This window comes from Bombina bombina, chromosome 2, assembly GCF_027579735.1.
Source record: "Bombina bombina isolate aBomBom1 chromosome 2, aBomBom1.pri, whole genome shotgun sequence".
Classification (NCBI taxonomy): domain Eukaryota; kingdom Metazoa; phylum Chordata; class Amphibia; order Anura; family Bombinatoridae; genus Bombina; species Bombina bombina.
Window position 1 is genome coordinate 293,978,571 of NC_069500.1, and position 72,089 is coordinate 294,050,659.

Consider the following 72,089-nt stretch of genomic DNA (forward strand, 5'->3'; position numbering starts at 1 on the left):
AATACAGTACTGGTTTTGGCCCTTATAAATGTGCCCAATGTGCTTCACTTTCCCTGTCCCTCTTCTTGTTAATAATTCTAATTATTTGGCATAAGGCACTACCTACTGCAAACACTCACGTTCTGTTTCAATAGGTCCTAAGGGACAAACCCCCCAATCCCCCCCTCTCTCCCTAGAGGTCATAGGGATTCCACAATCATATATATATCAAAACATTTAAAAAATATACTAGGATGGCTTTGATATTTCATGGCTTGTGTTGTGATACTGTGTGATTTCCAAAAAATATATATATATTATATTTCAAAAATATACATTTTAGCTTGTAGTATATAAACTCCTGAACAGATATATATCACAACATTTAAAAAATATACAAGGATGGCTTTGATATTTTATGGATTGTGTTGTGATATTGTGCGATTTCCGAAAAAAATAAATATATTTGTTATATTTCAAAAATATACATTTTAGCTTGTATTATATAAACTCCTGAACAGATATATATCACAACATTTAAAAAATAAACAAGGATGGCTTTGATATTTCATGGATTGTGTTGTGATATTGTGCGATTTAAAAACTATACATTTTAGCTTGTAGTATATAAACTCGTGAACAGATATATATCACAACATTTAAAAAATATACAAGGATGGCTTTGATATTTCATTCTCATATAATGTATGTTTTTTTCTTTTTTTTTTTTCTTTAACATGTGTAATGTATATGCTGAGTTGCTCTATTTCCCATTTCAACTTGATGTTGATATACAGCTTAACAAAATGTGTCTGTATCATGCTCTATTGCTTATTAAATATTGATGAAACGTTGCGATACATAAAAGTAAAAAATGTATGAGGTTTGTTTAGTTTTGGGACTTTATGCACGACATACTACTGTTTATTATTGACTTGATATTGGTAATTACTGAGTATTATGCTACAAATATGCTCACTGTATGATGTTTCTTCTTCTTTTTATATCAGTTCCACCTGTATTTGTATGTCTTTTATTATAAACCTCAATAAAAACTATTTAAACAAAAAAAAAATATACAAGGATGGCTTTGATATTTCAAGAATTGTGTTGTGATATTGTGCGATTTAAAAAATATACATTTTAGCTTGTAGTATATAAACTCCTGAACAGATATATATCACAACATTTAAAAAATATACAAGGATGGCTTTGATATTTCATGGATTGTGTTGTGATATTGTGCTATGGAGATGGAGTTTGTTAGGAGGGAGGAAGGAGTTTGTTAGGAGGGAGGAGGGAATTTGTTAGGAGGAAGGAGGGAGTTTGTATTTCACAAACTTTAGGTTTCTCACTGAAATTATTTACAAACAGCTTGTGCAATTATGGGACAAATGGTTTTAAATGCTTCTCTTGGATCCCCTAATCAGAAATAACAGACATGGCTTTGACATTACTTTTTGGTAATTAGAAGGCCGCTAAATGCTACTGCGCACCACACGTGTATTATGCCCTGCAGTGAAGGGGTTAATTAGGGAGCATGTAGGGAGCTTATAGGGTTAATTTTAGCTTTAGTTTAGTGTAGTAGACAACCTCAAGAATTGATCTAGGCCCATTTTGGTATATTTCATGCCACCATTAAACCGCCAAATGCAATCAAATTAAAAAAAAACTTAAAATTATTCACAATTTTAGGTTTCTTACTGAAATTATTTACAAACAGCTTGTGCAATTATGGCACAAATGGTTGTAAATGCTTCTTTGGGATCCCCTTTGTTCAGAAATAGCAGACATATATGGCTTTGGCTGTGCTTTTTGGTAATTAAAAAGCCGCTAAATGCCACTGCGCACCACATGTTTATTATGTGCAGCAGTAAAGGAGTTAATTAGGGAGCATGCAGGGAGCTTGTAGGGTTAATTTTAGCTGTAGTGTAGTAGATAACCCCAAGTATTGATCTAGGCCCATGCTGGTATATTTCATGCCACCATTTCACCGCCAAATGGGATCAAATTAAAAAAAAATTGTAATTTTTCACAATTTTAGGTTTCTCACTGAAATTATTTACAAACAGCTTGTGCAATTATGGCACAAATTGTTGTAAATGCTTCTCTGGGATCCCCTTTGTTCAGAAATAGCAGACATATATGGCTTTGGCGTTGCTTTTTGGTAGTTAGAAGGTCGCTAAATGCCTCTGCGCATCACACGTATATTATGTCTAGCAGTGAAGGGGTTAACTAGGTAGCTTGTAGGGAGCTTGCAGGGTTAATTTTAGCTTTAGTGTAGAGATCAGCCTCCCTCCTGACACATCCCACCCCCTGATCCCTCCCAAACAGCTCTCTTCCCTCCCCCACCCCACAATTGTCCCCGCCATCTTAAGTACTGGCAGAAAGTCTGCCAGTACTAAAATAAAAGTTTTTTTGGGGGGGTTAGGTTTTTAAAAAAAAAAAATTCTTCTGCCCCCAACCTCCCTGATCCCCCCCCCCAAACAGCTCTTTAACCCCCTCTGCCTTATTGTGCGCCATATTAAGTACTGGCAGCTGTCTGCCAGTACCCAGTTTGTAATAACAATGTATTTTTTATTTTAATTTTTATTTTATTAAATATTTTTCTTTATTTCTGTAGTGTAGCTGCCCCCCTTCAACATCCAACCCCCACCCTCTCCCAGATCACTTAATTTTAAAATACTACCCTCCCCAGTCCTCTCTCCCACCCTCAGATCTACAGCATATTTTTGCTGTTTGCACAGATCTCACGTGCACGCGCGCCCACCTGCACAAGATCCCTCCCCCCTCCTCCACCAATGACTGCCCACCCACCTCCCTGGATGAGCTCCCACCCACCAACGATAACGGCCATGGATAGCCGATGCAGAGAGGGCCAGCTTCGGATGGCTAAAAACAGTTATTGCAGGATGCCTCAATATCGAGGCATCACAGCAATAACATGAAAGCGTCTGGAAGCGATCAGGATCGCTTCCACCGCTTTCAAAGACCTACGACGTACGGGGTACGTCCTTGGTCATTAACTGCATTTTTTTGCAGGACGTACCCCATACGTCGTTGGTTGTTAAGGGGTTAAATGTTGTGATATATATCTGTTCAGGAGTTTATATTCTACAAGCTAAAAGGTATATTTTTGAAATATAATATATATATTTTTTTTGGAAATCGCACAGTATCACAACACAAGCCATGAAATATCAAAGCCTGTCTGACACCTGTCTGACACCTGAGTCCTGATACCTGATGTCTGACACTTGAGACCTGATGTCTGACACCTGATACTTGACTTCTGACACCTGATGTCTGACACCTGATACCCGACATCTGATACCCAACATCTGACACCTGATAACTGACATCTGACGTCTGATTCCTGATGTTTGACTCCTGACACCTGATGTCTTACACCTGAGTCCAGATGTCTGATGTCTGACACCTGATGTCTGACACCTGAGTCCTGATGTCTGATACCTGATGTCTGATACCTGACGTCTGACACCTGATACCTGACATCTGATACCTGATGTCTGACACCTGATGTCTGATACCTGATACCTGACACCTGATGCCTGACACCTGATGCTTGACACCTGATTCCATGTCTGATAACTGAGGTACAATGGAGTTTTCAGGGAGGTAGCATAGAGTTTTACAGGTGGGGGAGAAAGGAGGGAGTTTTGCAGGAGGGAGCATAGAGTTTTAAAGGATGGAGGAGGGAATTTTTGGGGAGGGAGGAGAAAGGAGGGAGTTTTGCAGGAGGGAGCATGAAGTTTTAAAAGATGGAGCAGGGAGTATTGGAGGAGGGAGCAAGGATGTCCTAAAATGGACACCGTATATTTTTAATCTGTTAATGTCCAAGAAATAGCTACATTTATACCTCATCAAACAATATATCATAGAAAGCTATTTTTTTATTTATTTGTTATACAAAAAAAATCTGTTATATGATACTTTCACATAAATTAATGTGTATTTGTATTTCTAGAAGTCCTGATATGCTTTTATCTAAAATGTTTATATTTTATAAATGATTATTAATGTTAGAATTTGTTCATATCTTTGCACATGCTTGTGTGTGTGTGTATGTATATATATATATATATATATATATATATATATACATACAGTATATATATATATATGTGTATGTGTGTGTTATGCCAGAAATCTTTTGCAAACATATTTACATATCCCTAAGTTCTTTTTTTTGTTCTAAGAAATGTTGTCTATCATATTTCTGTGTTTATTTATACCACTATATGTATATAGTGTAAATTTATTATTATTCTGAGCAGGAATAATTGCGAATATAGCATGTAATTAGGGCATCATATGTATTTATTCGCAATCAATGGATATTTTAAAAGCTGGATGAGTTTTCTCTCTGTACCTGTGTAATCCCTCTTGATTGCAATCTAGTTTTAAAAACCACCCCTACACAGGTGTTATAAAAGGGCTGGCATATAAGATGACATTTCTTACTGAAAGAGAAATTCAAGAGAAGGAAGAAAAACACTGAAAATATCATGACAGTAAAGAGGGGGTTTTAATTTCTGCTGTATCTGACATGACTGTTTAATGTTAGGTGGGCTATCCCTTTGAGCTATCAGCTTAAGATTTTATTGAATCAAACATCAATTCGAATTTTAAAATCATTGTCTAAAATATTACACTGTTTGTCCTAATGTCAGCATCAATGTTTATCTTTAATACTAATGTCACATATACATACTTTAAAAGTATAATACACAATGTAACAAATGGCACTTACAAGTTCTGATGAGTGATTAATGACACAAGTATCGAGTAATTTGATTCGTTAGTGATAGTTTAAAATGTATATTTGAATCAGATTGGCTGATGTCATAAATCATGCGATTTGCATATTCCAATCAAAAGTGGTTGAAAAATTCACTAGTGTGTAGGTTGTTTAGGAGTTTGCATCATAATTGGTGCGAAAAGTGTTGCGTCAAATTTGGTGCGAAGTGGAGAGTGGGACTTGTATTACATGGCTTAAACATGGTGCAAATAGATTTTTCCAAAAAAATAAAAAGGAGGTTAGTTATATTATGTTGTGTATTTATTTCATTTTTATCTCTATATCTATTAGTGCAACAAGTTTGGGGCAAAACTTTGCAAAAGTTTGGAGAAATAATATTGTCCCCTTGCTTTGTAATGAGAGACAAAGTTGTAACATAATCCATAAGTAGTAATGTATTTTTCATTTTTATCCCTATATCTACTAGTGCACCAAATGTGGAGCAATAATATTGTTTGATTTAGAAAGGGTTTACAATTTTAATAAAATTTCTAATTTATTTTTATTACGCAATATACTTCATTCTCTTGCAGCATCGAACATAAGCTTTCTGTGTTTTCAGACTCTCATTGATTTCTATGGCATCTGCAGCCTCAAGGGTGGCGGATTGAAAACTAGGTACGCTGCGTCGAAATAGATGCAAGCGTACTTGTTAAATGTTTGATAAATTGGGAAAATGGTCAAATAGAGTCGAATGTGAATTCGAAACATCTGTAATGACGCAAGCATCGGTCTGCGTCAGATTGAGATCACGGGAGTGTATATTTCGTCACATAGTTCAACATTTGAAAATCTTGACTCTTTGCTAACTACGGCAGGTCAATTTTGCAACAAATACGACGCAGAATTCAAGCGTATTTTCAGTTGACGCTTTGATAAATATCTTATCTATCAAGCTCCATATGGAGCTTGAAGTCCCATGTTTCTGGCGAGCCTTCAGGCTCACCAGAAACACCAGTTATGAAGCAGCGGTCCAAAGACCTCTGTTCCATAACCTGTCCACCTGCTCTGAGGAGGCAGACAGACATTGCCGTATTCGATCGGGTTGATTGACACCCACTGCTAGCGGCCAATCAGCCGTTAATCTGCAGGGGGCGGAGTTGCACCAGCAGTTCACAAGAGCTGCTGGTGCAATTCTGAATGCGGAGAGCATATTGCTCTCCGCATTCGGCAAGGTCTGTCGGACATGATCCGCAATGTATGATCATGTCCGACAGGCCTTTCATAAATAAGCCCCTAAGACTGGGATAGCAGAGAGGTGAGAAGTATTAAAAGCCTGTTGAATGTTAGGTATCTGTATATTTGCATCCTCAACAGGAGTTGAATCCGAGGAGTAATACCTTTTGGACTCTCCCCAGCTTATGAAAGAGAACTGTATTATTAAATCCCATAAAATGCATACAATAGAAATCATAATAAAACTATACTACACATACAAAAAAAATGTTGGTAAAATTTCTACTTATTTGTATAACAATCAAAGGTTAATGTTTTCCTTATTGTAAAATGAGTTTCTCCACCACTGCTAGTGTGCGGAACAGGGGCGTTGCATGGGGATAGCTGAAAGTGATGCATTTCTGCAGATTTCCCTGTTCCAAAATACTTTTTACTGTAATAGAAAAACATACAAAAACAGAGGCAACTATATGCTATTATGCACTGAAAACAGGGTAATTGTATTTATATTGCCTACAGTATTTTTAACGTGTGCTCCTTGTCCTCAGCTTTACCCAGAGAAGTTACCCATTCCAATGAAATTCATTACAACTAGCAGGGACAGTCCACTTTTTTTAGAAAATCCCTGAGGGTACCCCCTTCTAGGTGTGTAAAAGAGTGACTGACTGATTTTGGGTGCCTAAGTCCCCCTAACACTTCATAGAACTGGCACTGGATATACATTTTCATAGAGTTTGCAGTGTTTTTAAATTAAAAATTATGTTAAAAAAGCTGTATAAATATTTCCTATTCACTCTACACATCATATTCCACATTGTACTGTATCATGGCAGGTGGAAATCGCTCTCCCATTAACTGAAGTTAGACTTAAACACATCACTTTTCTTATTTATCATTGTGAATGAATGAGAGTTTTTTGCTTCTAGCAATTGAGGTATTTTATCATGCTGTATAACAGTTGCATGTTGATAGTAAAGTGTCTTTAAAAAAAGTCTTTGAATGTTTTATACGTTTTCTTCTGCACTCACGATAGCAAAGATGTGAAAAGTTTAACACTTTTAAGATGTTATACAAAAGCAAAGGTTATTTCCAAATCCAAAATAGAACGGCACTTTGACCTATAGAATGCTCAAAGCATAGCCCTGGGCAAAATAGCAGCTACACATATTTATTTACAAGGCTATCCTAAAGCTTAAAATACTACAACTAGGGATTCTGAACACAGTCATAAGAGAACTTAGCTTGCTTATTTGTGAAAAATGCCAAAGGGAAGATGAATACATATCTCAGTCTGCCCCTGGGTTTTTATTCACCTAGTCATAGTTTTCAGTCAAACAAACCCTCTGTGTTAAACTCTGATTTTCAAGTCTATATAATTCAAATTGGTAAACAAATATGACTGCAATTTGACACTTTATTTAGTCTTGGGAATTACTACAATCCGTGAAGTTTGCCATTTCATCAGATAATTGTTTAGTGGCTATGCACCCAATCTGATTTGTATACATTTCTAAAGATCCATTTTCTTGTTTTCTAGCATGCCTCTTTGTGACTGGTAAATACAGATCATTCTCAATAACATGATTAATCAATCAGAAAAGAGTAAAAACTGAGTTTTAATTTGTTAAATGGTTAACCAATCAGTTTTTGAAAGAAGAACCTGTAGAAATTAATTAATGGAATCTGGCTTAGTGACAGTTAAAGGGACACTAAAGTAAAAAATTAAACTTTCATGATTCAGATAAAGAGGCATATTTAAGAAATGTCGTGCGGACCTGATCCGACAGTGTGGATCAGGTCCACAAGACATTGCTGAATGGGGAGAGCACTACGCTCTCCAGATTTAACATTGAACCAGCAGCTCACAAGAGCTGCTGGTGCACCACCGCCCCCACTCATGGCCAATGGGCCACCAGCAGGGAGCTGTCAATCAACCCGATTGTACTCGATCGGGTTGAATTGTTGTGATTCCTGTCCGTCTGCTCAGAGCAGGCGGACAGGGTTATGGAGCAGCGGTCTTTGTGACCGCTGCTTCATAACTGCTATTTCTGGCGAGTCTGAATTATCCAAGATGGTGTCCCTTACATTCCGTTTGGCTGATAGAATTCTATCAGCCAATCGGAATGTAAGGGACGCCATCTTGGATGACGTCGTTTAAGGGAAACTTAATTGTTCAGAAGACGTTGGAAGAAGAGGATGCTGCGCGCCGGATGTCTTGAAGATGGAGCCGCTCCACGCCGGATGGATGAAGATAGAAGATGCCGTCTGGATGAAGACTTCTGCCGGCTTGGATGAAGACTTCGGCCCGCTTGGATGAAGACTTCGACCCGCTTGGATGAAGACTTCTGCCGGCTTTGCTGAGGACTTCTGCCGCTTCATTAAGGATGGATGTCGGGTCTTCAGAAACTGTATGTGGATCTTCGGGGGTTAGTGTTAGGTTTTTATAAGAGTTTATTGGGTGGGTTTTAATTTTAGATTAGGGGTTTTGGCTGAAAAATAGCTAAATGCCATTTTAAGGGCAATGCTTATACATATGCCCTTTTCAGGGCAATGGGGAGCTTAGGTTTTTTAGATTAGGTTTTTATTTGGGGGATTTGGTTTTGTGGGTGGTGGGTTTTACTGTTGGGGGTATATGTATTTTTTCACAGGTAAAAGAGCTGATTTCTTTGGGGCAATGCCCCGCAAAAGGCCCTTTTAAGGGCCATTGGTAGTTTATTGTAGGCTAGGGTTTTTTTATTTCGGGGGGGGGGGGGTTATTTTCATAGGGCTATTAGATTAGGTGTAATAAGTTTAAATATTTGATAATTTATTTTTTAATTTGTGTAACTTAGTGTTCATTTTTTTGTAACAGTAATTTTTAATAGTAGATTTAAATAATTTAATTAGGGTTAGGTGTTTAAATATGTAATATAGTTAATGTAATTGTTAGTTTAATGTCATTTTAGTATAATAGGGTAGGCTAATGAATAGTTTAATATAGTTTAATGTAATTTTAGTATAATAGTTAGGGTAGGTTAATGAATAGTTTAATATAGTTTATTTTAATTCTAAAGGTAAGTGTAAATTTATTATAAGATAGGGATGAGTTAATATTTAATGTAAAGTTAGCGGGTTGTTAGGTTTAGGGGTTAATAGCTTAAATTAGTTTATGGTGATGTGGGGGGCTGACGGTTTAGGGGTTAATAAGTTTAGTAAGTGGTAGTGATGTGGGAGGCCAGGGGTTTAGGGGTTAATACATTTATTTAGTGGCGTTGGGGTCCAGGAGTGGCAGGATAGGGGTTAATACATTTATTTTGTTGCCGTGGGGTCTGGGAGCAGCGGGATAGGGGTTAATACTTTTATTTAGTGGCGTGGGGTCCGGGAGCGGCGGGATAGGGGTTAATACATTTATTTAGTTACGGCGGGGTCCGGGAGCAGCGGTATAGGGGTTAATACGTTTATTAGAGTGGCAGCGGGGTCTGGGAGCGGTGGGATAGGGGTTAAACATTTTAGTATAGTGGCAGTGTTTAGTGACAGGGTATAAATAAAGTTGGTAAAAAGCCGAATAGCAGTGAGATTGATGACTGCTAGTTAACAACAGTCCGCTGCTCATCGCCCCATACTTGGTGCACGGCTTTTTGACAGCTTTTTTGATAAATATGGAGATCGTATTCAGGTCCACCGCTGCGATGTTAGGCAAGCGAATTGGTGCCATCGAATACAGCACAGTCGACGGCTTGATAAATAGGCCCCATTGGAAGATCCAGTGCCAATGTACTGGAAGAAGCAGCACATCTTCCAGTTTTTCAAGGTCTCCAGTATCACCAACAACAAATCTATGTTCCTCTTGATCATCGCCTGAAGGTTTTACAACACCACCAATGGCCAGACACTGTGGGGTACAAAACACCCTAGAATTAGTACAACATCACTTTTGGTGGCCTTCTATATCTGCTGATGTACGTTCTTTCGTAAAGTCATGTGCTGTATGTGCACGTAGCAAACATCCAACCAAAAAACCTGTTGGGTTACTACAGCCCTTACCTGTGCCAACACAACCTTGGAGAGACATATCCATGGACTTTATTGTGAATTTTACCACCAAGATCAATATCACTCTTCAATAATTGTGGTGGTAGATAGATGTACTAAAATGGCCCATTTTATTCCTGTTCCCAATATTCCTACAGCACAAAAAACTTCTGAGTTATTCCTTCAGCATGTTTTTTGTCTTCATGGGATACGCGTACTATAGTCTCGGATTGTGGGTCCCAGTTCCCCTCACATTTTTGGACACAATTCTGCTGTAGTCTACGCATCACCCATGGCTTGTCCTCCACCTATCATCCACAATCCAATGGTCAAATGGAGCGAACAAGCCAAACTCTGATTGGATGAATCGCCTTCCATTAGCAGAATTTGCATACAACTATATTCAGAACGCTTCCAGTGCGTTCTCTCCTTCTATCACCAATTATGGATATCATCCTAAAACTCTACCTGATTTGCCCTCTGTTATTCCAGTACCTGAGGTGTCTCAGTGCTTACGCACCCTCCGTTCACAACTACGCTCACTAGTTCCACAGTTGATCATCACCCAGGCTCAACAGAAAATGCAAGTTGACAAAAGGAGAACTCCTGCTCCTAGATATCATATAGAAGATAAAGATAACATATAGGAGAGAAAGTCTGGCTTTCCACTTGACATCTCCAACTTTCCTGCCCAACGAAGAAACACGGTCATTATTACATTGGTCCATTCTCCATTTCTAAAATAATAAGTCCTACTGCCATTCAACTGATACTACCTCCTCAGTACAAGATCCATCCAGTGTTCCATGTCTCTCTGCTCAAACCCTGGTATTAAAACTGCTTTCCTGGCCATGAAGCCTTGCCTCCACCATCTATCCGAGTACCGGGCAATGATGAATATGAGGTACAAGAGATCCTGGTTCTAGGAGGAGATGTGGCAAATTAGAATACTTAGTTCACTAGAAGGGGTACGGTCTTGAGGTACGTTCCTGGTAACCTTTAGGTAACCTTCAGGCCACTGCTAAGGTATGTGCCTTCGATTGGAGGTTCCCTGACAGACCTTACCCGGTTCGCGCCTGGAGATCACGCCTTGATGGGGGACACTGTCATGGGACCAGGACACATCTCCTTACCAGGGTGTCCTCCCAGCCCTCCTGAATTGTCAACATAGTGGGCATTCGCTGATGCACGTGGGAGTGCGCACCGGCACCCACGAAAATGTACATCATGTCCCTGGCTTCAGAGCAGTGAGAGGAGTGTACAGATAACACTACTCCACTAGCTGAATTCTGATTGGCCTTCTAGGGGGTGACTCACCATGGTTATGGGGGTGTTTCTGGTCTCTATGAGCTATAAAGCCTAGGCAGTCCCCTTGTTCAGTGCTAGGTTATTCTGCCTGTTTCCAGAGACCAAACATTTTCTTCCAAGTACCTTTTTCCTGAGTCCTTTTCATACATTAACTTCCTGGCTATTGACCTCTGGCTTATTTACTGACTATGCTACTGGCTGCCTGCTCTGACCTTGGACTTGCTAACCACATTTTTGCCTTTTCCTTATCTGTTGTGATGTATGGGATTACTGTTAATATAACTATATTAGGTCATTCTCTGTCTCCTGCCACTGGGTTCTATTCCGGAATCCAAGGGTGCTATTTGCCTATATTATTATTTTAGTAATATGCTGTGCTTCCCCCCTCTCACCATTTTGTCAGGGGCTTAGTATCCAATCAGAATACTGTCCTGGAAGAGTGCTTGTGTGCATGCCTGTGATATTACAGGCATTCTGAGAGACTTCTGAAGTGTATGATATCAATGTGCACAGTCAAGCACATCCCTAGAGAAGGAACATTTATTTACTGTCTCCTAGCAACTTTAAAAGCTTCCACTGCCAGCTAAAAGTGATACTAAAGATGGAGAGAGCAGTCCAAGAAGAAACTATTTTTCTTTATTTTCCAAAGTAATACAGTTATTATTTGTAAAAGTCTGTACTATGCCTCTTGTTGTTAAAGCTACAAACTAGCTCTGACACCTAGCAAAACAGTAACATAATCTGAAATAAGATCATTTTTGTTTTAAATTTTCAGACTTTAAAACATTTATTTAAACCAGTAGTATATTTAGGTTTTGTGCTGCCCTAGGCACTCAAAATTCTGCTGCCCCCTTTCCGTACCCCCACCCACCCCAAAAGTTTTAGGCCATTTTTGACATTAATATTTTTTTGGCAGGGAGTAATGTGATTTTTTTTTCTTCATGGCGTTTTCAAAGTAAATGTTTACAAGGATTTGCAAAACACTAGCATATACACATACAGTTATACACATACACACACACACACACACACACACACATATATATATATATATATATATATATATATATATATATATATATATATACAGTATATGCCTGGTGAGGGTAAAAGAAAGTGCAATGTCATCCTCTATTTAGTTTATGATGAAGTGCTTATAGCATATAGAGGTGGCATATACTGTGTTATTCCTTATAGAGCACAGACTGAATGTTGAGACAGGCTTGGACCTTCCAAGCATGGGGTCTACAGGTGGAGGAGAATAAGGGGCTATGCTGAAAGGCCCGATTATTTTTCTTGCCAGGGCCAAATAAATGAAAAATGGTGGTACTGCCTTGTAATATACCCTTATTCATTTTTAATATGAGTGAGTTCAATACATTTGTGTCTAGTACAGTAATTCAGTAATGTACAGTAAACTGGCTACAGCAAGTGCATAAAAAGCCAGGGAATTGCAATATAAACTATGTATTTATGTGCGCTATAAATCCAGCACTGGGCATCACACATTACTGACCTCCTAATGACAAATGACACCCACTAGCCCCCTCCCTACAAATTGGTGCAAATTAGCCACTACTCCTTGATGTACCAGAACACCCACCTGCCATCCTGATCCCCCACTCACTCACCTGACATCCTTATCCCCCACTCACCCACCTGACGTCCTGATCCCCCACTCACTAACCTGACCTCCAGAGCTCCCCTATAGACTGTGCAATATGGTCCTCATGCTCTGCTCCTTGTTCTGTGATGCTCGGCGGGAATTCCCCTCCACTGAACCGCTGTGTGTGCTGCTAGGGCTGTCTGCCATCCCAGGTGAGCTCACATCTCAGGGTCATTGGACAGCCCGCTGCACCCTGCAGCTCCACTGTGTCCTGGGGTGGCAGGGTGCTGATGGGGCTGGGTTCACGCGGGGTGGGCTCCGCTACTTCTTAACGGAGGTCAGACTGCATGGCCACAATCCCCGGGTGAGAAGTACCCCAAGGAGCCGTATCGGTGTGTATTGATTCCTACAATGTGCGTAGTGCATCGCAAGCACGCCTGGTATAATAAAGCAATTCCTTAGGCGAATGGTGCTTGCTGCTCTCCCAGAACTGCCGCTCCCAAATCTTCCGCTCGAGGCACGGCCCTTGTTGGCCTAGGCCATAATACGCCCCTGATTTAAACTTATTAATGTATTCAAATATGTGCAGTGCAAATCATCATTTTATTATAAGCATATGCAATTCGAAATTATATCTAATTCATTGATTTGTAAAGCTTTAGGACTAGATTACAAGTGGAGCTCACTATTGGCTTTGTTTTACTGTATACAGCAATTGATGCACAATAAAAGCTAGGTTTTATTAGGCTCCCTGGCTTTACCATTGTTCCTTGCTTAATATGTGTATACACGTATATTAAAACATAAATATATATGTATATCAGCATATACATACAGTATATAAATTTAATACAATTAATGCACAATATTAATACAGTAAAACACAATATGTTAATACAGTAAAACACAATATGTTAAAACACAATAAGTTAAAATCATGGATCCATGGTACATTACACGCAAATTACACTGCTACAAGTATGGGGTATACTAGGTAATATAGTGAATATATATAATAGTCCTGTCCAGTAGGGTGACTAAAAACCAAGATATAATATAATTTAAAAGCTGCTACAATGCTAGCGAGCTGAAACTTTGTTACCCTCTGGGATACAAAACCACACGCATAGAAATTATGAAAAACAAGAAGGTTATGCAGAGTGCCTCAAAATAATAATCCAGTGTATAGTGCTTTAAACACATAGAGATATCTATTGCGGTTTGTAACTGGTAAAAAAGTTCTCAAATCAAAGACACATACTAATTCTTGATAGCAGAAACCCTATATATTCCAATGAATGCAGCAGTTCTACTCACAAGTGAAATCTCAATCATACGAGGTATAGTTTAATGCAGAAGGGAGAGGGAATCGCATCCCACATGGTAACTGCTTCAGTGTCTGTCTGAGTTTGTAGAGCTTCCTCTTATGTAATACTCTCTGGAGCATTGCCCTCACCATGGCCCCAAGGATAAAACAGAGAAGCTCAAAATAGTGTCATTCTGTTTATTAGTAAAAACATACATAGACAAGTTCTGTTGGTCACACTCACATTCCTAGCCCTCAACTAAATATGAGGTATCAGAAGTGTGCGGGTTAAGCAAATTATTACACAGAGGATTTCAGTGCAAACTTGAATTCATAAAAAGTTCAATACAAACTGCTGTTATGTTATATTTCTACAATTGGTGAGTAAATAAAAACCCAAATAAAAGTACAAATAGCATTAAACTCTAGGCATTAGCTACGTTTTTTGCCAATTAATATATTGATAGTTCTTGTTAAAACAAATGGTAATTGCAGTGATATTTTTTTGCGATATCCTAATAGCAGCGGTCTAGCTGACTATGGGCTAGATTTCAAGTGGCGCTCTATTTAGCACTTTTGTTCGACGCTAACACCACCAGAAGTAATTTTTTTTGTGAGCGTGGGTTGGCAAGTGCCTTACAAGTTGAAAGTAAAAGTGTTCATGCGAGCGAAACCTGACACGTGCTAACTTTTGAAATTGCCACAGTGTTATCTTATTCACCTCATAGACTTCAATAGAGAGCTCAGAAGAAAAAAAAACACTTATTGCTTGTGCACTAACCCAACAGGAGTTTTTAATATTTCACATTATATGTTCTTCACACAGAATAATTTATTTTTAAAAAAAATACACATTTGTGTATATACTGTATATATATATAAATATATATAAAGTATTGAGTGTACAGCCTGTATAACAGTGTACATTTGATGTCCCCTCAAAATAACTCAACACACAGCCATTAATGTCTAAACTGTTTGCAACAAAAGTGAGTACACCCCTAAGTGGAATGTCCAAATTGGGCCCAATTAGTCATTTTCCCTCCCCGGTGTCATGTGACTCGTTAGTTTTACAAGGTCTCAGGTGTGAATGGGGAGCAGGTGTGCTAAATTTGGTGTTATCGCTCTCAAACTCTCTCATACTTGTCACTGGAAGTTCAACATGGCACCTCATGGCAAAGAACTCTCTGAGGATCTGAAAAAAAGAATTGTTGAACTACATAAAGATGTCCTAGGCTATAAGAAGACTACCAAGACCCTGAAACTGAGCTGCAGCATGGTGGGCAAGACCATACAGCGGTTTCACAGGATAGGTTCCACTCAGAACAGGCCTCCCCATGGTTGACCAAAGAAGTTGAGTGAACGTGCTCAGCGTCAAATCCAGAGGTTGTCTTTGGGAAATAGAGTATGAGTGCTGCCAGCATTGCTGCAGAGATGATGCACAAGAAAGCCCATAAACTGTTTGTTGAAGACAAGCAGACTAAGGATATGGATTACTGGAACCATGCTCTGTGGTCCGATGAGACCAAGATAAATTTATTTGGTTCAGATGGTGTCAAGCGTGTGTGGCGGCAACCACCTGAGGAGTATAAAGACAAGTGTGTCTTGCCTATAGTCAAGCATGGTGATGGGAGTGTAATGATCTGGGCCTGCATGAGTGCTGCCTGCACTGGGGAGCTACAGTTCATTGAGGGAACCATGAATGCCAACATATACTGTGAAATACTGAAGCAGAGCATTTTCCCCTCCCTTCAGAGACTGGGCCACAGGGCAGTATTCCAACATGATAACAACCCCAAACACACCTCCAAGATGACCACTGCCTTGCTAAAGACACTGACGGTAAAGGTGATGGACTGGCCAAGCATGTCTCCAGACCTAAACCCTATTGAGCATCTGTAGGGCATTCTCAAACAGAAGGTGTGGGAGCGCAAGGTCTCTAACATCCACAGCAACCTGTGAAGCTCTGGTGAACTCCATGCCCAAGAGGGTTAAGGCAGTGCTGGGACATAATGGTGGCTACAAAAGATATTGACACTTTGGGCCCAATTTGGACATTTCCACTTAGGGTTGTATTCACTTTTGTTGCCAACGGTTTAGACATTTGTATCTATTTCTATATACAATAACATTATCAGATATATATATATATATATATATATATATATATATATATATATATATATATATATATTTAATAATAATAATTAAATTTTTTCTATGTGAAGAACATTAGAATGTAAAATATACATAACGTGCTTCAGGTTTCGCGCTTTAGGTCTAACAAGGTGTCGGGTTATGCGTACATGAAGAATTAGTTATCTTAAGATGCATTATAGTAATATTAAATATAAACTATTAATAATAATTATTATAGATACTGTAATATATATATATATATATATATATAAAAACGTGTATATATATATATATATATATATATATATATATATGGATTATTTAGAATTTTTTATACATGTTTTTCAATAGTTTATATTTAACAAATGCATAATGCACCTTAATATAACTCATGTCCGGGTTAGTACACATAAAAAATTAGGAGTACACTAATTCTTCATGTGTGCTAACCCAACACCACGTCAGGGCTAAAGTGCAAAACCGAAGCGCATTGCAAATATTTTACATTCCAATGTTTCTCACATAGAAATGTTTTTTTTTTAAAGAGAATTTTTATTGAGGTTTTTGTAGATTGACAGAGAAAGTAAGGATACAAGATATTGCCAGATTAAGACATTACAGGGAATAGACAATTAAACAATACCTTATTTTAGGAGTAACTATATAATAGAAATAACTTGTAAGCTAAATATATAAATTGTGACATGTTTAGTAGCGATAGATAACCAAATGTCAAAAGTATGGTGAGATATACATAGATGAAACCTCATTTTTCTAAAGGATTATAGGAATGATGTAACTACTGTGGTGGGCTCTCAAGGACCAGATATATCAGTGCTTTTATGTCAATTGGTAGTTACATGGTGACTACTCTTGAACCAGTTGATAAGGAAATAATAGTAAATGCAGGGAGAATATGGTAAAGCGAATCAAGTTAATGTGATAGTATGTAGTATGTAATAATATATGAAGAATTGGGGTAAATCTGCAGGCGAGAGCTGCTTTAAGTTGGGAGAGGGGATGGGGGGGCGGACATTCTAATTGGTGATATAGTCAAATAGGGGGCCCTTATTGAACTCACATTTAAATGGGATTAAGAACTGCAAGTTGAGTGTATATAGAATGTCAGAGTGGGGTAACATTGTATAGAATTCTATGATATTTGGAACAATGTGAAGGAGTAGTCTAATTTACTGGGACTTCTTCTTAAGCCCTATAAATAAAAAATGGCAGCGTGGATAGGTAAATAACAGGACCTACAATAAGTACCATGGTTTTGTAAGCATCTATAGATATTCAACTCCATCTAATGAGGGGATGTTGATATGAGCACAGAAAATACACACTATAATACATCTGCACAATGAAAAACAATTATGATGAGGTTAGTAAGATAAGGCGACGAAAGGGTTTTTCTGACCTATAGGCTGCAGATCAATATGTGACTCAACCCTGCCTTTAGACTTTGCGCAATAAGAATCTAAGGAACAGGTTAAATATGTTTGAGCTCCTTGAACCTTCCCCAATAATATAAGTGCCAAGCTAAATATGACTAAGGTGCCATGGGATGTTCTATGAGAATGAACTACACGACGGGTATAGGTTCTAAGTATGAAGTTATATGAGTAGTCAGCTAAATGCCACATCAATCCCTGTGATCCGCTATATATAGAGGGGGCACATACAGTAGTGGGGTAAGGCAAAGGATTCATTGCACCTATAGGGATATAATTGGAAGCTAAACCTTATCTGCAACCATAGAGAGGATTAACTGGGGCAGGCAGAACAGAGAGATAGGGGTACTGTGTAGGTGGAATGAGTCATATATATCGTAAACATAAGGACCATATTAGTTATTAAATAGTGTTATAAGAAGTCCTCTATGGATCTTAGAATAATATAACTCAATACGAATGTACTAGCAGATATAAAGTAAATAATAGTGTGATATCACCTGGCTATATATAAAAATTTAGGGAGTATCTATTGTGAAAAGAAACATTACCACAGTGCAACTCTATGGCGAAGAGAAAGGGTACATATGATATAAATGTTACCATGACAGTAGTTAGGAGAGTTAGAGATAGCGACTTTTGTGCATAAAAAAATACAATAAAATAAAATAAGGCTCAGTCTTGTCTCAAACATAACACACTAACATATCTAATATTGCAACAGTATATAGGATTATATTCATCTAACTAATATCATGCAGAGATAAGGGGTCCTGTTTAAGTGGGATGAGTCATATATATCATAAACATAAGGACCATCTTAGTCATTTAATAGTGTTATAAGCGGTCCTCTATGGATCTTAGAGTAATATAACATATCTCAATACGACTGTACTAGCAGATATAAAGTAAATAATAGTGTGATATCACCTGACTATATATAAAAATTTAGGGAGTATCTATTTTGAAAGGAAACATTACCACAGTGCCACTCTATGGCGAAGAGAGAGAGTACATATGATGTAGATGATACCATAACAGTAGTTAGGAGAGCTGGAGATAGTGACTACTGACGTGTTTGAGTATAATAAAATACAATAAAATAAAATAAGGCTCAGTCTAGTCTCAAACATAACACACTAACGTTATATCTAATATTGCAAAAGTATATTGGATTATATGCGCCTAACTAATATCATGCAGACACAAACGGTGATAAAGGCAGTCCTGTATTAGAGTCCTATATCATAACTTATTTACAGATGATATACCATATCAACTATATGAGTAGGATCTGGAGGCCAATTTTGCTCATCCTACACCAGATGCTACAAACGGGGTCACTACTTGCGTCGTAACCCAAGAGACCCAGTGAAACAAATGTCTCATGACCTTTAGTCCAGAGTGGTTCAAAGTTTGGATTGCCTTGCTGGGGAGCTTGTTGTTCTCTCTGCGCAAATGGTAACTGGCTGTCCACAATCCCAAGCGTGACACCACCACCACCATGAATCAGGAGGCCGGCCGCACCATCCTGAGTTTCGGAAAGGTAGAATTGCATGTTAGGACTGCTTCGCTGCCTGGAAATTCCGTCAATACCTGCATTTTAGATGTTGCTTGGTTCCCACTTAGGTAGAGCAGAGTTCAGTTCCACTTCACTTTTCCTAGGTTGTATCCAACAGCTCTCATTTTTAGTATCTGTGTGAAGTAAAATAAAAGATATCGCAACCACGTTAATGTACTACCACATAAACTTCAATTGAGCGAGAAAAGTGGAAAAAAACACCCATACTCGTGCACTGACCCACATTGCAATAAACCCCCTACTCAACCCCTAAACTGCCACATAGCCTACATTGCAAAGTACTCCACTATGCTATTAAACCTTAGACTGCCACCCTCCACTTTGCAAACTAGCCTGCTACACTATTAAACCCTAAACCACCACACACCCACATTTCAAACCACCCCACTATACAATTAACCCCTAAACTGACAGACCTCACATTGCAAACTACCCTGCTACACAATTAACCCCATAACCGCCAACCCCCCACATCACAAAATACACCTGCTACACTATTAACCCCTAAACCGTCACACCCCAGGTCTCAAACTACCCACTACACTATTAACCCCTAAACTGCAAAATCCCCAAATCACAAACTACCCCCCTACACAATTAACACCTAAAAAGCCACACACCCACATTGCAAAATATTCTGCTACACTAATATTATTATTATTATACTTTATTTATGAAGCACAAACATTTTCCACAGCGCTGTCCATGGACACAATTAATTTAAATAAAACAATAATATAAAACTTGTAAGAGACAGGACAAAATTTACAAACACATACAGGAGGAATTGAGGGCCCTATTCCCTTGGGAACTTACAATCTAGAAGGGTAGGAGGTTTAGAAACCGGAGGTGAGGACTGCAAGATTGAGAAAGATTTTAATGCAGAGTTAGATGAGGGAAATGTTGTTAGGTAAAAGAAGTTAATTTATTATTGAGTTGGGTGGTAGGCTTCTCTGAACAGAAAAGTCTTCAGAGAGCATTTAAAGGAAGAAAGATTAGGGCAAAGCCTGACAGCAGGGAAGGTGCTGCATGACAGAGGTCCTGCAGTCCAGCATGAGAAGAGGTGATAGTCGCAGATGCAAGGAGCAGGTCATTGTTGGATCTTAGTGGGCGGGCTGTAGTTTACTTGTTGATTAGAGAGGATAGGTAGAGCGGAGCGGTGTTGGTGAGCGCTTTTTATGCAAGGTGAGAATTTTAAATTTAATTCTGCTGTGAATGGGGAGCCAATGAAGGGAATCGCAGAGAGGGGCAGCAGATACAGAGCAACGGGAAAGGTGGATCATCCTGGCAGAGGCATTTAGGATGGATTGAAGGGGAAGAGGCGGGAAAGAGGAAGGCCAGTTAGTCTGGAAATAATAAAGGAGTGGATTATTTGCTTTGTGGTGTTAGCACACAGAAAAGGTTGAATCTTGGAAACATTGCGTAGATGGTTGCGGCAGCATGTAAAAATTATTGGATATGGGGGACGAAGGATAGATTTAAGTCAAGTGTAACTCCAAGGCAGCGGACTTGGGACGATGGGTAAATGATGGTGCCATCAACAGGGATAGAGAAGTCACAAGTCGGTGTAGAGCTTGAGGGGGGGATAAGAAGGAGCTCAGTCTTGGACATGTTAATCTTTATGTGGTGAGAGGCCATCCAGGAAGAAATACCAGATAAGCAGTCGCTGACATCAGAAAGGACAGAGGGAGAGAGAGCAGGGGTGTAGAGGTAGATCTGGGTGTCGTCAGCATAGAGGTGGATATTTGAAGCCATAACTGTTAATAAATTTACCCAGCGAAGAAGTATAAATGGAGAAGAGTAGAGTAGGACCCAGAACAGATCCTTGAGGTACTCCAACAGACAGAGGAATTGGACAGGAGGAGTCGCCGGTAAATGACACAGAAAAAGACCTGTGAGAAAGATAGGAGTGAATCCAGAAAAGAGCAGAGTCACAGAGGCCAAAAGAGCTAAGCGTCTGTAGGAGGAGGGGGTGGTGAACTGTGTTGAAGGCAGCTGAGAGGTCAAGTAAGATGAGTATAGAGTAGTGGCCAATATTTTTGCAGAGAGAAGATCGTTAGAAACGTTGGTAAGGGCAGTCTCAGTTGAGTGTTTGGGGCGGAATCTGGATTGCAGGGGGTCAAGCAAGGAGTTGGTGGACAGGAAGTGGGTTAGGCAAATGTAAACTAGTTTTTCAAGGATTAATCCGTAAATCACCACACCACCACTTCACAAATTACCCCACTACACTATTAATCCCTAAACCACCACAACTGCAATCAAAGAGTACCTCACTACATTATTAACCCCTAAATCTTCACAAACTACCCACTAACCTCCTAACAGCTAAGACCCCCTAAGACCCCTAACCTAACACCCCCTAAGTTACCAAAAAATACCTAACATTACAGTAAAAAAAAGCTAACATTACAGAAACAAATATAAAAAGATTACCAAAAAAAAACACAGTTATGCCTAATCTAACACTAAAACTCCCTTAAAAAAAACCCTAAAATAAAAGCCCTATAGTAACACTGAAAGTTATTATAGAAATAGCATAACTAACTAAATTAAAAGTAACCCCGCCCCCCAAAAAACTCTATCTAACAAAACCTACGCTAAAAATTGCCTTCACTTGGTAACACATTGCCTTAAAGTGATTTTTCTATATAAAATAAATAATCTTTAAAAAGACCTAAAAAAACAACAACTCCTATAATTAAAAAAGATTGCCCTAAAAAGTTATTTGGATGAATATTGCCTTTAGAAGGGCATTTGGTAGGGCAGTTCCCTCAAAGTGAACATAAATCTTTTGCTGCCCAAAAAAAATCCCTGATATTAAAAAAATACTATCCTATTAAAAAGGACAGTTGGGGCGCTTACTCCGCTGGAAGCAAGCTTTTTGTACGTCGGGTAGCACACATATTACAAATTGAAAGTAAAAAGCTTTCGCTCGCACACTAACTCAATGCACGCAAAAAACAAAACTTAGAATATTGTGTGCGCATTAACGTATTTCCCCCTAGAAGTCAATGGAGCAAAAAAAGTGAAAGAAAGACACCCTTCTTGCGCATAAACCCAATTGCATTTTCTCAAGTACACTAACCTGACATGAAAATATGAATATTTCACATTCCAATGTTCTTCACAGAGCAGAATATGTTCTATTTATTCATAAATACATATTTCTACATACTGTATATCTGATGGTATTTTGGTACAATTTAGATTTAGATATATAAATATATATAGATAGATGATTATATATAGGTATAGCTATATATAGATATAGATAGAAATATTTATTTAAAAATACATAGGACATATTCTGCTATGTTCAATACACTGGAATGTGTAATATTTACATTAAATACACAGAATAACACTTTATTAAAAATAAAGTTTGCGTAATATGATTTTTCCAGTTTTTTCATCTATTTGACTGCAAAGTACTCCAATGCACTTTTATATATATATATATATATATATATATATATATATATATATATATATATATATATACATATGTATTTATGTGTTTAATTATATGTGCATATAAGTTTGTAAATACATATATACACACATATATATATATATATATATATATATATATATATATACTGTATATATATATATATATATATATATATATATATACTGTATATATATATATATATATATATATATATATATATATATATATATACCTGTGTATATATGTATATATGTATATATGTGTATATATATATATATATATATCTTTAAGTCAAAAAACACTCTTACTGAACTGGTCAGGTAGGCACCAGGGTGCAGATAATGATAATAAGCTGTTAATAGTGTATTTGCTAGCATGACATTTCAAGGTATGCACCCCTTCCTCAGACAAAATCAAAAAGAACAGTGAACAGTTATATGCACATACAAAGAAAAACTCCCCTCATTAGTGCAACCAATCACATAAAACAACCTGATTGGTGGAACAAGACACACCCTTAATAACATTCTGATGTGTAAATAAAGTATATACAATACATCCAAATAAACGTGTAATATATAGCACTATACATATATATATATATATATATATATATATATATATATATATATATACTGTATATATAGCATCAATCCCTCTTCATTAGATATATAATCCAAACTGTTAATGTTATATACAGCCAAGAACGAAGAAGAATGTAGAGACCTGATTAATAAGTTAAATGAAAAAACGCTAATAGTAGCAAGTGTTGTTTTCAGGCGGTTTACATCTATAGTGAATACTTCAAGTGTATGTTAGTGAGAAAATAATGGAGAACCACTTTCATATGTTCACTAAATATGGGTAAATATGGTCCTATCACAAGGCTGGTACCACACACACCCTCCCAAACAGTGTACACGTGCTTAAGCCCGCCCCCTCCAGCCTGTGACCCCAAACACAGGACAGGTTAGTACAATCCCCTGTCCATATTCTGATTGTGATACTGGGGCTTAATATATGTTTACAGTCCATCTAAAACGCACTCTTTATACCTCTATACTTGATTTAGAGCCCCCCAAATGCAGGTATATATTGTCCATTATTTTCTCACTAACATACACTTGAAGTATTCACCATAGATGTAAACGGCCTGAACACAGCACATGCTATTATTAGCATTTTTTAAAATTAACTTATTAATCAGGTCTCTACATTCTTCTTCGTTCTTGGCTGTATATAACATTAACAGTTTGGATTATATATCTAATGAATATGTATATTTCTCTATGTTAAAGTCCTTTACAGTAGTTTTTTTTTAACACATGAGAGCTCATATCTTTAAGCCCTTATAACTTTTTTTTGTGCAATTGCAGTGAGTGTAACAGTACTTTTCAATGTATTTTGTATGTGTTTTGTGACATTTTATTTGTTTTACACATTTTTTTGGCTGTATTGTATATACTTCATTTACACATCAGAAGTGTCTTGTTCCACCAATCAGGTGGTTTTCTGTGATTGGTTGCACTAATGAGGGGAGTTTTTTTTTTTTTTTTTGTATGTGTATATAACAGTTCACTCTTCATTTTGATTTTGTCTGAGGAAGGGATGAATACCTCGAAACGTCACTCTAGTAAATGCACTATTAGTTTTCAAAACCAGAGAGTGCTTTTTTCTTGACAGCTTATATACAGTATATATATATATATATATATATATATATATATATATATATATATATATATATATATATATACATACATCTTTAGACATGTATATGTATGTTTCTCTATGTAAAAGTCCTTTGCAGTAGTTTTTTTAACACATGAGATCTCATATATTTAAGCCCTTATAACTTTTTTGTGCAATTGCAGTGAGTGTAACTACTTTCCAATGTATTTTTTATGTGTTTTGTGACATTTTATTTGTTTTGCAAAACAGTTTATGCCATTGCACAATAAACTCAATTGCGCTCAAGCAATCGCGTTTAATTTCAACTACATACGAAGTGCACAAACAGCAGCGATAAACGCCTTATCACTCATGCATAACTGTAAGTGCACCAATTGTAATCTGGCCCTTGATTGGGCAGTGCCCTAAAGTGAAAAAAAAAAAAACAACTTTTAAGAAAAATCCTATGCTAAAAAAAAGATTGCCCTGAAAAGTGCATTCGGTTGGGCATTACCCTGATAAGGGCATTCGGTAGGGCAGTGTCTTATTTAAAATGATTTGGCTCTTTTGCTGCCCAAAACAAATACAAAACCTTATCTAAAAACCCTATCCTAACAAAAAATGCCCTTATGTAATGGTAGTTTTTTTTTTTTTGACTTATAAAGACCGCTGCTCCATAACCTGTCCGCCTGCTCTGAGGAGGCGGACACATATCGCCGCAATTCAACCCGTTTGAATACGATCGGGTTGATTGACACCACCCTTCTAGCGGCCGAGATCCCGAATTTAAATTATATGATAAACAATTTGAGAAAAATATATTAACATTTCGTCAAGAATTGTGGGAATTTAAATCCAGGAAAATGTCCAGAGACAAATATGATTATGACCATCAAAATGTATACAGATGGGAGAATGATAGTTTTGGTAGAGAACCTAGAAAGCAAGGAAGATGGTTTAAGAACAGAAATAAAAAAGCAAAACAAGTCACGTTTTCAGATACTGAATATGAGGTAGATTCCTCGGAAGGGGAAAGTAATAATGAAGAACAAGTACCCACGGTATTACAATCCTCTTTTGGTGATACAGGCATTAAGCAGTCAAAAAACGAACAAGCAGTGACTTTACCTGGGGCAAGGTGAAAAAAATACATAGAGGCAAAAGGGGTAAAGGAAAAAAGAACAGAAACCAGAGAGGAGGAAATGAACCCAATTCAGGACAAGAAACAGTCACAGCAGAAATCCTATGTGACAAGATCAGGGACTCAAAAGAAGTATTTGCTATGCTATTTGCACAATAAGCACATAAAGCACTTTATGTATGCATTGTATTTAAACTACACAATTTGGCACCTTGGATTTACTTAATGATAATGTTTTTGGAATAGCTTGGAAAAATCTGGTTACCGTCATGAAGGATTAATGTACTTTCTTTTGAGATATAAATTTGACTAGGCATCATTATTTTTGCTTTATTTGGAGTGAAACCATATAAATTATAAGACAAAACATGGATAACAGCGATGAGGAATCATATGTTTTTACAAGATTTGAGGATGAATCTACTAATTATGATACAAATGAGGAAATTTTGCATACTATTGATAGCCTGTTTTTTGATATTGATAATCTTAGAAAAAAGACATAAAGTTAGAATTGGATATAAAATCATTCCTAATATACAAAAATAACAAGAGGATCGCAAGAGGATTACGTATACGTAAATTTCCCTCATTTAGAGTATTTGAAGCTGATTTTATTGCTAAGTGGAACACCATACTAGACAACTGTTCATTTGCGTTAATGGAGCTCCTAATAGAATATAAACAAAACCAGAGAGCAGATTTGATAAATGAAATGAAAGCAATACAAGAGAAGTTGAAAAAACTTCAGAGAGATCCCGAATTTAAATTATATGATAAACTATTTGAGAAAAATATGATAACATTTCGTCAAGAATTGTGGGAATTTAAATCCAGGAAAATGTCCAGAGACAAATATGATTATGACCATCAAAATGTATACAGATGGGAGAATGATAGTTTTGGTAGAGAACCTAGAAAGCAAAGAAGATGGTTTAAGAACAGAAATAAAAAAGCAAAACAAGTCACGTTTTCAGATACTGAATATGAGGTAGATTCCTCAGAAGGGGAAAGTAATAATGAAGAACAAGTACCCACGGTATTACAATCCTCTTTTGGTGATACAGGCATTAAGCAGTCAAAAAACGAACAAGCAGTGACTTTACCTGGGGCAAGGCGAAAAAAATACATAGAGGCAAAAGGGGTAAAGGAAAAAAGAACAGAAACCAGAGAGGAGGAAATGAACCCAATTCAGGACAAGAAACAGTCACAGCAGAAATCTTATGTGACAAGATCAGGGACTCAAAAGAAGAAATAACATGCATGAATAATAATGTATTGAATCTGTCTGGTACTGCTTTAACAGAAATAGAATTGAAAGTTTTATCTAAGGGTCTTAATTTTGTTCCTTCGCAAGAATTTTAATCTATTTTGTACTATTTTAGATGTAAATAGATTTGTGAGAAAATTGATATTACGCAAGCATTGAATATGATCGGGTTGATTGACACCACCCTTCTAGCGGCAGATTGACCGCAAATCTGAAGGGGGCGGTGTTGCACCAGCAGTTCACAAGAGCTGCTGTTGCAATGCTGAATGCGGAGAGCGTATTGCTCTCCTCATTCAGTGAGGTCTGTCGGACATGATCCGCAATGTCGGATCATGTCCGACCAGCCTTTCATAAATAGGCCCCATCGGGTGTTAGTGTCTTCTATGTGTAGGGAGTTGTGACGGTTTAGAGGTTAATAATGTAGTGGGGTAATTTGTGATATGGGTGTGTGGTGTTTTAAGGGTTAATAGTATAGTGGAGGGGTTTGCAATGTGGAGGTGTGGTGGTTTAGGGGTTAATAGTGTAGCTGGGTACTTTATGATGTGGGGGTGTGGAGGTTTAGGGGTTAATAATGTAGCGGGGTACTTTGTGATGTAGGGGTGGGGTGGTTTAGGGGTTAATAGTATAGCAAGGTGGTTTGCAATGTGGAGGTGTGGTGGTTTAGGGGTTGCTAGTATAGCGAGGTACTTTGCAATGTGAGGGAGTGTTGGTTTAGCAGTTAATAGTATAGTTTAGTGCAACTTTTCCTCTGACCAAATTCTTTACGTGAACTTTCAAGTTGAATAAAAAGTTTAAGCACTAAATGCGATTGCGTCAGAGTGCACATTGCCTCTCAATGCTGCCCATAGAAAATATGGACTTGAATCCATATTACAAGTTTTTTATGCTTGAATCCATATTACAAGTGGTGCGCTGTTTAATTACCGCTAACATTGTGCCAATTCATAGTAATTTAAACAATGCACTACTTGTAATATGGATTTGAATGTAAAATAACCGTGATCTTGGTCTCATGCTAACCATTGCACAACCCTCATAATCTAGCCCATATATAGGTATAGATATATAGTTTACCAAAAATCCATCAGATATATGTTGAAATATGTATTTAAGAATAAATAGAACATATTTTGTTATGTGAAGAACATTGAAATGTTCTATATTCACATTTCATGTCGGGTTAGTGCACTTGATTAAGGGCAATTGGGTTACCACAAGTAAGGGTGTAAGGTTCTTTCGATTTTTTGCGGTTAATTGAAGTCTATGGGGGAATACGTTAACGCGTTTGTGATATTCAAAGTTCGGCTTTTTGCGCACGTTGGGTTATCACTTGTGCACAATTTTTTTACTTTCAATTTGTAATAGGAGTGCAACCCACTGCAAGCAAAAATCCTCTGTCTAACGAAGTTAACGCATGAGTGGGACCACTAATTTTTGCTCCACTAGTAATCTAGCCCTATGTGTGCATGATAATTACCTTACCACTTAGTAAATGATGTTATAAGTTTAATATTTAAATCATTTTAATTGTTAATATTTTCCTTGAATTTCATTATTTTTTATTCTGCTAATTTTTTGTTTAATAATTGAAGAAATTAGTAGAGATTATGTAAACTGTTTAAAAAAAACAGGCAATTAAATAGATTGTAGCAATAATTCATTTTTTTTTTGTTTTGTTATGGATTAAGTACTTATTTCATGCTGCAATAGGTTCCTTCACAGTTAGAATTTTATCACAGTTCATTTTTCTCAGTTTATATTCTAATGATCTGCATTAAAATCAGGTTTTTTCAATGTACCAAGAAAATATGCACCTTTTTGACACTGTGAAATTTTGTCCAAAACTTTCTAAATTAGTGTATTATGAAACACATACTACAGAAAGATGAAAGTCAGAAATGTTAAGAGATTCATGATTTGTGTATTTGACTGAAAGCAATTATGGAAGTTCACTCACTGCTGTGCTATCTCTCTACATACAAGTATTTGAATAAGAAACTTCTGAGGAGACCTTATAAACAAAACTAATGGGGTGCCAATCAAGTGAATATGTCTGATTACATATGCAGCACAATCATAGCTCCTTATGCATTTCAAGAATGATTAGTTTTAAAATATTTCATTGCTAGTATTGAGTCCTTAAAAACATTTTTTGTACAAATATAAAAAAAAGGACAGAAGCATTTTAGAAGGTGTTATGCCCTGGGGCAATTGCAAACTATGTCTAACAATAGTACTGAAAAATGGAAGAAAATGTACACACAAAAATGTAGTTTATTAATAACGGTCGGCCAGATTACAAGTTTTGCGTTATGAGCGGATCAGTAATAACTTGCAAGTTATTTCCACCGCTCACCTTTAATAGGGCTGCTATTACAGGTAAGCAGGCAACATGGCAGTGTAGAGCTCCATACCGCACACAAATACCAGCGCTGCTTTGAGCTGGTTTTACGTTCTCATGCACGATTTCCCCATAGACATCAATGGGGAGAGCCGGCTAAAAAAAGAAGCCTAACACCTGTAAAAAAAAGGAGCGTAAAGCTCCGTAACGCAGCCCTATTGATTACTATGGGGAAAGAAAATTTATGTTTACACCCTAACATAAACCCTGAGTCTAAACACCCCTAATCTGCCACACCCGACATCGCCGACACCTACATTACACTTATAAACCCTAATCTGCCTCCCCGACATCGCCGCCACCTACCTACACTTATTAACCGCTAATCCGCCCCAATATCGCCGCCACCTACATAAATTTATTAACCCCTAATCTGCCACCCCCAATATCGCTGCAGCCACTATACTAAAGATATTAACCCCTAAACTTCTGGCCTCCCACATCACTAACACTAAATAAATATATTAACTCCTAAACCTAACCCTAAGTCTAACCCTATCCCTAACACCCCTAACTTTAATTGTATTTAGATTTAAAATAAATCTAAATAAACTTACTATTATTACCTAAATAATACCTATTTAAGACTAAATACTTACCTGTAACATAAACCCTAAACTAGCTACAATATAACTAATAGTTACATTGTAGCTAGCTTAGGGTTTATTTTTATTTTACAGGTAAGTTTGTATTTATTTTAACTAGGTAGACTAGTTAGTAAATAGTTATTAACTATTTGCTAGCTACCTAGTTAAAATAAATATAAACTTACCTGTAAAATAAAACCTAACCTGTTTTACAGTAACACCTAACATTACCCTAAAATGAAATAAATTACATTAATTAAATACAATTAACTAACGGCTAGATTACGAGTTTTGCGTTATAAGTGAAAAAGCCTCATAATGCTGCTTTTTCACTACCGCTGGTATTACGAGTTTTGCAGGTATATCTGTACCGCACACTTTTTTGGCCGTAACTCAACGTAACTACCACACGGCTAGATTACGAGTTTTGCGTTTTGAGCGGCTCGGTGCTAACTTGCAAGTTATTTCCACCACTCACCTCCCTATAGCGCTGCTATTACAGGTTTGCAAAAACCCGGCGTTAGCAGGCAATATGGTAGCGTTGAGCAAAATTGAGCTCCATACCGCACTCAAATACCAGGCCTGCTTTGAGGTTTGGTTTTATGTGCTCGTGCACGATTTCCCCATAGACATCAATCATCAAAAAACCTAACACCTGCAATAAAGGAGCGTAAAGCTCCATAACGCAGCCCTATTGATTCCTATGGGGAAAGAAAAGTTATGTTTACACCTAACACCCTAACATAAACCCCGAGTATAAACACCCCTAATCTACCACCCCCAACATCGCCGTCACCTACATAACACTTATTAACCCCTAATCTGCCACCCCGACATCACTGACACCTATATTACACTTATTAACCCTAATCTGCCGCCCCCAACATCGCCGTCACCTACATTACAGTTATTAACCACTAATATGCCACCCCCAATGTCGCCGCCACCTACCTACACTTATTAACCCCTAATCTGCCGCCCCCAATGTTGCTGCCACTATACTAAAGTTATTAAACCCTAAACCTAACCCTAAGTCTAACCCTAACCCTAACACTAACTTTAACATAATTAAAATAAATCTAAATAAAAATTACAATTAATACCTAAATAATTCCTATTTGAAACTAAATACTTACCTGTAAAATAAATCCTAAGCTAGCTACAATATAACTAACTACAATATAGTTATATTGTAGCTAGCTGAGGTTTTATTTTTATTTCACAGGAAAGTTTGTATTTATTTTAACTAGGTAGACTAGTTAGTAAATAGTTATTAACTATTTACTAACTACCTAGTTAAAATAAATACAAATTTACCTGTAAAATAAAACCTAACACCTAACCTTACACTACAATTAAATCAATTACATTAATTAAATACAAGTAACTAAATTACAAAATTAATAAACACTAAATTACACAAAATAAAAAAGAAATTATCAAATATTTAAACTAATTACACCTAATCTAATAGCCCTATCAAAATAAAAAAGCCCCCCTCCCCAAATTAAAAAAAAAACCTAGCCTAAACTAAACTGCCAATATCCCTTAAAAGGGCCTTTTGCAGGGCATTGCCCAAAAGAAATCAGCTCTTTTACCTGTAAAATTATATACAAACACCCCCCCCCAACAGTAAAACCCACCACCCACACAACCAAACCCCCCAAATAAAATCCTATCTAAAAAAACCTAAGCTCCTCATTGCCCTGAAAAGGGCATTTGGCTGGGCATTGGCCTTAAAAGGGCAATTAGCTACTTTTCAGCCCAAACCCTAAGCTAAAAATAAAACCCACCCTTAAAAAAACCTAACACTAACCACCGAAGATCCACTTACAGTTTTTGAAGACCGGACATCCATCCTCAACAAAGCCAGGAGTAGTCTTCATCCAACGCACTCACAGTGGGATGCAGGCTAATTAAAGGGACATTTTAACCAAACTAAAAATAATCTTTAATTGAAACTGCTAACACAGTGAAATATACTAGTGTTAGGCTTACAGTAAACCTCATCGTCTTTTATGTAAATATTCCCTTAAATTCTCAGATGTTATATCAGTTTTCCTGTATCCCTTTAAATATTTTCACTCCTCTGTTTTTTCTCGTTTTTTTTTTCTTTTCTGTCCGCTAGTCTCCCGGATCCCTACACTAAAATTGTAGACAACTTATCACTTCAGTTTGCATTACAGAGAGAATTAAGTTATGCTGCAAAAAGAAATATCTGTTATCTGAACAGCAAATTTAAAATAAATATATACAAAGAAAGGTCTCTTAAAATATATTTAGCAAACTACTAATACAGTTTTATTGCACTGGTCCTTTAAATAAGAAAATGACAATTTTCTATTGCTCCGTCTACGCACTGAGCTCTGATTTTACAGACAAATATAAGATAATGAGATATTCTTATTATCTAAAATTCAACCCATTGCAATCAACTGTGTTTTGAAAGCATAAAACCAGCTACTTCATAAATATACAAATAAACTTGCAAATGCAATTTCTCCTATATGTTATACTATGCAGCTTGTATAACAAGTCATGGACAATACATTAATAGCAACACCTTGTTACAGTGAACTGTTCCTTTAAGGACTAACCATTCATCACACAAATTACATATGTATATCCCAACCATAATTTAGACTACTTGTATGATTTACCACACAAATTTCACCTCTGTACTGTAGCATGACCTGCAGATTAATGTACTTGCAACAAAAATGGACGCACTTTTAGATAAATTTTCAATTACAGCTTATAACTATATGTCATTAGGTGCACTAACTCCATGCACAGACCTTACAAATACAACATATGTTAACCCATTAATCATACCAGAAACAGTTTCATATTTACCAGAGCGTGACAAAAAATCACACACCATTGCACTTTCAAAGCCACTTTCAAAGCCGTTACTTCACTTGCTAAAACAATATCATATCCTTACATGCCGAAAAACAATTATCACTTAAAACTAAAACTGCATATGAATACCACATACTTAAAACATGCTGGTGACTTTAAAATACAGGTATATAAAATAACATTACCAAATATCTCCTTAAAACGTCTGATTTCCCAGCAGGGAAACAGAAAGAAACAGTTTTTTACAGCGATCATTCCATCTCGCATACCAGAGATTCACTCCCTTTTTTCCTTTCTCAGAAAAGCATCTATTTCATAGCGTACGACATACATATAAAATTTACCAGATTAACCTGTCACCAAGTCCAAAATGTATTCTTTTTTTTTTTCCGTTACCCCGCAAAATGGCCATTTTTGCACAGCTTGGGACAATCATTTTCAAATAATACATTCTGTTTTTGGTTCAAAGCAAATCTGTTACACTCATACCACAGTGAGAACCTACAGACCATCACACATTATGCATCTCAATATACACAATTTCCTAAATTTCCTTTTCATTACTGCAAGCAAACAAAAGTCTTACAAACAGAGCTGCTGTAACAGTTTCTTCTCTCTTTTTTTTTTCTTCTGATCTATGTGCGCGCTCAGTGGTGGCCCCCCTTCTTTGCCTGCTACATTCTTTAACACAGAGATTTCTCTATTTATCACACAGCAGTACTCACTGACAGTGTTTTAAAAATATTTCTGTCTTTTGCAGAAGCTATTAACTCTCCTTTTCTTTTACCTTATACATGTAATTTTCTCTGTGCATTCTTATCTATAAGCAGTTCCCATTTCTCAACACAATAATAGCCACAATAATAACATGCACAGCCACTTAATATTTTCTACGCACAGCATAAAAAAACACAAACCAAACAAAGCAAAGCAAGCATCAGATATCAACATGAGCTTCAGGTGGGTAACAAAACTCTATTATGGGAATGAATATGGGAAACTTTAACATACGTGAGACTCACTCACTGCCACCTTTGCCCAGAGGAGCTTATCTTAAAAGCTCTCCGTCAACTGGCATTCATATATTTCTTGCGCGCTTATCACAGATAGGACTCACAATACCTGTCGTATCCCAGCACAGGACTCTACACCTGTCTGGAGGGGTATCACAACTGCCGGCAGGACTATAACCTCCGCAAACCTGTGCTTCAACCACAGGAACCCCTTTAACCCTTTATCATATATTATCAACACCTATTACCAGACTAAATTTAGGTTCAAATTCACAGAAGGAAAGCATGGTAAAAGCACTCATACTTACTCACTGCGAATCCCACAAACTGACGCCAAAATTGTTAGGTGTCCCCCCAGGGGGGTAAGTGTCAGGTCAGGCCGAAGCCACAGGGCCAGTGTACCACCTGAGGCATATGTAGATTATCTGATAAGGGCCCCTTAGAATGACTCAGACCACGCAGCATTATGATTGAAAGCCAATTCTGTTTATTGCACAGTGCAAGCCTTTCTTATAGTAACATACAGGGTTAAGGGGATGACACGTTAGGACCGCGTCATCTTACACAGTTATACAGAGCAAAATACAAGGAAAAACTGGAACATGAGTTTCTCATAACAATAATTACATAGTCATAATAGGCTAACTTCTGCGGAGACAGCAAGTTTTCTGAACCATCTTATTTACATTATCTTATTCTATCTTATTTCTGGGCGTAGGGCCAGAGTACATTGGCAAGGCCAAACAGCTAAGGAAACTATCATAACATGCATATAGTTCTCACTACATAATAACCCAGTATAATAAAGTCTATTCATTACAAAATGGCTGCGAGAAACAAGATGGCTGCCGTCAGGTTCATATTACCCCTAACATACCATCCTTTTATTCTAACAGAATAACATAAAAATAGACTGGCATAGGAAATTAGTAAAGCCTTATATTATGGTAACAGAACTCTGTGAGAATACTAAAGAGAAAAATATTCCCATGTCGTGATATACTTTTATAGGCTAATTGTCACTGCATATAGGTACAGTCCCTCCAATACCTTCCATCTATCTTCCAGCCTTCCCAAAACTACCGGTCTACCGGCACAGAGACCCAACCAGCCCCCCATCTACCCCCAAACAACGCTGCATCGTTTATTTCTCCACCTGCATTGCTAGCACCCCCCAATATGTCCAAAAGTTCCTTTTCCACAGTAATGCATGACATAGCAACAGCACAACTGTCTCTAGGTGGCCTCTGATCACTTTAAGAACAGTCTTTGTCCATTTGAGAGCGCTGCACCTTGACACTTTGCTATAATACAGTTTTCCAATAGTTAATTTGCAGTAGGGGTGCTTATCCATGGTTCTTCCGCAGGGAGATACTGGAAATCTGATGGTTTGTTCATGGGGTAGACAAGGCAACCAGTGGATACCCATGGCAAGCAAACACTCGAGTCACAGGGAGTCTAGGAAGCAAACAGAAACAGTACAGGATGAGTACACACCACAATACAATCACAATTATGTCCAAATAAAACGTCACTGTCATCCTATGTCATTTAAAATCAAACAAAACATTGTTGATATATAATACAAACTAAATACGTTGATATTTCTCAGAGAATAATTTACAACTTCTCTATACACTTTTAAATGTTACTTCATGAATACTACGCAAGTGAAAACCTGTCAGACTTCATCAAGGGCCTGAATGGTTATGCTAAAACTTATGCTAAGGCCTGCCCTGTAGTAAGAATGGAAAAAAAGAAAACAGTCAATGAAAATAAATGAATTTCTTTACATTGTCACTTTGAACTTCTAAAAATAAAAGAACCTTGTGTTGCTTTATTCTGGATGGCTGCTATCTATAATGTTTATAATTCTCCAACCTAAATTCTCTCACACTCCTGTATGAGGAAAGCATACAAACAGAACATCATTTAAAACTACAAGTTCTTTTGAAGGTAAACACATCTTTATGGTAAGAATTACTCTCTTTGACAAACATCAGGAATGACCAAATTCACTTTGCAGATACCATACTAATTAATAAAAGGGAAAAATACATTTGCTTTCATAAACTATAATTATGCTATTCCCTGAACAAACATTTCTCTGTATATTTACTATAAACTTCTAGCTTAGACGTGTCCTCCTTATGTTCTAAAGGGTGAAGGGTCTAAAATATTATTCTATGTTGCAGCATTTTCCTTAAACCTATTTTCTATACTCAGTGGGCCATTCAATAGAGTACAATACTGCGAAGTTCACAGTTAAATTTATCTAAAGGGTTAATTTGTTAAGCACATAAACTACCATGTGCACTAATACCAATGAAGCATATGATGTCTTATACCCAATATGATCAATAAAAATAAAACAAATACAAGAGAATGCAAAACAAGCAATATAAGGAATTGAGTTAAAACAATACTCCCCTAATTTAATTGGTTGACCCTGTAACAGCATAACAGGACCTCCATATCGAGCGGTAAGGCACAGTCCAGAGAAGGATAGTCTTTATGTCCTGAAGACACACATCAGAGGAAACAGTCATGGATTACCAAGAGTCCAGTTCTGGGGCTGGTACCAGCATGCAAAGCAAAGAATGGATCCAAAGATAGTTCAGCAACTTTTTTTACTGCAGTATGGTGGTTAAAACAAGCTTGACAAAAGGTCTTTCATCTTCATCTTTTCTTTCTTTAAAGGTTTACTTGCTTTCAATCTTTAATCTTTTGAAGAGTGCACTTATGGAATTTTGCCTGTACAGATTTTACCTAAATATGGAAACTCAAAAATAATTCAGTTAGTGTGTTTCAATCTCTGAAGACAGCATACTCTCATCCTGCAAATACAAATATGTTAAGAACCAAATAGAAAAATAAAACATTTTAGGCATCTGAAATATGAGAGCAAAATAAAACACAGAAAGACAATAAAAAGATCTAATCCACCAGGGAGGGAAAAAAAAGGAGTGGGGTGTGGGTGTACAGGCTACAACCGGGGTGGCCAGCAAGGTAGATGCTTTTCCGTGGCCAGATTCCCAATGAAGGAAAGTTCTAGACAATCCTAAGGACGTAGTGCATCCTGCATAGGGGTAAGACAAGGAAAATTTAGGGCACAGCTGGTGGTTAGACAATAACATTGTACGAGGAGATTCAAAATGTTTTAGGTTCACCTCCTAAAAACAATCACCCCCATTACATAAAGATATTCATCAATACTCATCAATACTTCCCCCATGTTTGCGTGAAACATCTCATGTGACATGCAAACACAAGATAACAAGAAACTGAACGACAAATCATGCACTCCACTCATGCAGAGACAATTCTCAATAGCAAGCAAAACTGAAATACACTTCACAATTCAATATGCTGTCCATACAGCACGCTTCCACACGTAGTCACAAAAGAGAAAAACATAAAAAACAAACAGTGAAAACCAATCGTTCTTGTCTTTCACAAAACAAAACATTAGCTGCTGACACAAATTTCAAACAACCACAATTAACTTAGAATGCAACACATATTCTGACATTCACTGGAATGCAACACTCTCAGAACACTACAAACAATTAAAAACATCCACTATGTACAAACACGGCAGATGCACAAGAAACTTCAGTTGCAGATTATACAAATAAAATTGCGCTTATTTGGGAACGATCAGATAACCACGGTAGCCACTGTTAAAGGGACATTGTAGGATAAATGAAAATTTTATTATTCAGATAGGACTTTTAATTTTAACCAACCTTCCTAGATTAAACCAAACATAGGTAGGCTCATATGCTAATTTTTTAAGCCTTTGAGGACTGCCTCTTATCACAGGCTGTATAAATCTCATTACAACCCCAAGAGACAAAATACACGTAAGCCATATAAATAAAACTAAAACTGTGATCAGATAAATTAGCAAGTTATATAAATGCAGTAGAATCAGATAAAATGTGCATCATTTGTTTTAGGGGTGTTTATTTGTAGACACCTTATAGACCACGGCTTAGCTGTTAAGCAGCAATCAAAGTCATTGCAATAATACTGGTAGACTAGTTAATAACCAAATAACTAGATATATTTTAAAGTGTCACTGAAATCACTTCATTAAATAATATCTCATTTATTTATTGAACGAAGTGGGGGTTATTTTAAATAACAAAGAGTTCTGAAATATCTGTGAGATACAGTTTGACAGCCACAGAAATAAAATTATCATTTTTAAGCTATATTCTGTGACAGAATATAATATAAATACTTGTTTCTTTGTAGTGAGCAATTTATAGTTATCATTTTTATAACATAGAACACCAGTACTGCCACTTTAAATGTAAAGTGCAAATCGTTCTCTCTGCAACAAAGCCAAACAGAGAAACCTTGTTTTTTTAAAGAAAAGCAAAACATGCACAGTGTTATCATTCCTCTCAAAGATAGTAAGGCAAGCTCAAAGTTTCATTTTTACTTAAAGGAGAAACACTGTTTACTGCTTAAAAATATAAAATTCACACTAAAACTTGATAAATGCTAATTAGTTTAACCACAACAAAATTATTGGATTTAACGTTGTATATAATTTGATATTCACCATTCTGCAGCTCTCCAGCCAAATATAATCAATTGCATATAACACAAAAATAAGCTTTCTACAAAAGAATACTAATACAATTTCCCCCTTTAAATTATTCCCAATGATCCTTATAATAAAAAAAAATGTATACTGACGTTCATGAAATAGCCTAAACAAGCATAAACAGCATAAGAACGCACTCACAGTGGGATGCAGGCTAATTAAAGGGACATTTTAACCATACTAAAAATAATCTTTAATTGAAACTGCTAACACAGTGAAATATACTAGTGTTAGGCTTACAGTAAACCTCATCGTCTTTTATGTAAATATTCCCTTAAATTCTCAGATGTTATATCAGTTTTCCTGTATCCCTTTAAATATTTTCACTCCTCTGTTTTTTCTCGTTTTTTTTTCTTTTCTGTCCGCTAGTCTCCCGCATCCCTAAAATTGTAGACAACTTATCACTTCAGTTTGCATTACAGAGAGAATTAAGTTATGCTGCAAAAAGAAATATCTGCTATCTGAACAGCAAATTTAAAATAAATATATACAAAGAAAGGTCTCTTAAAATATATTTAGCAAACTACTAATACAGTGTTATTGCACTGGTCCTTTAAATAAGAAAATGACAATTTTCTATTGCTCCGTCTACGCACTGAGCTCTGATTTTACAGACAAATATAAGATAATGAGATATTCTTATTATCTAAAATTCAACCCATTGCAATCAACTGTGTTTTGAAAGCATAAAACCAGCTACTTCATAAATATACAAATAAACTTGCAAATGCAATTTCTCCTATATGTTATACTATGCAGCTTGTATAACAAGTCATGGACAATACATTAATAGCAACACCTTGTTACAGTGAACTGTCCCTTTAAGGACTAACCATTCATCACACAAATTACATATGTATATCCCAACCATAATTTAGGCTGCTTGTATGATTTACCACACAAATTTCACCTCTGTACTGTAGTATGTAGCATGACCTGCAGATTAATGTACTTGCAACAAAAACGGACGCACTTTTAGATAAATTTTCAATTACAGCTTATAACTATATGTCATTAGGTGCACTAACTCTGTGCACAGACCTTACAAATACAACATATGTTAACCCATTAATCATACCAGAAACAGTTTCATATTTACCAGAGCGTGACAAAAAATCACACACCATCGCACTTTCAAAGCCACTTTCAAAGCCGTTACTTCACTTGCTAAAACAATATCATATCCTTACATGCCGAAAAACAATTATCACTTAAAACTAAAACTGCATATGAATACCACATACTTAAAACATGCTGGTGACTTTAAAATACAGGTATATAAAATAACATTACTAAATATCTCCTTAAAACGTCTGATTTCCCAGCAGGGAAACAGAAAGAAACAGTTTTTTACAGCGATCATTCCATCTCGCATACCAGAGATTCACTCCCTTTTTTCCTTTCTCAGAAAAGCATCTATTTCATAGCGTACGACATACATATAAAATTTACCAGATTAACCTGTCACCAAGTACAAAATGTATTCTTTTTTTTTCCGAAACCCCGCAAAATGGCCATTTTTGCAAAGCTTGGGACAATCATTTTCAAATAATACATTCTGTTTTTGGTTCAAAGCAAATCTGTTACACTCATACCACAGTGAGAACCTAAAGACCATCACACATTATGCATCTCAATATACACAATTTCCTAAATTTCCTTTTCATTACTGCAAGCAAACAAAAGTCTTACAAACAGAGCTGCTGTAACAGTTTCTTCTCTCTCTTTTTTTTTTTCTTCTGATCTATGTGCGCGCTCAGTGGTGGCCCCCCTTCTTTGCCTGCTACATTCTTTAACACAGAGATTTCTCTATTTATCACACAGCAGTACTCACTGACAGTGTTTTAAAAATATTTCTGTCTTTTGCAGAAGCTATTAACTCTCCTTTTCTTTTACCTTATACATGTAATTTTCTCTGTGCATTCTTATCTATAAGCAGTTCCCATTTCTCAACACAATAATAGCCACAATAATAACATGCACAGCCACTTAATATTTTCTACGCACAGCATAAAAAAACACAAACAAAACAAAGCAAAGCAAGCATCAGATATCAACATGAGCTTCAGGTGGGTAACAAAACTCTATTATGAGAATGAATATGGGAAACTTTAACATACGTGAGACTCACTCACTGCCACCTTTGCCCGGAGGAGCTTATCTTAAAAGCTCTCCGTCAACTGGCATTCATATATTTCTTGCGCGCTTATCACAGATAGGACTCACAATACCTGTCGTATCCCAGCACAGGACTCTACACCTGTCTGGAGGGGTATCACAACTGCCGGCAGGACTATAACCTCCGCAAACCTGTGCTTCAACCACAGGAACCCCTTTAACATTTTATCATATATTATCAACACCTATTACCAGACTAAATTTAGGTTCAAATTCACAGAAGGAAAGCATGGTAAAAGCACTCATACTTACTCACTGCGAATCCCACAAACTGACGCCAAAATTGTTAGGTGTCCCCCCAGGGGGGTAAGTGTCAGGTCAGGCCGAAGCCACGGGGCCAGTGAACCACCTGAGGCATATGTAAATTATCTGATAAGGGCCCCTTAGAATGACTCAGACCACGCAGCATTATGATCGAAAGCCAATTCTGTTTACTGCACAGTGCAAGCCTTTCTTATAGTAACATACAGGGTTAAGGGGATGACACGTTAGGACCACGTCATCTTACACAGTTATACAGAGCAAAATACAAGGAAAAACTGGAACATGAGTTTCTCATAACAATAATTACATAGTCATAACAGGCTAACTTCTGCGGAGACAGCAAGGTTTCTGAACCATCTTATTTACATTATCTTATTCTATCTTATTTCTGGGCGTAGGGCCAGAGTACATTGGCAAGGCCGAACAGCTAAGGAAACTATCATAACATGCATATAGTTCTCACTACATAATAACCCAGTATAATAAAGTCTATTCATTACAAAATGGCTGCGAGAAACAAGATGGCTGCCGTCAGGTTCATATTTCCCCTAACAAAGCGGCAAGAAGTCCTCAACGAAGCCTGGAGAAGTCTTCATCCAAGCGGCAAAAAGTGGTCCTCTAGGCGGGCAGAAGTCTTCATCCTTCCGACGTGGAGCGGCTTCATCTTCAAGACATCCAGTGCGGAGCATCCTCTTTTTTCGAATCCTCTTGAAGAATGAAGGTTCCTTTAAATGACGTCATCCAAGATGGCATCCCTTGAATTCCGATTGGCTGATAGAATTCTATCAGCCAATCGGAATTAAAGGTGAAACAGCCAATAGAATAGTTGGAACAGCCAATAGAATGCAAGCTCAATCCTATTGGCTGATTGGATCAGCCAATAGGATTGAAGCTCAATCCTATTTTCTGATTGCATCACCCAATAGGATTTTTTCAACTTTAATTCTGATTGGCTGATTCTATCAACCAATCGGAATTCAAGGGACGCCATCTTGGATGACGTCCCTTAAAGGAACCTTCATTCTTGAAGAGCCGTCGGAAGAGGATGCCGGATGTCTTGAAGATGGAGCCGCTCTGCGTCGGAAGAATGAAGATAGAAGATGCCGTCTGGATGAAGACTTCTGCCCGTCTGGAGGACCACTACTTGCCGTTTGGATGAAGACTTCTCCCGGCTTTGTTGAGGATGGATGTCCGGTCTTCAAAAACTGTAAGTGGATCTTCGGGGGTTAGTGTTAGGTTTTTTTAAGGGTTTATTGGGTGGGTTTCATTTTTAGCTTAGGGTTTGGGCTTTTCAGGGCAATGGGGAGCTTAGGTTTTTTTAGATAGGATTTTATTTGGGGGGTTTCGTTTGTGTTGGTGGTGGATTTTACTGTTGGTATGGTGTTTGTATTTTTTTACAGGTAAAAGAGCTGATTTCTTTGGGGCAATGCCCTGCAAAAGGCCCTTTTAAAGGCTATTGGCAGTTTAGTTTACAAGCACGTAAAACCAGCTCAAAGCAGTGCTGGTATTTGAGTGCACTATGAAGCTCAATTTTGCTCAACGCTAACATATTGCTCATAACACAAAACTCGTAATCTAGCCGAATGGATTTTAGTAGAACAGTGGTGCATTGTATTGATTAACATCATGTTAAGATAGCTTCTTTCAGAAAAACCTTTATTCTTTTAAAGGAGATTAAAAAATGTAAAGGGTCCCTTGTTCGCCAATTATTTTGTGGAATAGGAAACACTAAAGTTATATTACGCACATGAAAGAGCAACAAATAAACATATGAAAATATATATTTTTTTTTTACTTTAAAAAGGGTTAAGGTAAAGCTGTTGATGTTTGTGCTCAATAAGTACTGAAGTATCCATTTTTCACTGGCTAGTAGGTAAAAAAAAGTGCCAGATACTGCAGTAGAAAGCAGGTACAGAAGTTAAATGAAGAATCCTTCATCAACAAATTGTTGCATTATAATTAATGAATAACAGTAGAAACATATTGCCAAGTAGCCAAAAATAAATTGTTTAGTGCAGTATCGATACTTGCAATTTTGAGAGATGTATTTTAATGCAAAAATAATAATTTTTGTAGAGTATTGAAGTATTGATAGTACTGAAGCCAAATTTTCTTCCTGAATGGGATCGTGGCTTGAAGGGCGTGCCTAGCATCATACATACTCCCCTCTGACCCGATCCCATCATTATAATCTCACTATCACATGCATGATTGCGTAATTTCAATTTGTTCCGATGTAGACAAATTCGGCCTATAAGGCAAGGGTTCAGTAATTACTGTATGTCATGTATCACTGTAAGAAAACAAACAAGAAATATATTTAACCCTTTCGCTGCTAAGCCTTTTTCCCCCCAGAGCTGAGCCAATTTTTAGCTTTTTCTGCTTCTTACATTTAAACCCTACTGTAGTCAAATTTCAGTGAGTGAGCAGATTCACAATATACTGTTATTATATTTATAATTCATGAGATGTGAGATACCTGCAGCAAAAACTGTAAAATAAAATTAATATTTTTTGTGTGTAGATTTTAGTAAATAATATTGAAAATGGCCCAGTGACGACTGTTGTTACGGTGATCACCTTTCTAACTTGTCATCAAGGGTAGCGACATGTAAAATAGGGCCTCATACAGGATTTTGGGGGCAATAACATAGATGAGAGAGGCCCCATTGAGTAGTACAGAATTAAAAGCACTTTTTTTTGCAAGGTGTTCACTGTTACGAAATCGATCACTTGACTAAACAGACAAAATTAATATATTTGTTTAAGAAAGGGACTTGTCTACTAGAAAATAAACTTTATTAGGTGTCTCTAGACAAACCAGATTTTTTTATAGTACATATAATGCAATATCTCCAAGCAAATCCCCATGTGTTTTTTATTTTTACTTTATTTTTAAAATATCTGCTTTCTATTAGTCTTCCAGGACCACCATCAGGGTTTTTAGCTGCTATGGGAGCTGACATTGAAGTGTTTGAAGTGCATCGCCCCACCCAGCTCCCTTGCATCTTCCAGCTCCTTCCTGGTTCAGCCTCTTTGGGACGCATTTGGTGACATCACCGGCACTCCCAATAAGACCTGGGAGTGCTGCCCACTAGGCTACCAATGAACCCCGGCCTATAGAGAGGGGAATTGCCGAAAACATTGTTTGATCGAAGATTCCCCTGATTCACAATCTTATGTTAGAGGGTAGCATATTCAGGAGAAATGTGAGGAAGCATTTTTTTCCCAGAAAGGGTGGTGGATTCATGGAAAAACCTCTAATTGAGGTGGTAAACACAAAGGCCTAGATTTGGAGTTTGGCGGTAGCCGTGAAAACCAGCGTTAGAGGCTCCTAACGCTGGTTTTAAGCTACCGCCGATATTTGGAGTCAGTCAAAAAAGGGTCTAACGCTCACTTTTCAGCCGCAACTTTTCCATACCGCAGATCCCCTTACGTCAATTGCGTATCCTATCTTTTCAATGGGATCTTTCTAACTCCGGTATTTAGAGTCGTGGCTGAAGTGAGCGTTAGAAATCTAACGACAAAACTCCAGCCGCAGAAAAAAGTCAGTAGTTAAGAGCTTTCTGGGCTAATGCCGGTTCATAAAGCTCTTAACTACTGTGCCCTAAAGTACACTAACACCCATAAACTACCTATGTACCCCTAAACCGAGGTCCCCTCACATCGCCGACACTCGATTACATTTTTTTAACCCCTAATCTGACGACCGCCACCTACGTTATACTTATGTACCCCTAATCTGCTTCCCCTAACACTGCCGACCCCTATATTATATTTATTAACCCCTAACCTTCCCACCACAACGTCGCAGCCAGCTACCTACAATAATTAACCCCTAATCTGTCGACCGCAAAGAGCCCCCACCTACATTATAGCTATGTACCCCTAATCTGCTGCCCCTAACACCGCCGACCCCTATATTATATTTATTAACCCCTAATCTGCCGAGCGGACCGCACCGCTACTATAATAAAGTTATTAACCCCTAATCCGCCTCACTAACCCTATAATAAATAGTATTAACCCCTAATCTGCCCTCCCTAACATCGCCGACACCTAACTTCAATTATTAACCCCTAATCTGCCGACTGGAGCTCACCGCTATTCTAATAAATGTATTAACCCCTAAAGCTAAGTCTAACCCTAACACTAACACCCCCCTAAATTAAATATATTCTTAAATAAATTATTCCTATTTAAAGCTAAATACTTACCTGTAAAATAAATCCTAATATAGCTACAATATAAATTATAATTATATTATTGCTATTTTAGGATTAATATTTATTTTACAGGTAACTTTGTATTTATTTTAACCAGGTACAATAGCTATTAAATAGTTAAGAACTATTTAATAGCTAAAATAGTTAAAATAATTACAAATTTACCTGTAAAATAAATCCTAACCTAAGTTACAATTAAACCTAACAATACACTATCAATAAATAAATTAAATACAATTCCTACAAATAAATACAATGAAATAAAATAACTAAAGTACAAAAAATAAAAAAGAACTAAGTTACAAAAAATAAAAAAATATTTACAAACATTAGAAATATATTACAACAATTTTAAACTAATTACACCTACTCTAAGCCCCCTAATAAAATAACAAAGACCCCCAAAATAAAAAAATGCCCTACCCTATTCTAAATTACTAAAGTTCAAAGCTCTTTTACCTTACCAGCCCTGAACAGGGCCCTTTGCGGGGCATGCCCCAAGAAGTTCAGCTCTTTTGCCTGTAAAAAAGAACATACAATACCCCCCCAACATTACAACCCACCACCCACATACCCCTAATCTAACCCAAACCCCCCTTAAATAAACCTAACACTAAGCCCCTGAAGATCTCCCTACCTTGAGTCGTCTTCACCCAGCCGAGCCAAATTCTTCATCCAAGCGGAGCAAGAAGAGGTCCTCCATCCGGTAGAAGTCTTCATCCAAGCGGGGCAGAAGAGGTCTTCCATCCGATTGAAGTCTTCATCCAAGCGGCATCTTCTATCGTCATCCATCTGGAGCGGAGCGGCAGCATCCTGAAGACCTCCGACGCGGAACATCCATCCTGGCCGACGACTGAACGACGAATGACGGTTCCTTTAAATGACGTCATCCAAGATGGCGTCCCTCGAATTCCGATTGGCTGATAGGATTCTATCAGCCAATCGGAATTAAGGTAGGAATATTCTGATTGGCTGAGAATCAAGTTCAATCCGATTGGCTGATCCAATCAGCCAATCAGATTGAGCTTGCATTCTATTGGCTGTTGCGATCAGCCAATAGAATGCGAGCTCAATCTGATTGGCTGATTGGATCAGCCAATCGGATTGAACTTGATTCTGATTGGCTGACTCCATCAGCCAATCAGAATTTTCCTACCTTAATTCCGATTGGCTGATAGAATCCTATCAGCCAATCGGAATTCGAGGGACGCCATCTTGGATTACGTCATTTAAAGGAACCGTCATTCGTCGTTCAGTCGTCGGCCAGGATGGATGTTCCGCGTCGGAGGTCTTCAGGATGCTGCCGCTCCGCTCCAGATGGATGACGATAGAAGATGCCGCTTGGATAAAGACTTCAATCGGATGGAAGACCTCTTCTGCCCCGCTTGGATGAAGACTTCTACCGGATGGAGGACCTCTTCTTGCTCCGCTTGGATGAAGAATTTGGCTCGGCTGGGTGAAGACGACTCAAGGTAGGGAGATCTTCAGGGGCTTAGTGTTAGGTTTATTTAAGGGGGATTTGGGTTAGATTTGGGGTATGTGGGTGGTGGGTTGTAATGTTGGGGGGGGGGGGGTATTGTATGTTTTTTTTTACAGGCAAAAGAGCTGAACTTCTTGGGGCATGCCCCGCAAAGGGCCCTGTTCAGGGCTGGTAAGGTAAAAGAGCTTTGAACTTTAGTAATTTAGAATAGGGTAGGGCATTTTTTTTATTTTGGGGGTCTTTGTTATTTTATTAGGGGGCTTAGAGTAGGTGTAATTAGTTTAAAATTGTTGTAATATATTTCTAATGTTTGTAAATATTTTTTTATTTTTTGTAACTTAGTTCTTTTTTATTTTTTGTACTTTAGTTAGTTTATTTCATTGTATTTATTTGTAGGAATTGTATTTATTTTTTTTATTGATAGTGTAGTGTTAGGTTTAATTGTAGATAATTATAGGTATTTTATTTAATTTATTTATTGATAGTGTAGTGTTAGGTTTAATTGTAACTTAGGTTAGGATTTATTTTACAGGTAAATTTGTAATTATTTTAACTATTTTAGCTATTAAATAGTTCTTAACTATTTAATAGCTATTGTACCTGGTTAAAATAAATACAAAGTTACCTGTAAAATAAATATTAATCCTAAAATAGCTATCATATCATTATAATTTATATTGTAGCTATATTAGGATTTATTTTACAGGTAAGTATTTAGCTTTAAATAGGAATAATTTATTTAATAAGAGTTAATTAATTTTGTTAGATTTAAATTATATTTAAGTTAGGGGGGTGTTAGTGTTAGGGTTAGACTTAGCTTTAGGGGTTAATACATTTATTAGAATAGCGGTGACCTCCAGTCGGCAGATTAGGGGTTAATAATTGAAGTTAGGTGTTGGCGATGTTAGGGAGGGCAGATTAGGGGTTAATACTATTTATTATAGGGTTAGTGAGGCGAATTAGGGGTTAATAACTTTATAATAATAGCGGTGCGGTCCCCTCGGCAGATTAGGGGTTAATAAGTGTAGGCAGGTGGAGGCGACGTTGTGGGGGGCAGATTAGGGGTTAATAAATATAATAAAAAATAATATACAGGGGTCAGCGATAGCGGGGGCGGCAGAATAGGGGTTAATAAGTTTAAGGTTAGGGGTGTTTAGACTCGGGGTACATGTTAGAGTGTTAGGTGCAGACGTAGGAAGTGTTTCCCCATAGGAAACAATGGGGCTGCGTTAGGAGCTGAACGCAGCTTTTTTACAGGTGTTAGGTTTTTTTCAGCTCAAACAGCCCCATTGTTTCCTATGGGGGAATCGTGCACGAGCACGTTTTTGAGGCTGGCCGCGTCCGTAAGCAACTCTGGTATCGAGAGTTGAAGTTGCGTTAAATATGCTCTACGCTCCTTTTTTGGAGCCTAACGCAGCCATTCTGTGGACTCTCAATACCAGAGTTATTTTAAAGGTGCGGCCAGAAAAAAGCCAGCGTTAGATACGTGGGTCCTTACCGACAAAACTCTAAATCTAGCCGAAAGACTGTAAAGGAATTCAAAAATGCCTGGGACATGCATAAGGCTAGCCTAAAAAAAAGGTAACGTAATATGACTTGATGGGACTTTTTGGTTCTTATCTACCATCAAATTCTATGTTTCTATGTTTCTATATCTTTGCATAAAATAGAAACACCAGGGTATCTACCTAGAAACACTTTATATTTAACCATCTTATCACCAATCTCTCATATCATTTGAGTATATTTAGTTTTTTGTGGTTTTCACACACACACAATCAGTTGTAGTTTTATGTTATTAATCACTGAATACTGCTTATGATTTAACTAAGTCCTAATAAATGCTAGGGAAACCCTTCACTTGAATTTTTTTTTATTACTGAAGCTTTTAAAATATATTTTTACAGGGATGGACTGGGAAATCAAAGCAGCCCTGGAACATTTTGAAGACCAGCCCAGAACCCACCCCCCTCTGGCTCTTCACATTGCCTGCAAAGTCTGGCCACTCCATACATTCCCTCTTTGAGTTTGCCAGTGACTTTATTTCTCCAATTCAGACAGTGGGGCAGATGCGGCTACTGATATTCCCCCAACACTGGCCAGTGCTAGATTTAGGGCTTCATGGGTCTGGAGCTGAACATTTTGGTTGGCCTATTTTTACAGACACACACAGACACACTAACAGACACACCAACACACAGACACTCTGAAACATAGACACTCACAGAGTAACATGCTGACACAAACACACACAATGACACACTAAACACACAAAATGACACACTAAACACACACACTGGCACACTAACACACACACTGACACACTAACACACACACATTTTCAGACAAACTAACACATTAATAAACACACAGTGACACAATAATACACCAAGAGGAACTAACACGCACACTGATTCTCAAACACACACAGACACTGACACATGCAGACACACTAACTAACACACACACACACATCTATATATATATACACAAACACACATAAATACATGTATACATACACAGAAATAGATATATATATATATATATATATATATATAAACACACACATATACATATACACACACATAAGCAGTGAACAAGTGCGCATGCGCACAAAACGCGTCTGCATGGAGATCAGTTCATTTACCGTATTGCCGATGTCACTGCTGGCTTTTGTGCCTCGGCCTCTTAAACATCATTCTGATTTTTATCCCAAGAATTCCAGAGGCCCCTTGGTAAATGCTTTCCAAAAAGCAGTTCAGGCTGACATATTACAGTTAGAAAATAGTATTGGTCACAATGCTGCCTCCCCTAATCTTACGTACAAAGAAAGACAAGCCATTAAGTCTTTAACTCATAATGACAATATTGTTGTGCGCAATTCTGATAAGGGAGGCAGCATTGTAGTCATGAATAAGTCTAGCTACTTTAATGAAGCATATAGACAGCTGTCTGACAGAGGTACATATCGACTACTGAATAATAATCCTACTAACATTTTAAAAAATAGCCTTAAACAACTTATAGCAGATGGCATTACTTTAGGAGTCTTCAAAGAACAGGATATGAACTCCTTGGTACCAGAGAATCCAATATGTCCAGTGTTTCACCATGTACCTAAAATACATAAGAGTCTAGATTCCCCTCCGGGTAGACCCATAGTGGCCGGTATTGGATCTTTGTTTGAACCACTAGCAGAATGGTTAGATTCTATCCTACAGCCAATTGCCACTTCACTAAGTTACCTTAGGGATAGTACACATCTTTTAAACACGTTAGATGATATCATCTGGCAACCTGATTTTTCCTGGCTTGTTATAGATATTACCTCTCTATATACTTCTATTCCCCAACATTTGGGCATCCAGGCAGTAGAATTCTTTTACATAGGGATTCTGGTTTAGACTCCCCTACAATTGAATATGTCTGTGAAGTACTCAGGTTTCTTTTGTTGCATAACTATTTTTTATTCGATAGTCAATACTACTTACAAACCTGTGGCACCGCCATGGGGGCTAAGTATGCCCCCTCTTTTGCTAACATATTTGTCGCCTGGTGGGAGCTACTCTATGTCTATACTCCAATGAATTCTTGGTGTGAAGATATAGAATTATTAGTACGGTACATAGATGACCTTCTTTTTATAATCAAAAAACCACTTGATGATATATTGTTCAATGAATTTATTGATTTTTGTAACAATAATGAGATGGGTCTTAGATTTACTGGGGAATATAGCAAAGTAAGTGTCAATTACCTTGACTTAACTCTCCAATTTGTTGACAATCAAATAGTCACCAAAACATTTAGGAAAATAACAGCTGGTAATACCATCCTTCATGCTACTTCTCAACATCCACTCCATCTTATTGAATCTATACCCAAATCACAATTTATCAGACTTAGACGCAATACCAAATCTGACAAGATCTATGATCAGCAATCTATAGAACTTAGAAACAGACTAACTAAAAGAGGGTATACGTTTCATAAGTTAGAAAAATGTAGAAAAATGGTCAGCACTTATAATCAAAATACCTTCCATACTAATCCAAGAGAAGATAGCTCTGATGATTCAATAGTATTCACTACCGAATTTAGTCAACAATATCAAGAAATAGTAGCCATTCTTAAGAAGCATTTACCAATACTGGCTACAGATGATGTACTTAGTAAATACATCCACAAATATAAGTTTGTCCCCAAAAGATCGAAAACATTGGGGCAAATACTGTCTCCAAGCATGGTTAAGAATAATTCCCAAGATATGCCAAAAAATTGGTTATCTAAAAAAGGAACCTATAAATGTGGAGCTAAAATCTGCTATGCCTGTCCCAACATACTTTAGGGTGACACCTTTCGTTGCACTACTGATAACAACACTTATAATGTAGACTTTTATGCTAATTGTTCTACTCAATATGCTGTTTATTTGCTTACATGCAAACTTTGTTCCTGCCAGTATGTAGGCATGACATCACGTCATGTTAGAACCAGATTCAATGAACACATCAGGGATACTAAGAATTATGACTCTGATTCAGCTGTAGCAAATCATTTTAATAATATCCACTTTTCAAATAAAGCAGATCTGTCATTAAAAGTTATAGATATAGCTATAGTTCCCCCAAGAGGAGGTAATAAAATTAAAATCCTAGAGAAAAAAGAACTATACTGGATCTTAAAACTCAAAACATGCCACCCAACTGGCATGAATAGGGAATGTGATGTTAGTTATTTTATTGATAACTAAGTCTAACTATCTATGAGAACTATGGCTCGTGCGTTATTCACTTGCCTTATCATTTGCTAGATTTAGATTTAGTTTTATAAAGGTAATTTATTAGAGTTTAACACTTTACATTTATTATTCTTTAGCTAGTTTAGCTTATTCTTTTAAGACTGTTTCTTTTGTTACTGACAAAATACTAAACATGATATTACAAACATCACATTAATATTATTAGAATGTTTAAATTCATATATATATATATATATATATCATTTACATTGTACTCTATTACCCATTATGCAGTATTTTTCATTACATATTTTTATTTTTATTTATTACTTTTTCATTTTTCATTTCTTTGATTTTTTTTTTTCATTATTTAGTTTTTTATGTTATTTGATGCATTCATTTACATGTATTGAGTTTTTTGTTACATAGCCTGTGTACCCTGTAACTTTGTGAATTGTATTTTACAATTATCCTGTGTCCATCCAGATCTAACTATGTTTTTAACCAATTTTTATCCGACTACTGAGGGGTTGACATCTTCTTTCAGCCTATAAATTGTTATGGTTGTAACATAGACAACAGTCTATGAGTAAGCGCCACTAGGGGGCGCGAAACGCGTAAGACCTTTGTATGCTCTGTTCCCCTGCTTGTCAGTCTGCATTTTTTAACTCAGCTAAGAGCTGCAATAAAGATTTGAATTTTACCTTTTTCCGCCTGTGGGTCTGCATCGAAGTGCCTGCCACCTCCTCTCTTTGTGCATTGCTACACGGGCTTATCCTCCGTTCTTTGGCTACGGCACTCCACTAGTAACCTGGGGACTTCAACGTATCCTCTACTCGAGGAGTGTACTTCCGGTTGCTGCCGAGGACGCTACAGCTGCGATCACCCTTCTTCTCTCACGCCTTTTGTGCGAGATGTCTATAAGTACGTCCTTTTTTAAAATTTTGGAATAAAGTTTCTAGTTTTTACTTTTTACATGCTGCCTGGAACGTCTTCTTTGCTTTTTATACACGTTGATATACGTTGTCCTAGTTTTGGAGGTTAAGCGCTACTTGAATCCTGTGTATTTGTTTATCCTCCGTGTTTGGGGCGTGTACAGCAGTCTCGCCCCTAGTAGCAGCCTATCTGGTGGTCGAACAAAGGGGGGGTGTCCCCGCCCACTCTCCATTGTGCCGGGTCTGTGTCTATACACCGGACTTATCTGAAGAGCGCATACTACAGTGAGTTGTGACTATATACACACACATATATACGCAAACACACACATCAATTTCTTTTTAGGACCCAATGAAGGGACACAATACACAGACCCACAGTAACTTGACCCTCATTTACTTTAAGGGAGTGATGGTTGCTAGTGAGTCTGTGTACTGTGTGTCACTTGTAAGTTGCAGTCACAACAAGCCTAGGCAGCAGGCAGCTCCCTGTGATGCGTGCAGTGCTAACTTGGAGCGTAGTGGAGCGGCCACCTTATATGGCTGCTTCCGGTTGGTAAATCGCCATAGAACTAGCTGATTAGCTGTTGTTCATTCCTGGTAGAGTGCTTCTCTCTTCGTATGCAGCCTTATATGCAAGCACAGAGTGCTCAAAGCAGGACGCTCTGCTACGGCCTCAGCTCACTCACTCCCAGCTGCTCACTGCTGTGTTGTACAGTCTGCCCCAGCGGCCCACCGGGAAATATCTCGGCATCCCAGTGGGCCAATCCAGCCCTGTATTTTTAGTACTTATATGAACATGTATATATATATATATATATATATATATATATATATATATGACTTCCCAGTATATTTTCTTCAAAATTAATATAATCATCATCATCATCATTATTATTATTAATATTATTAAAAAATAAAAAACAGTATAATTAATGTAAAGTTTTAATTTTGCATATAACATAGACAATAGAGGTGTTCATGGGTAAAAAATTCCTTTTGGACTAATTTTTCTGAACTAATATTTGGGGAAAATAGTTTCACTGAATATTTGTTGCCTGTGCTATTTGGTATTCATTTTGCTTTAAACCTAACGAATACTGAATATTCATTAAAAATTTACATTAATTTTCGTTAAACAAATGTAAACATTTTAAAGCTACAGGTTAAAAAGTTCACCTCTAGCTTTACACTTACCTTTAGTGTACTGGAGAGCTGAACTAACCCTGCTCCTCTTCTGCACAGACCCCCAGGCCTCGCAAATAGAATACTAACAGCAGTGGATCTCCTTTAGTGCAGGCCTCAGGAGCCGATTCGCTAAGCTTCCGATTAATGCACCCGGGGCTCTGTGAAGAAGAGGAACAGGTTAACACAGCTCTCCAGTATGCTACAGGTATGGAAAACCTGTAGCATACTGGAAACAAATGAATACCAAAAAATGTGGTCACTATTTATTCGTTTTCTTTCAATTTTTGGGTGAATTCATGCAGATATTTGCTTAGTGGAAACAAGTTTAAATATCCATAAAACTAATGCACATCTCTAATAGTCAACAAAATATTAATATACTAGCTAGATAACCAAGATGTTACATTTGTTTACACTTTAACTTCATACTTAAGAGCTAATGCACATACAAAAATATAGAGACAAATAACCTTCCTATTAAAACAGACATAACAAGACAAGGAACAATTCATCAACTTTACACATATGTTATGAAGGAAAGTCTAAAGTGAGAAACACCATAGCCCCTTTATCAGGATCTCACATGTAACCAACACTAGCTAGGTGTTTAGATGTGACAAGAAGCTACCCCTGATGCTTGGCAATGATGGAAATGTGCTCTCCCAGAAATCTCGTGCTTCCAAGGGACTATTTCTGTTATGCATTACTGGTGACAAGACCAATTAGTCCTCTAAACCCTAGATTACAATTGGGTGCGCTATCAATATCGCAGACCCGTGCTAACAATAGCAGACACTCTGGTCTTACAAATCAATGGGAACATATAATTACCAGAGAATGTTTAGCATGGCCAACATCTCTTTATCACGTCCTATATGTTCAAAGGATAGCGAGATTGCTCATATTACAAGTTGTGAGCTTTGCGTTTAAAGTCTAAAGACCACTGCTCCATAACTTGTCTCCCTGCTCTGAGGCCACGGACAGAAATTAACCCGATCGAATACGATCGGGTTTATTGACACCCCCTGCTAGCAGCTGATTGGCTGCAAATCTGCAGGGGGCGGCACTGCACCTGCAGTTCACAAGAACTGCTGGTGCAATAATAAATGCCGACAGCATATCATGTCCGCTCGCACATTGTTAAATATGCCCTCAAGCCTCTACCTAACGGCACCCGGAAGTGAAACTTCCGATCCAGACTCACATCAAAAAAAGGTTACAAAAAAGTGAAAAAATAAATTGCAAAACACAACTTACTTCTTAAACATAAGAAATCATATTGAACCACTACCAGCCAGTGGGCCATGCTAACCTAATTGGTCCCGATAGATAAGCAGGGTTAAAACACCCAAAATTGATAATACACTGTTGTCATGGCAACAAAACAAAGCTTATAGAAGACACTGACGACATCTCTGGGAAAGTTTAACTCAAAAATACTATAACACTCCTATCACTAATGTAATATTAATTACATAACAGAACACAGGAGAGCATTACTACTACTAATACTTTATTACTACCACACTCTTTCATGAATATTATCCATGCATCATGATGCAACATAGTAGTATTTTACAAGCCATGGATGGATAATTGTAACATAAAAAAAAAAAATCAGGATTTTAAAACATTAAGGACTTTCAGGCTTCATCTAGCCCAACATGTTCCTTCAGGGCGATGGCACCATACCATGTATGGCAGCAGTCACTAACAGGTTGCGCTTGAATGGGAAATATTAACCAAAGTGAAAAGATCTGGTAAAGTAATTGAGACTGGTAATAGGCATTAATAAAACACACAATTGGCCTGTTTTAGTTTTTTCCATACTAAATTTTAGAAAGGAATAATATACAATAGTATAGATTCATTAACACTATATCTGTTTTGTTTTCCTTCTTTATTGGTTGGTCCTGAAATTTAAATATTTTATATATTAATTGGCCAGTTATATGGGATCTTGCATAGGACACAAGAACAAAAATAACATTATAATACAGAAATCCCAATTGCAACCTCTACAAAAACTGTCATGCAAACGCCTTTATACAATGCCTGTATTTATTTCATTTTCAGATTATTGTAACATTAAGTTGCAGTATTGTCATTGTTACTTTGTGGCAAAAGGAATTTTATGATTTGTGCTTAAGGGGTGTTTGTTCACTGTCAAAATCTATTGCACATATCTTTAAAAATACAAATATGAAAAATGTGGGTATATAATATAATATATAATATATATATATATATATATATATATATATATATATATATATATATATGTCCAAGTAGAAAGCAGGCACTCATTGGGCTTTGTATAAAAACATATCCTTTATTGCAGATATTTAAAAAGACATAACGTTTTGGCACATATCCTGCGCCTTTGTCAAATGTCACCCTAATACATAGAACCTAACACCAAGACCACCTAACAAACATTTAAAACTGGCCTTCCTTATATACATAAAATATAATAGAATGTTAGTGCGAGCGGGCTGGCACTGGATCAGAGCATTTAACTAATTGTGGCGATCGTGTTGGAGACTAAAACAAACAACTATATAGGGAAAAAAGGCACCCTAAAATTAGAAAAGCTGGATGAAACATCCATGTAGTTGAGTGAGAGCGGACATGACGTAGGATTGTGTAGCCGATGCCAGCTATACTCGTTTGGCCTGCTGCCGTGGTTACGGCGGTAACTGCGTCATGACATTGATTACGTCTTCACGGAGAGGAGACGCACATGGAGCAGACTCCGAGTATGATGGTTTGGCGGTAAACGTTCTATTATATTTTATGTATATAAGGAAGGCCAGTTTTAAATGTTTGTTAGGTGGTCTTGGTGTTAGGTTCTATGTATTAGGGTGACATTTGACAAAGGCACAGGATATGTGCCGAAACATTATGTCTTTTTAAATATCTGCAATAAAGGATATGTTTTTATACAAAGCCCAGTGAGTGCCTGCTTTCTACTTGGACATTCCTATTTCTTTTGGCAGTGCACCTTGGCACTTCTCACGGAGGGGGTAAAATTGTGCTGTCCTGTTTGGACTCTCTCTCTCTCTCTCTCTCTATATATATATATATATATATATACATACAGGTGGCCCTCGGTTTACGCCGGTTTAATTTGCGCCGTTTCATAATAACAACCTTTTTTTCAGTCATGTGACTGCAATTGATAAGCTTTGGAAAGCAAAGTGCACTAATTAAAATAGCCAGTAGGTGGATCTGTCCGCTTGTTTTGCAGCAAAGTTATGCAACTTAACAGCCTGAAATTGATCTGTGTACACAGAGCAGACATTAGCTATCGAGCAACAAAATTTAGCAGCCACTTCCCTATTATCTTCCTGTCCAGCTGCTTGAGGTGAGGGTGCCTAACTGCATATTAATCACTGCAAATTAAAATGCATAGAATAGGTGCAGACCCAATATTATCTAACAATGCAGAGAATTGTTTGCAGAAAAATGCAAGTAAAAATTTTTTTTTGTTTATTAAACTTAGTTTGATGATGATGCAGTCTGTTATGTGATTATTTAAATAGGTGCTGTTAGCAAATGTTTTTGTTCATTAAACTTAGTTTGATGATGATACAATCTATATTATTAGGTTTATAATGCTGTTTAGCATTTAAAGTCTTCATTTCAAAGCTTTAAAGATAATGTATTAGGTGTTACTTATGACAATTTTGAGAGGGGCCTGGAACCTAACCCCCTCACTTCCCATTGACTTACATTATAAACTGGGTTTCAATTTACAACGGTTTTGATTTACAACCATTCCTCCTGGAACCTAACCCCGGCGTAAACTGAGAACTACCTGTATATATATATACACACACATGTATGTATGTATAAAGGCATGCTAAGAATGTGTGTAGAAGAATTATTTAGAGGAATGTCTTTAATTATTATTATGCAATAAATAAACCTTGAGGAGTTTCATTTGTATACTGTTTTTGTGTACATACAAGAGTTATTTATATGAATTATAATTTAACATTTAACATTATACTTTTTTAACTTCATTTATTATTATAAAAAAGTGCTTTTAAGTTTTCCAAGTTTTCACTCTAAAATGAAAATAAACAGTGCAGGAAATTTATATGAAATTCCATGCAACCATAGCAATAAAGATCATGTAACTTATTTACTCTACACAATAGAATTTACATGCAGGATACCATTTTGTACAGTAAGAAATTTATTGTAATTTACTTCCCTTTTCATTTGGAAGGTAAGTAAATTACAATTAGATTAATATATGGAACACCTTATTAATTATGATTGGGGCAAAAAAAAATTGGATCTAGAAATCTATATAAGATGGTGGAATTAAGACTAAAAACCATTTTAACAGAGTAGACACAAAATCCTGTATCAATAAAAATAGTTGTCATTATAATGGTTGGCTGAATAACTTACCAAAGCGACAATTACATAGAATAAGGAGGACTTGTACAAGTGTGGAGAATTATCATGAACAAGCTGAAATATTGAAAGAATGATTTGTTAAAAAAATTATGATGAAAACAAATGTAATGGTATTATTAAATAAAGATAGTCAAATAAAAAGGGGTGAACTTTTAGAATATAAAATAAAAAATAAAAATAATATGGATAAACATTATGGAACCACTGTTTTGAATTATAGTACAGAAGGTTTTCAGATTAAGAAGATAATTGAGCAACATTTGGATATAATTAAAATAGATCCAGCTTTAGAATACCTTTTATATGAAAGTCCAAAGTTTTATTTTCTTTTTCTGGAGAGCAGCTAACTTAACCCCTTAGAGACCAGAGCACTTTTTCATTTGTTGACCGTTTGGGACCATGGCTATTTTTACATTTCTGCGGTGTTTGTGTTTAGCTGTAATTTTCCTCTTTCTCATTTACTGTACTCACACATATTATATACCGTTTTTCTTTCCATTAAATTGACTTTCTAAAGATACCATTATTTTCATCATATCTTATAATTTACTATAAAAAAAATATAAAATATGAGGGAAAAATGGAAAAAAATAAATTTTTTCAAATTTTGACCCCCAGAATCTGTTGCACATCTACAACCACCAAAAACACCCATGTTTACATGTTCTTTGCTTTTTTTGCATTTTATAGGGCAATAAATACAAGTAGCACTTTGCTATTTCCAAACCACTTTTTTTTTAAAATTAGCGCTAGTTACATTGGGACACTGATATCTGTCAGGAATCCCTGAATATCCCTTGACATGTATATATATTTTTTAGAATACATCCCAAAGTATTGATTTAGGCCCATCCGCTGCACGTATATAATGTCTAGCAGTGAAGGGGTTAATTAGGTAGCTTGTAGGGAGCTTGCAGGGTTAATTTTAGCTTTAGTGTAGAGATCAGCCTCCCACCTGAGACATCCCACCCCCTGATCCCTCCCAAACAGCTCTCTTCCCTCCCCCACTCCACAAAAGTCTGCCAGTACTAAAATAAAAGTTTTTTTGGGGGGTTGGATTTAAAAAAAAAATTCTTCTGCTCTGTAGGACCCCCCCCCTTAGCCCCCAACCTCCCTGATCCCCTCCAAACAGCTCTTTAACCCCCCCCCCTCTGCCTTATTGTGGGCCATATTGGGTACTGGCAGCTGTCTGCCAGTACCCAGTTTGAAATAAGAATGTATTTTTATTTTTTATTTTATTTTATTAAAGATTTGCTTTATTTCTGTAGTGTAGCTGCCCCCTCCTCAACATCCAACCCCCCACCCTCTCCCAGATCCCTTAATTTTAAAATCCCACCCTCCCCAGTACTCTCTTCCACCCTCAGATCTACAGCATAGTGATGCTTTTTCTAGGGATCTCCCGTGCACGCGCGCCCCCCCTTGCACAAGATCCCTCCCCCCTCCTCAACCGATGACCGCCCACCTGCCTCCCTGGATGAGCTCCCACCCACCAACGATAATGGCCATCGATAGCCGATGCAGAGAGGGCCACAGAGTGGCTCTCTCTGCATCGGATGGCTAAAAACAGTTATTGCAGGATGCCTTAAAGGGCCATAATACCCAAATGTTTAAACACTTGAAAGTGATGCAGCATAGCTGTAAAAAGCTGACTAGAAAATATCACCTGAGCACCTCTATGTAAAAAAGAAAGATATTTTACCTCAAAAGTTCCTCAGTAGCCACCTCCCATTGTAAATGATTTCTAAGCAGCATTTTAGTGTGTCTGTCCTGGGACATCTGAAGGGATGAGCATCGTGAACTCTCATATTATTTCACCAATCAGGTAAAGGAAGCTTACTATGAAATCTCATGAGAGTTAAGTCAAATCTCATGAGATCACAGTAAGAGTTCATGACCTCAGCACTGCTGATTGGCTGCTGTTCATTTCTTCATTTTTTTTTTATTTTTACCTGCAGCTGGGAGCAGGTGAAGTATAACTTTTTACACAGAACTTACTCTGCTGAGCTGAGGAGATTGTGAGGTAAAATATCTTCCTTTTTTACATAGAGATTCTCAGGTGATATTTTCCTGTCAGCTTTTTACAGTTATACTGCATCAGTTTCAAGTGATTTAGCATATGAGTATTATGTCCCTTTAATATCGAGGCATCACTGCAATAACATGAAAGTGGCTGGAAGCGATCAGGATCGCTTCCACCGCTTTCAAAGACCAACGACTTACGGGGTACGTCCTTTGTCGTTAACTGCATTTTTTGCAGGACCTACCCCATACGTCGTTGGTCGTTAAGGGGTTAAAATATGTCTTGGCAAGCTATATTAGAAAATGGGATTAATTCAGATACATGACTAAATAATATAAATATGAAAGGTTTCTTTAAATGTGGAAATTATAGTGGTTGTACACGTCATCTGTAAAAGAAAACATATTGAAAATTTTCCGTAAACTGTAAACCTCAAGAGTTATGATATAAGACAAATAACAACATGCAACACAAGAAACACTATTTATTTGTTATGTTGCCCATGTGGTCTACAGTATGTAGGATGTATGAAATGCCTTTTGAAAATAAGGATAACTAAACATATTTACAATATAAAGATAGATTATTAAAACATCCCCTATCACTTCATTTTAAAAAGAAACATAATTGTGATCCTAAAAGTTTATATTTTGTAGAAATTAAATGGATTTTTCAATTAGATTATTTAATAGATTATTAATACTAAAAGGTCTAAATAGAAATTTTGAGATTTTCAATTTTTTGTATCTTCCTGATGGATATTTTGTGATGTTATACAAGATTATTTTATGAGATGTTAGGTCCATAATCCCTGAAATCTTTTCTGAACATATGGAAATTTAGAACGTTTAAAAATCTTTAATGTGAATTTTTATGTGGTATTTTCATTCTCCCAGTATGCTTTTAACAGATATGAATTATTTGTTTTCTGAATATATGCTAATCTTACTGGTGGACTGTTATAACATTAATATTATTATTCTGATTTATACACTACAAATATAGACTTCATCATTGTACTATAAAAATGATGGCACATAACAATGTGGCCAGAAGTGACACTGAACGAGAAATACATGCAAGATTGCTAGACAAGACCCATTACACATGATACAAAGATATCATTGGATTAATTATATCACAGAAGAAGGAAACCTATAAGGAATACGGATGGCATATAGACATCCATGGCATTTTAATGAAAATGTATCCTTGAAAAGGGTGTTTAAGGTGAAATGCATGTCAGATGGTTATGAACATCTCCTTGGTACTGTGAAGGGACATTTTGGACATAAAGCTTTACATCCTCGCATTGAGGACATTGTATATATGCACTAGTGCTGCTGTTTGTCATTTGATATACTTCTATGGAGCATTTTATTTGTCATTTTAATAAATATATATTTTAATTACTTACCGTTTGTGTGGCTGGCTATGGGCCGATCATAACACTGCTAATATAAGGTAGAGTTTGTAAAAAAAAGTTCAGAATAACGAAAGTAAATCCATTTTTAGTTCCTTACCTGTAGAACAGGATTGCTATATTTTCCCACTTTTTCTTCTTTTTGAAGTGTGGATTAAACTAAAGACAAATAAATGGAGGATTTGGGACAGTGAAACCTCTAATTGAAATATATGATTATATGCTTTGTGGAATTTTACACGTTATTATTGTTTGTTTGTAATCTTATAATTTGCACACAAACTATATTTGTGCTCCAGTAAAAAAAAACATAACTTTCATCTCACGAATGTACAGATGCTCGCTGTTTACTTGTGGCATCTATTTCACTGGAGCACAATTAGAGTTACATATCTTGTGCACAATAACGCTCCACTTGTAATCTAGGCCACAATCATTGTATAAATGCTATGTCCAGCTAATAAGAATATTAACTCATGATGGTCTAAAGTTTATAATAGAAGGAACTGAGATATTAATGAATATTATATAGGTCATTCACATACAGATATAAAAGATACATCAATATGAAAACAAAGAATGTTAGCTTATTTCTTTGTCACTTTATTATATGTTTAATAAGTGGATACAAAGACAGGGTACATATTTTTAATAAAGATCTTGATAAACAAATATGTTTCTTTCAATGCCTAATATTAAGGCTAATGCTTGAATGAATATGTACGAGCAATATTTTCAATTATGGCAATGTTCTTTTCTGCCTTCCATGCTTTTTTTAGAAGTGCTATCAGTTTGGCTATTATTCTGAAATGACGCACAAGAACAAATCAATTTTCTTTGCTGTGTTACTTAACATAAAATGTTGCTTTTTGATTACTTTTTTATTTAATACTTTTCTTTTAATTGTATATACATTTAGCTTATTTTGTAAGAAACGGGTAATATTCTTTAAATCAACAAATCGCCTTTTTATCATAGAAAGAATAATAATAACATTGTTTTTAAAAGTGTATTTTTTTTAAATGTAGGGTCATTGTTTTTGTGTTGATATCATTATTTTAATTGTGTTTCAGAGGTAAAGATGTATAACCCTCTTAAAAACTGGATACAATTTGAGGTAAAGGAAGGCAGTCTTCTCTGTTATAGCTAAAGGTCACTTTATTAGGCTTTAGAGCATTCGTATAATCCTGACTTTAAACTACTGGCATATTTTCTAATAATAAATAATCATTAACAATTAGGGCCAAGTTTTCTCAAAACTATAACTGAATAAACACATTTAAAAGGGACATGAAACCCAAAAATGTTATTTTATGTTTCAGATAGAGAATGCAATTTTTAACAATTTTCCAATTTACTTCTATTATTTAATTTGCTTCCTTTTCTTGTTATCCTTTGCTGAAAGGTTTATCTAGGCCAGCTTAGGAGCAGCAGAGAACATAGGTTCTAGCTGCTGATTGGTGGCAGCATATATATACCGGTTTTCTTTCATTGGCTCACCCATGTGTTCAGTTAGAAACAAGTAGTGAATTGCTGCTTCTTCAAAAAATGATACCAAGAGAATGAAACAAATAAGATAATAGAAGTTAATTACGGCTAGATTACGAGTTTGCGTTATGAGGGGTGCGGTGCTAACTTGCACATTATTGTCACCGCTTACTTTCCTACAGCGCTGCTCCATACCGCACTCCAATACCAGCACTGCTTAAGGCAGCGGTGAGCGTACTCGTGCACGATTTCCCCATAGACATCAATGAGGAGAGCCGTCTGAAAAAAAGCCTAACACCTGCAAAAAAGCAGCTTAAAGCTTAAAGCAGCCCCATTGATTCCTATGGGGAAACAAATTTTATGTTTACACCTAACACCCTAACATGAACCCCGAGTCTAAACACCCATAATCTTACACTTATTAACCCCTAATCTGCCACCCCCGACATCTACATTATATTAACCCCTAATCTGCCGCTCCGGACATTGCTGCCACTATAATAAACATATTAACTCCTAAACCCTCGCACTCCCTCCTCGCAAACACTAGTTAAATATTATTAACCCCTAATCTGCCGCCACCTACCTACATTTATTAACCCCTAATCTGCCGCCCCACGTCACAGTCACTATACTAAATTTATTAACCCCTAAACCTAAGTCTAACACTAACCCTAACACCCCCTAACTTTAATATAATTAAAATAATTCTAAATAAAACCTAATATTAATAACTAAATAATTCCTATTTAAAACTAAATACTTACCTGTAAAATAAACCCTAAGCTGGGCTACAATATAACTAATAGTTACATTGTAGCTAGCTTAGGGTTTATTTTTATTTTACAGGCAAGTTTGTATTTATTTTAAAGGGACAGTCTACACCAGAATTTTTATTGTTTTAAAAGATAGATAATCCCTTTATTACCCATTCTCCAGTTTTGCATAACCAACGCTGTTATATTAATATACTTTTAACCTCTGTGATTACCTTGTATCTAAGCCTCTGCAAACTGTCCCTTTATTTCAGTTCTTTTGACAGACTTGCAGTTTAGCCAATCAGTGCCTGCTCCCAGATAACTTCACGTGCACGAGCACAGTGTTATCTATATGAAATACGTAAACTAACACCCTCTACTGGTGAAAAACTGTTAAAATGCATTCTGAAAAGAGGTGGCCTTCAAGGTCTAGGAAATTAGCATATGAACCTCCTAGGTTAAGCATTCTACTAAGAATACCAAGAGAACAAAGCAAAATTAGTGATAAAAGTAAATTGGAAAATTGTTTAAAATTACATGCCCTATCTGAATCATGAAAGTTTATTTTGTCCTAGACTGTCCATTTAACTAGGTAGAATAGTTATTAAATAGTTATTAACTATTTACTAATTACCTAGCTAAAATAAATACAAATTTACCTGTAAAATAAAACCTAACCTGAGTTACACTAACACCTAACAGTACAATTAAATTCATTACCTAAATTAAATACAATTACCTAAATTACAAAACACAAACACTAAATTACACAAAATAAAAAAAGAAATTATCAGATATTTAAACTAATTACACCTAATCTAATAGCCCTATCAAAATAACCCCCCCCAAATAATAAAAAACCCCCTAGCCTACAATAAACTAACAATAGCCCTTAAAAGGGCCTTTTGCAGGGCATTGCCCCAAAGAAATAAGCTCTTTTACCTGTAAAAAAAATACAAACACCCCCTCAACAGTAAAACCCACCACCCACACAACCAACCCCCCCAATAAAATCCTAACTAAAAAAAACCTAAGCTCCCCATTGCCCTGAAAAGGGCATTTGGATGGGCATTGCCCTTAAAAGGGCATTTAGCTCTTTTTCTAATGCCCAAAGCCTAATCTAAAACTAAAACCCACCCAATAAACCCTTAAAAAAACCTAACACTAACCCCCGAAGATTCACTTACAGTTTTGAAAATCCGACATCCATCCTCAATGAAGCCAGGAGAAGTCCTCAGTGAAGCGGCAAGAAGTCCTCAGCGAAGTCGAGAGAAGTCTTCATCCAATCCGGCAGAAATGGTCCTCCAGACGTGTAGAAGTCTTCATCCAGACGGGTTCTTCTATCTTCATCCTTCTGACGTGGAGCGACTCCATCTTCAAGACATCCGGCGCGGAGCATCCTCTTCTTTCCACGGCTAACGACGAATGAAGGTTCCTTTAAATGATGTCATCCAAGATGGCGTCCCTTGAATTCTGTTTGGCTGATAGAATTCTAGCAGCCAATCGGAATTAAAGGTAAAAAAATCCTATTGGCTGATGCAATCAGCCAATAGGATTGAGCTTCAATCCTTTGGCTGATCCAATCAGCCAATAGGATTGAGCTCGCATTCTATTGGCTGATTTGATAACGTCATTTAAAGGAACCTTCATTCGTTGTTAGCTGTGGAAAGAAGAGGATGCTCCGCGCCGGATGTCTTGAAGATGGAGCCGCTCCACGTTGGAAGGATGAAGAAAGAAGATGCCATCTGGATGAAGACTTCTGATCGTCTGGAGGACCACTTCTGCCAGATTGGATGAAGACTTCTCCCGGCTTCGTTGAGGACTTCTTGCCGCTTGCATGAAGAATTCTTCCAGCTTCATTGAGGATGGATGTGCGGTCTTCAAAACTGTAAGTGGATCTTCGGGAATTAGTGTTAGGTTTTTTAAGGGTTTATTGGGTGGGTTTTATTTTTAGGTTAGGGTTTGGGCACTGAAAATGAGCTAAATGCCCTTTTAAGGGCAATGCCAATCCAAATGCGCATTTCAGGGCAATGGGGAGCTTAGGTTTTTTTAGTTAGGATTTTATTTGGGGGGTTGGTTGTGTGGGTGGTGGGTTTTACTGTTGGGGGGTCTTTGTATTTTTTTTACAGGTAAAAGAGCTGATTTCTTTGGGGCAATGCCCCGCAAAAGGCCCTTTTAAGGGCTATTGGTATTTTAGTTTAGGCTAGGGTTTTTTTTTTATTTTGGGGGGGCTTTTTTATTTTGATAGGGCTATTAGATTAGGTGTAATTAGTTTAAATATCTGATAATGTCTTTTTTATTTTGTGTAATTTAGTGTTAATAATTATTTACTAACTAGTCTACCTAGTTAAAACAAATACAAACTTGCCTGTAAAATAAAAATAAACCCTAATCTAGCTACAATGTAACTATTAGTCATATTGTAGCGATCTTAGGGTTTATTTTATAGGTAAGTATTTAGTTTTAAACAGGAATTATTTAGGCAGGGCTCAAAATTTCCAGTACTAGGCTTCTAGCCAGGGCAAAATAGTACTCGCCACTTCTGATCCCACCCACCAACTGACCAGGCCACTCCCACTACCCCACTCTATCTTTACATATGTTTAGCCATTGCAAAACACCTTCTTATGCAGTAATTTTAATCTTGTTTTTATTTTATACCATAACAAATTAAATAATGGTACATACATACAGTAATACATTTAAAAAAAAAAGTGCATGACAGCAACTTCAGCTATGGGTTCTCGGAAAGACAACAGCTAGACAAAGTAGGGTGCTCATTAAACAACAATAGTTAGGCTCTATTAAGGTAGGGTCTCCCCTACGATACCAGAGCTCTACAGGGGTATCTACAGTAGGTGTAAGTTGCACACAAATGTAGCCTTGTAATAATAGAACTTCACACAGGTACGTCACTCAAAGTTCCAAGGTAGTGCCATTCTCCTGTGGAGCTCTATCATGTAGTGGAGCGGAGACCATAATATTAATAAAGCCTACTAGGCCTGTTTTGCACAGCCAGTATAATGAACCAGCAAAAACATGGGAGTAGGAATAAAAAAAAATCTGGGGGGATAACATGTTTACAGGCAATGTATTCTTATTCAGTTAACTTGGAATTGTATGGAATGTCAAAATGTAATTCATTAAATTATCTATCTATCTATCATCTATATCTTCCTCTCTCACACAAACTCCCTCTTTCTCTTTTTCTACCGCTCACAATCTTCCTTCTCTCTCCGCCACTCTTACACTCCCCTCTCTCTCACACAATCTTCCTGCCCTCTCTTTCTTTCCTCTTCTCTCTCTTACTCACTTTTCCATCTCTTACACATTCTCCTAATGAGTCTTTGACACATCCTCCTCTCTCACACACACTTCCTTCCTCTATTTTAAACTCTCCTCCTTTCTTCTATACTCTCACACTTATAAACCCAAACTCACTGACACACAAACTCTCTCTCTCTCTCTCTCTCTCTCTCTCTCTCTCTCACTCACTCACTCACACACACACGCACCTTCACTAATATACACACACTCTCTCACATACTCACAGACTCTCCCACACACTCTCATACTCACACAGTCACACTCACATACGCTCTTATACATACTCTGTCACACTTACAATAACTCTCTCACACACACACACTTATACACACACGCACACTTTCCTCAACAGTCACATATCACTAAAACATGTTATAGTGAGAAAGAGGAGAGGAGTGAGAAATAGATAGTGGAAGAGATTTGTTTTTCCATTAAATCTGTGATTTCTGACTATAGATAGCTGCAAACTTATTTGCTATTTTATACAAGATTTTCTTCTACTTGAAAAAAAGAACTAACAGAGAATACAGTGACAGGTAAAATAGTTTAGCACACACAGTGGTTATCTCCACAGGGTGTACTCAGAAGATGCATAGAGTATACCATAGCTTCACATCAATGTTATGTTGATCTATAAACATATGGCTTATAGTTTTCTATGAACATGAAAATTAGCTTAACATTTAAGACGTCACATTAACATAGATTACACAGCTCCTAAATATTGTGCTGCAATCTGACACATGTAGGCTAGTAATCATATTCAATATACTTACAGTGACATGGATTTGTATGGGGAGGAAACTGTTAAATTTGCTTTTATTCTGCTACTGTCTGTCTTGGGATCTAGTCCCTCCCATCAGCTGGCAGCCTGTGTGCACTGAGGCTTGACAATTCCTATCCTGAAGTTAGCAGCACACTGGAGGAGAACTGTACAGCTGGCATTTAACAGAAAGGCCTCTAGTTATCAAGCTCCATAAGGAGCTTTATGGCCCCTGTTTCTGGCGAGTCTTCAGACCCGCCAGAAACAGCAGTTATGAAGCAGCGGTCACAAAGACCGCTGCTCCATAACCTGTCCACCTGCTCTGAGCAGGCGGACAGACATCGCCGGAAATCAACCCGATCAAGTACGATCGGGTTGATTGACACCCCCCTGCTGGCGGCCTATTGGCCGCGAGTCTGCAGGGGGCAACGTTGCACCAGCAGCTCTTGTGAGCTGCTGGTGCAATGATGAATATGGCAAGCGTATTGCTCGCGGTATTTAGCGAGGTCTGTCGGATCAGGTCCGACAGACCTTGATAACTTGGGGCCATAGAATCTATCTGTCCAGCTTCTCCATCGGAGTGAAAGCTCCTCCCTCACCCTTCAGCAAATCACTAAGTTAGTCAGTTAGTATGGATTGCAATTTTGATAAGGAAACGTTTTAATGATTGGAGGAGAGGAAGCCTAAGCATATGATTGGTGATTGCAAACTTCAATGTACTTTGATTTTACACTGACACGCTTCAAGACCTTGCTAGTGAGTGAATGTACATTAACTCACTTTTTCACTCGCCCCTGCTTAAATTCCACTCGCCAATGGCGAGTTGGCAAGTGGAATTTTTGAGCCCAGATTTAGGTAATGTTAGTAATTTTTATTTAGATTTATTTTAATTATATTTAAATTAGGGAGTGTTAGGATTAGACTTAGGTTTAGGGGTTAATAACTTTAGTATAGTGGCGGCGACGTTGGGGGCAGCAGATTGAGGGTTAATAAATAGATGTTAGGGGCGGCAGATTAGGGGTTAATAATATTTAACTAATGTTTGCGATGCGGAGTGCGGCGGTTTAGGGGTTAATATGTTTATTATAGTGGCAGCGATGTCTGGAGCGGCAGATTAGGGGTTAATAATTTTATTTTAGTGTTTGCAATGTGGGAGGGCCTCGGGTTAGGGTTTAATAGGTAGTTTATGGGTGTTAGTGTACTTTTTAGCACTTTAGTTATGAGTTTTATGCTACAGCTTTGTAGCGTAAAACTCATAACTACTGACTTTAGATTGCGTTACTAATCTTGTGGGATAGGCTGTACCGCTCACTTTTTGGCCTCCCAGAAAAAGTTTGTAATACCGGCGCTATGGAAGTCCCATTGAAAAAAGACTTTACGCAAATTGCGTAAGTTAATTTGCGTTAAGGCCAAAAAAGTGTGCAGTGCCCCTAAACCTGCATGGCTCGTAATACCAGCGGTAGTGAAAAAGCAGCGTTATAAGCCTTAACGCTGCTTTTTTACTCATACCACAAAACTCGTAATCTAGCCGTTAGAAAGTTGTTTAAAATTGTATTCTATCTCTGAATCATGAAAGAAAAACTTTGGTTTTCAAGTCCTTTTAAGTGTAAATTTTAATATTTTCTGAGATTGCAGTACAGTGGGACCTCGGTTTACGAATTTAATTCGTTCTCCGGGACGTTTTGTGTTGCAGAAAATTCGTAAACCGAAACACGGTTTCCCATAGGAATGCATTGAAAACCAATTAATGCGTTCCAGAGGTGAGAAAAAAAGTCAAATAAAGGCTCCAAAACCTGCTGCAAAAGGCTCCAAAAGGCTCCAAAACCTGCTGCAAATGGCTCCAATGGCTCCAAAAGGCTCCACAACTTGCTGCAAATGGCTCCAAAAGGCTCAACAACTTGCTGCAAATGGCTCCAAAAGGCTCAACAACTTGCTGCAAATGGCTCCAAAACCTCTCCAACACCTCCACACTGCTACCCACACTTCAGTATGCAGGGGCAAACCGGGACACTTGTTTCGTGTAGCGAAAAAAATTCGTAAACCGAGGGGCAAACCGGGACACTGGTTTCGTATTGCGAAAAAAAATCGTAAACCGAGGCATTTTTTTTAAAGAATGTTCATTCGTAAACCGAAATTTCATTTACTGAGTCGTTCGTTAACCGAGGTCCCACTGTAGTAGCAACAGCATGTGACACAACCCTCATGTGACTCGACTGCAAACCTGTAACACTATCTCTTCTCTTTTGCATCAATTGTGCCTTTTGGCATTTCATTATAGATAATTGAGGACAATGTAGAGTTAGGAGTCTATAAGGTATAAGGAAAACCTTGGTGCTGCCCCTGTTAGTACTATTAACATAAAGGGAAGGGAAAAGATAAGGGGAATTAAGATTAAGATTAAGATTAAGGGGATTATTAGCACTCAAACTCCTAGTATTGGTACATGCTGTTCTAAGAACCTCACAAACGCATTTCGGCCGTAGCACTGGCCTTTTTCAATGTGTGCTGATTCAAAAATGACAAGCTGAGTGTCCTGAACAGATTCTTTATAAACCTGCCCCTATACGTTTGATAGCCAATCACTAGCATTTATTATCCACACCCTCCTTCCAGCCTATCAGTTGTTAGGCATCGTGTTAAACTCCCTGTACATATGTGGCGTCGTCGGATTGAATAGATATCTCTAGACGTTATTACCCCGCCTTCTTGATTCATGCCCTCTGTCCGATATCCATGAGCCCTCAATGCGTGACAGGGATACAACCCATGCACAACCTTATCTTAGATTATTATATACATCAGATCACTACTTTGTCTCTCACTGTTCATCTATAGTGCAACAATCGCAGACAGTGTTAAAGGAAATAGTGCTCCTACCACATTCATTAAGACAGGGTTTCCTGTTCTCCAGCCATCGCATATTCTCAAAGGTCCAATTTCTCTGTGCCTCACATTTTGTATCACCAAACATATCAATCTGAATTTACTGTGCAAATATTCATATGGGAGTTACTCTAATATTATATAGATCAACAAAAAAAAAAAGTTTTCAACAAAATTTCCCCTAATTTCTGCGCTAAGTTAGATATGTTGATGATGCATAAATGGCTATGCCAGCCTATCTTTTATAATTAATCGGGTTAAACTCCCTGCACCAGAGTGACGGCACCGGATTGGATGGATATCTCCTGATGTTATTAACACGCCTTCTTTATACATGCCCTCCTGTCAGATATCCTTGAGTTCTCAAAGCGTGATGGAGATACACTTACTGCTTTAATATTGCCATCAATAGTTATGTGGAAACAGATCACTACTTTACTTCTCACTGTATATATGTAATGTAACAATCACGGACAGTGTTAAGGGGAATAGTGCTCTTATTGCATTAATCCAGATAACGTTTTCAGCTTTCCATCCATCACACATTCTTAAAGACAAATATTCCTTCTACCCCTAATTTTATAACACCAAACTATGTAAACATAAGTTCATAATGCAAATGTTCGTATGGGAATTACTATAATGCATTTGGATGGGCAGAATATGCCCAAATTCTATGCGCCAAGTTAGATAAGTTTATGGTGCAAAAAAAAAAAAAAGGGTATTAACCAGAACTGTGATGTATATATGTCAGTGTTAGGCAGGACATTCTTACTGTTGCTAAGGCATGTAATGCGAGTGTGAAATATGTACCAGTTATTCACAGGCTATGTGTACGTATGGTATGATTAAAAAGAAATTAGAGTATTAATTCATAACTCACTGATTACAAATATGCACTTACAGAATATTAGTGTATATGTATATGTTCATTATATATAGTGTTGTCATCTTTTTAACATTGCAACACACTATATTTATGATATTGTATAGATCCCCATAAATAGGTTAGAGTTATATATACTCAAGCTAAGGTAACTGTATTAAGTTACAGGTAATTGCTAGTTGAATAAATTCTAGGTTTAACCTCATTCTGGGTGCATATCTAATCATAGGGTATATCCATTGCTTATTCATATGTGTGATAGTAGTATATTGTTAATAGCTCATTCATTACTCAAATTATGGACCAATTGCAAGTGATCGCATATTTTTTGGTATAGATAACCATTTGTGACATGTCCATATTTGTGTTTTGTACCATTATTGTGCATTAGGGGATGAAACTGGAGTGAATCGCTAATACTACTAATGATCAAGCATAAATTACAGGTATACCCAGAAGTTATTATACTCATTCATACCAGAAGGCATGACTGAATTCAGTCTGAATATCCATCTTGCTTCCTTTTTTAGTAAAGCATCTTCAGTATCCCCTCCTCTGATGCCAGGTTTAATGGACTCCAAGCCCCAACACTTGAAGCTTTGAATTTTTCCATTATGTTTTTGTAGAAAATGTCTAGCTACACTAGTTATCTTTCTACCATTCTCCACATCACGTGCAGCCAACCTGAT